We start from the raw sequence: 72089 nt of genomic DNA, 5'->3' as shown, positions 1-72089 counted from the left end.
TTGAACCAAACTGTCTGAATGCAAACACATGCATACTTTATGTTAATTTCAAATCCAAACCCAGCTCTAGCTGTGAATTTCGCAAATGAACCCTGTTTTTATAATTGGCAGAACCAAAACTTCAGATCCAAATATCTCAAATTTCAAAATCTAGTTGTGTATTTTGTGGGTTGGGCCCATCTCTTTTTGTGGAGATGTTTTCAAAGTTTTTTTCCATAAGAAAGGTTTATTAATGGTCATGAGATTTTTAACATCTGTCTCTTCAAAAAATATTTTAATATACCTTTCAGATAACCTCTTTTGAATTGCACCAGTCATTTGCTCTGACAGCAGTGACCTGCTATGTGGCCATATCTGATCATTCGCAGACCACGTTAAACAACAGGCTGCCCATGACTTCAGCTGATATTTTAGCTAACATAATTTCTATGGGTATGTAATATAACGTTAAGGATCAGAGAACAAAATGACCCCAAGATTCTCTCTTCAGCTTGTAATGTAATTTGAGTTTAGCAGTTATAAAATAAGAGCTAAGGAGCCTGTAGTATAGATTATAATAGGGTTCACTTAGGGTTAATAGTAACATTAATTAATGTAATACTACAGAAATTTTACCAGTGTGCATATGGGAACAAGTGTTTAACAGCCAGATACTGAGAGTGAAGTCTAATGTTTCCAAGAGAATAATTTTTTGTGATGGTACCAGACTCAGGCAAAATGCTTTAATCAATGTTGATTTAGCAATTTCAACCTTAACTCACAATCTCCAAATAGCAACAGCAATATTTATTTAGACTTAAATAGACATCAGTAGAGCTGGTAAAAAAAAATAGGAATTTTTCACCAAAAGTTCACCCATTTTGATCAGTTCTAGAGATAAATTATAAAGACAGATTCCAAATAGTTCATATTTTAGATATTTCTGATATGACATGAAATATGACTGTACATTTTTAAAGTTCACCTCTACCCTGATATAATGCTGTCCTCATGAGCCAAAAAAACTTACCGTGTTATGGGTGAAACTGCATTATATCAACCTTGCTTTAAAAAAAAAATTGGACATATATCTATCTCCTAGAACTGGAAGGGACCATGAAAGGTCATTGAGTCCAGCCCCCTGCCTTCACTAGCAGGACCAAGTACTGATTTTTGCCCCAGATTCCTAAGTGGCCCCCTCAAGGATTGAACTCACAACCTTGGGTTTAGCAGGCCAATACTCAAACCACTGGTGGGGCAGGGCTGAGCAGTGTGGCTGCATCCAGCCAACCCTGGAGCTGCAGCTGCTTTGGAGGCTGGGGGAGAGCAGCATGACCAGAAGTGGAGAGACTCTGGCTCCGCCTCTTCCCTTCTGTCTCCGCTGGCTGTGCTGCCTCTCCTTGCTCCTTCTGTTGGGGGGAGGGGCTGTGTCCCACCTCTATGCCTCTATACACATTCATAAGCCAACAGCCCTTCTCTTGTGTTCCCTTTTTTACTAAAAAAATTTGACTTGTGAATGAGTATATACGGTATACTGCTCAATGCATTCCTTTATCAAAATTAAGGGGTCAGATTTTGTTCTCAGATATTCTTGATTTACAGAGTTGTAATTCCACTAATTTCACTGAAGATAGAATTTGGTCAAAATTATATGCAGTTCAGTCCAAATGTTGTGTTTTTCTGCAATTTAGTCTCTCATCTTCTATGTACTTTAATAAGAATTGTTCAGCTAAGATCTATTTCGCTGCCAATATCTATGCACATCTTGTGCACATGTTTATGGGAATGGAGAGAGATAAATAGTGGTGTCCCCAAGGGGCATTTACTTGGACCAGTCCTATTCAACATATTCGTATATGATCTGGAAAAAGGGGTAAACAGTGAGGTGGAAAATTTGTAGATGATATAAAACTACTCAAGACATTTAAGTCCAAAGCAGACTGTGAAGAGTTACAAAGGGATCTCACAAAACTGGGTGACAGGGCAACAAAATGGCAGATGAAATTCAATGTTGATAAATACAAAGTAATGCACACTGGAAAATATAATGGCAACTATACATATAAAATGATGGGGTCGAAATTAGCGGTTACCACTCAAGAAAGAGATCTTGGAGTAATTGTGGATAGTTCTCTGAAAACATCCACTCAATGTGCAGCTGCAATCAAAAAAGCTAACAGAATGTTGGAAATCATTAAGAAAGGGATAGATCATAAGACAGATAATATCATATTGCCGCTATATAAATCCATGGTACGCCCACATCTTGAATACTGTGGGCAGATGTGGTCGCCGCACCTCAAAAAAGATATATTGGAATTGGAAAAGGTTCAGAAAAGGACAACAAAAATGGTTAGGGGTATGGAACAGTTTCCATACGAGGAGAGATTAACAACACTGGGACTTTTCAGTTTGGAAGAGATGACTAAGGGGGAATATGATTGAGGTCTATAAAATTATGACAGGTGTGGAGAAAGTAAATAAATGTTATTTACTCCTCATAACACAGGAACTTAATAGGCAGCAGGTGTTAAACAACAAAAGGAAATATTTCTTCACACAACACACAGTCAACCTGTGTAACTCTTTGCCAGAGGATGTTGTGAAGGCCAAGACTAAACAGGATTCAAAAAAGAACTAGATAAATTCATGGAGGATAGGTCCCTCAGTGGCTATTAGCCAGGATGGGCAGGGATGGTGTCCCTAGCCTCTGTTTGCCAGAAGATGGGAATGGATGACAGGGGATGGATCATGTAATGATTACCTGTTCTGTTCATTCCCTTGGGGCACCTGGCATTGGCCACTGTCAGAAGACAGGATACTGGGCTAGATGGACCTGTGGTCTGACCCAGTATGGACATTTTTATGTTTTTCTGTTCTTATGATGCAAATTTATTTATATCAGAATAAACCACCTTGTAGATCAAGATGATTACATACCACTAAAACTGGTCAAAATGTTCAAAATGTTTTTGAATTCAAACTTCAGATTTTTTTTAGAAATTTTGTGGTTCAACAACAGTACACAAGGGATTTTTTTCAGAATTTTTTTTCAAGCCAACTAACCTTCAAAATTTCTATCTTCCAAAACTTTGAATACCTTCCTATCCAGAATATGTATATGTATAAATGAGAGTAACTGTATTGAATCCAATTCATGTGAGTAATGTCTGCAGATGTGGGCCCTTATATTATCAAAAAAGAAAATATAACATCCAATTCCAACAGATAAAGAAGAAAACAAGGCTTATCAAAATACTAAACAACTAGTCTTATAAAAATATGCCAACGTAGGCCATGTAAGAAGCAGAGAGGTCCTTGGGAGAAGCTGCCATGAGCCCTACGGGGAGGAGGCAGTGGGGAAAACCTGCTGGAAAAGAGGCACTCCAGGGGAAGAGCCCTGGGAGGCAGTGCTCAGCTTAAGTAGCACAGAAGAACTCTGCAGGGTCTAGGAGTAGGGGCAATGAGCATGGAACTTCAGTGTAGCCCAAAATGGGCAGAAGAAGCTTAATTTTGATGTTTATTCTAATTTTCAGTTGGACTTTTGTCTGGAAGGTGTGTGACCTTAAGAGATGACCTGGCTGGATGGCCAGACCATGGTAGGTGTAGACAGAGCCATATAGAAACAGGACATCAGGAAGCCAAAGAAGAGATAAACAGGCCTGGGTGGTGTGTGAGCCTTCCCTTTGGGGAGGCCAGCCACACAGCCCCGCCCCTTTCACCCAAGGCCCCGCCTCTACCACCCCCCTTCGTCCACCAGAGCCCCAAACACGCACACACCCTTCCCCCTCCCCCAGCCAGAAGAGCCCTAGCCAAACTGCCCCAAGCCACCGACCAGCACCCGCACCGGGCCTCCAGCCATCCCCAGCACCAGCCAGGCTGCAGGCCTGGCCCGCTGGCCCAGCCACCTGCTGGCCTCTGGCCAGAGCTGATCCCCCATTGGCTTCGGGGGAGAGGGTTGAGCGTGTGCAGGGCCAGGGCCTGGGTTAGAGGAGGCTTATCCTCCCCGGCCTAATATACCCGCTGCCATGTAAACAGGGGGCACTAGATGAAGACCCCAGTTATGCCCTATATTGAGGACTTGTGTGGGATTTATGTGTCTCATACTCCTTGTGCTAGCTATCTACACAGCTGTGAATTTCATCTGAAAGACTACATTGGGACCTGTTCTATTTGCTGAAGATTTCAGTTAAATCTATACTTTTCCGGTAGCAGAAACGAAAGGTACAGTGTCTTCTATTTCATACAGAGCAATCAGTAAATAAAAAGCATGGGGAGAGATTGGGGAGAAAAGATGGAAGAGGTCTGCATTTTTAACTTCAAACTAATATTCTCTGTGGACAAACTACTAAATAGTTGAATTTCTACATAATACTAATTTTTATACTCATGTGGTTAACAAGGGCTACAGAATAATGAATCATATCATCACTTCAGAAGATAACATGTACAGCCTTAATGTGTTTGAATTTCTTAAAGATGACATGAGTATTATTGGAGACTTGCCAAACTTTAGGGCACTTATAGAATTATATGCACAGTATCAAGGTACAATAAGCAAGCATAAAAACAATGTTTTGTAGTTACAGACAGAAACTGGAAAATAATATGTTAATGGATAAGCAGACATAAAGAGGCCCATATTTTTGTTCTGTGATATTTCACAGGCTGGCCATGTCTCATATATGATTTATTAGTCCCCTCCATGGTATGCCCCTCATTATGTTGCTGAGATGGTAAACAATTAAATCTTTTGTTCTTATATGTGTTATATAATTTCAAAAACAAAATCCCTGCTCACACATTATATATGCTTGCTTATATTTCTGCTTATATATTGCTGCTTATATATATCTGCTTGCCCATCCCCTCCTGGCCATATCCAGACCCGGAACTCAGAGCAGAAGGCTGCCCTGCAAGTCCCGTCTCTGTGGGGAGAGCTGGTGCGGGGTGGAAATTTGTCCAGTGGCTTCCCAGCTAGGATCCCCCATGTCTCAGTGGGTGGGATCACCCCTGCTGCAGACTGTCTGGGAGCAGCCATGGGAGGGCGAGGCAACCACAGAAGGCAGGGTGGGGAGGAGCCCTCTCCTGCTCCTCCTCCGGTGCAATCTCTGCTCCAGGGCTCTAATGCCCTCTGCAGCAGTGACCGTCTCTGGCCTGGACAGCTTCCCAGTGTTGAGCCACACATGGGGCTGAGTACACACTCCTGGTGCATGCTGCACTGATCGGCGCTCGGATCAGCCCTCTCTATCCCAGCTGCACCCCCTCCATAGTCACTACTGCCACTCAGAAGTCAGTGCCCACTCACCCACGCACAGAGACAGCAGCTGGACAGCCTCCAGCAGGGCTCTGCCACCATCTCAGATGAGCTCCAGGTGAGAGGCACCCAGGACACAAGAGCTATTGTGTGCCACATGCCGTGCATGCTGCCCCCTGCACTACAGCACAGCAGCCCAAGGGAGAACTGACACAACTTACTCTGCAGCTGTTTTGTGGGTCCAGCTCAGGCAAGGTTTAAAGTGAACAGAGTCGCAAGGAGTCACAGTCCCAGCAAAAAAAAATGTAAGATGGTGTCGGATCACTGAGGGGTGCACTTTAAGCACTGCCCTACCAAGTGCATGAACATTTATTTCAGCTGGGATTATCCTACACATACACACACACACACACACATACATGACTTTTCCAGACCACTTTAAGCACAGAGCTCAGGGATTCACAATTAGATTGCAGTGATCTATGCAATCCTGACTATTGTACGGACACTGGTTGATTCATCATGGGCACTGGTACTGTCTGTCTCCCATGACTCACACACACTGGCTCTCACACACTTCCCGCCTGTTTCACACAACTTTCACTTATACACACTCTCTCATTCTCATACACATGCACACTCACTCAGTCACACCTGTACAGACCAATGGGTTAAAAGAAAAACCCCTTTATTTCAATAAATAGACTGGCTACTTTGGGGCTAGTTTTTTAAGTGACTTTGGGCTATTAATGCTGTAGAAATCTGGCAACCCATCGCTTTGTTGTTCATAGAGAGAAATGACCATTGGAAGCATCTGAAATCGATGAAATATAAAAGAAACATGAAGGAAAGAAGTATCCCAGTTCGGTAGTAAAAGGCAGAAAGGTACAAGACTAGACTCTAGATCAGTAGTGGACAACCTGCAGCTGCACACAGCCTGTCAGGGTAATCCGCTGGAGGGCTGCCAGACAGTTTATTTACTTTTGCATGGCTGCCCGCAGCTCCCAGTGGCTGCAGTTTGCCGTTCCCAGCCAATGGGACCTGCGGGAAGTGGCGTGGGCCACAGGGCATGCTGGCCGCTGCTTCCCGTAGCTCCCATTGGCCAGGAACAGTGGCCACTGGGAGCTGTGGGTAGCCATGCAAATGTAAATAAACTGTCTGGCGGCGTGCCAGTGGATTGTCCTGATGGGCCGCGTGCGGGCCGCAGGTTGCCCACCACTGCTGTAGATGATCACAAAGGTCCCTAATCTGATGGAATAGCCTTGAAATCTGTGAATCTATGAATACCAAAGTTTAAAATAGCTGTTTATTAAAGAAAAAAGTCTGTAATATTTGACCTACTGTTCTTTCTTTCTTTCTTTTGAGATGTACAGGCAGTATATATATCATGTGGATGCGGCGCACATAATACATAGAGAGCTGCATTTGCAACCCACAATGGTAAAGAGGTTGAAAACCACTGATCTAATCTAGTCTCCTGCATAACAGGCTGAAGGGTGGTCTTGATCTAGTCCAGTAGGTTGTCTTGATCCAGTTCCCTGCACAGAGGCTACTGGTTCAAGGTTGGAGCTTTAAAGTGATTCTCTGCAGCACATTTGAAAGGAAGCATATGAACCACTTTTCAGCACGCTGCCCTCAGCATCCCTGGATACATTCAGCTCTGTCTCTGGCCACTGTCACTACTGGTATGGCGCATCTCTGGAAACCCTTGTTACTTGAAGACCCTTCTTCTAGCTCTTCTTGTTTTTCACCACTATTTTTTTAGGGTTTCTGATTTTATTTTAAATAAAACAGATACCTAATAGACACACAAATAGGGAGGCAGCAACATAGCGGTGCCTTGATGTAAACTATCTTAGAGGACCTGACATCTCACAATCCTTCTGCTAATTTCATCCCAGTCCTTATGAAATCTCACTGTCTGCCTTAATCACCAATATCTAAATACCTCCCATGGATTTAAACATACACACAACAAAAATACTGTCTTCCTTCCTTCTCAGCCCGTAAGAGAAATAACATGAATATTTTTACGTTTTTTTCTTTGTTTGCTTGTTTTTAAAGTCATAAAGTTTAAGGCCAGAAGGAACCACCAAATCATCCAGTCTGACCTCCTGCATATCACAAGCCACCAACACAGCCCAGCACCTGCACAGAACTAAAAACTGAAATTAGACAAAAGTATGACAGCCCATAGGAGACTAGGCTATTATGTGCCACAGAGAGAAAATAGGAGGGACTCGGGTGCACCATGCCCAGACCCTTGCAATGGCAGGGAAGTGATTAAGTAAAATATACCCAGATAATCCTTCGAAGTTACTCATACCCCACACTGCAAAGAGAGGTAAAAAAAAAACCCAAGGGCACTGCCAATCTGACCTAGGGGAAAATTCCTTCCCAACCCCACATATGGTGATCAGTTAGACACTGAACATGTGAGCAAGAATCAGCCTGCCAAACATCTGAGAGATAGAATGCTCGGTGCCATCTCAGACTCCTGGCCCTCCCTCTCTAATGTCCCCTATCCAACCACGGCCATCTATGATTCTTCAATGGAAGCAGACCAAAAAAAAACAGAATACACAGAGAGATGGTGAGTAATCCCTTCCTGCACGTGACTGGCTGAAGTCCTAAAGCATGAGCATTTAGGAGCATATGACATAAACCAAAAGTGAGCCCCACGGCTGTTGAGCGCTACATCCTACCATCACAAGCAACCCTACCATAAAGTCACACTCATACATTTATCTAGCCCTCTCTTAAAATTAAGTTGTTTGCCTCTATTGAGAGGCTGTTCCAGAATGTCACTACTCTGATCATTTGAAACCTTCTTCTAATTGCCAGCCTGAATTTGTTCAGAGCCAGCTTATACCCATTTGGCTTTGTGCCAACTTTGTCCTTTAGTTAAACAGCGACTCACTTTCCCTGGTGTTTACCTTGCAATGTATTTATAGAGAGCAGTTATATTCCCACTCAGCCTTCTTTTAGCTGGGCTAAACAAGCAAAGCTTTTCCAATCTCCTTTCATAAGATGAGCCATCTGTTCCCCTGATCATCCTAGTAACTCTTTTCTGCACCTGTTTCAATTAATTTTTCTTCTTCAAGTAGTGTCCCTATGGGTACCCATCTGTAGGTGTGCTTGCATCCCTGAGCTGCTGATTGGAGAACTTTGGTAGCAGTGTCCTGTCCACACAAGCTGTCTCTCCTTGTGCCCTGCCACAAGGCTGGTCAGTGCATTCAAGGCTAACAATCCCCCTCAGTTCCTTCTCAATCACCCCTGGCTAGAGATGAAGCTATTCACAGTCCATTACGACCATTGCTTTCGATTTTGCATTTCTATATTTAGTTTACCTCTTAGTATTTAGCATACTTATAGTCATAGTCACACTTATACTCATAGAGATAGCTCAGTGGTTTGAGCATTAGTTTGCTAAAGGCAGGGTTGTGAGTTTAATCTTTGAGAAGGCCATTTAGGGATCTGGGGCAAAAATCTGTCATGTTAGTCCTGCTTTGAGTAGGGGTTGGATTAGATGATCTTCTGAGGTCCCTTCCAACCCTAGTATTCTATTAACTTTATTTTTCTACTTTAAAAAAAAACACTTTATTTTTTCTGCTTTTTTTCCCCTCATTGGGGACCCATCCCCCAATAGGGCATGCTTCAAGCAGTGCCTCTCTTGCAAAGAGGTGATCCTTGTCACAGAAAAGCACTTCCAGTGCATTCACTGCCTCAGGGAAGGCCTCATTTGACAAAAGTGTAGTCTCTGCCAGCAACTCAGACCCCAGTCTCGTAAGGATAGAGAGCTCAGATAGAATATTATCTCTCTAACCCTTTCCAGACCCATGCCACGAGTTACTAGGCAAATGAGAGTCTTCCTCACAGCCCTAAACAGCTAAAGGCTATGGGTTGAAGAAACAAGCTGCTGACCCCCTCTCACAAACCACCGAAAAAGAGAATGGGAAGTCCCCACAAAGAGCCCTGAGATAGCCACAAGTGCTCTCTCTCTCTCTCCAACACTTAGCCAGACAGTCGGCCAAAGCGATCATTTGCCATTTTGTCCATTCCTGCACAACTGCAAAGGCTTGATGGCCTCAGAATCCGACATCAGAACAGACTTAATGAACCCATGTAATAGGAGGTCTGTCTCTGGGCCTCCTCCACCCCTTGGTTGATGGAATTTTATCCCGGATGTTACAAGCCACCGGAGAACGGCGTTCGCTGGAACATCTTATGGCATCTAACGGCAACATGTCCAAAAAGTGTAAGGCACCGCCTGTGGACAATGGCCCTAGTAGTCAGTAGACCCGAGCAATCATAAGCATCTGCATTACAGATGAAGTCATAACATTTTATGCTCAAAATACGATGTTGACATTTTGTGTGGAAAGCCTCCAGCTTTGTCCAGTCTGAGCGGCGTAGTGTCCATGTTTTGCCGCTGTACAACAGTATGGGAAGGATACAGCTCGAATAAATCTTGAACTTTGTTGTCATACTAAGATGATGTTGATTCCATATCCGTTGTAAACGGCCCACGGCAGCTGCTGCAATGCCAATTCAATGGAGAACCTCCATGGTAGAATCGGAGGACCTGGTAAGTATAGAACCCAGATAGCAAAAGCTGGAAACTGATTTGACAGTTTTGTTGTTCAAAGAGATTGGAGTCGCGGGTGGACCCGGTCCTAGATTTTGCAGTTTTGTCTTTGACCATGAAATATGGAGCCCAATCTTAGCTGACTCCTCCTCAATAAGCTGGAGTGCCTCATGAAACCTTTCAGGGCTCTGTACTAAAAGAACAAGTGCTCTCTGGAATGCTCAATATCCTTGGCACTGTTGGCACCAAGACTATCACAGTCTGGTACCCATGGTTCACCAGAGTCCAGAGCAGCAAGTACTTGCAAGGGCACCAAGTCAACACCACCAAGGAACAAGGACAGGAGTAATCAGTCCACAAAAAAAAGGCATTGCTGGTACATGATTCTACATCAGTACCATCATCAACACCTCATCCAGCACCAGAGCGACCAGTATGGACAAGGTCCTTGTCCCCCCAGGTACCATCAACGGCACCAAGTCTGTTGGAATTTTGACACTCCAGGGACCTCCGTGTATCTGACATATCAGAGTCTCATCTTCTCATTGCCAGGACCTCCACAGTCTTTACCTGGCATAAGAGTCTTCCTCACTGCCCTGCCATGCTCCCCTGTTCTCCAGTGAGGACTCAGATAGCAAATTTTAAACATTAGCATCACAGTACTTCTCCCAGCCCTCTTACGGTGCCCAATATCAACAGGACTCTTGAGCATACCTCAAATGGCACTATCACCAGTGGTGGTACAGCCACCCATGGGCACCACCACTGAGCTCTATGCCACAACTACCTTAGAGGCCATAATGGGATCCTTGGGCTGCATATAGCCAGCATACTTCGCGAGCTTCTAGCCTCACTTGAGAACCCTCAAGGCACATCCCTTCAGCCGCAACATCCAGAGCTTCAGAACTCCCAGAAGAAATTGTGGAGAACAGGAGGGCGGTTCTGAAGAAGAAATGAGCCCAAGGACCATATCCTCCTCCTCCCTAGATAAGGCTGTCATGCCTCCCCCACTGTATCTGGCTGATGACTTTCGCCTCTTCCAGGACCTAGTGACGAGAGTGACAGACACTCTCCAAATACTGCTAGAAGAATTCAAGGACACCAATGATTGTCTCCTTGACACCACTCATCCTTGTCCTCAAAGATCGTCCTACCTATTAACGAGCCTTGTTAAGTAAAGCACATTGGAAAACATAATGCCAACTCTACATATAAAATGATGGGGTCTAAATTAGTTGTTACCACTCAAGAAAAAGATCTTGGAATCATTGTGGATAGTTCTCTGAAAACATCCACTCAATGTGCAGCGGCAGTCAAAAAAGTGAACAGAATGTTGGGAATCATTAAGAAAGGTATATGACAGAAAATATCATATTGCCCCTATATAATCTTGAATATATATCTTGAATACTGTGTGCAGATGTGGTCACCCCATCTCAAAAAGATATATTGGAATTGGAAAAGGTTCAAAAAAGGGCAACAAAAATTATTAGGGGTATGGAATAACTTCCATATGAGGAGAGTTTAATAAGACTGGGACTTTTCAGCTTGGAAAAAAATGACTAAGGGGGGAGGGATATGATAGAGGTCTATAAAATCATGACTGGTGTGGAGAAAATAAATAAGGAAGTGTTATTTATTTCTTCTCATAACACAAAAACTAGGGGGTCACCAAATGAAATTAATAGGCAGCAGGTTTTAAACAAACAAAAGGAAATATTTCTTCACACTATGCACAGTCAACCTGTGGAACTCTTTGCCAGAGAATGTTGTGAAGGCCAAGACTAAAACAGGGTTCAAAAAAAACCTAGATAAATTCATAGAAAATAGGTCTATCAATGGCTATTATCCAGGATGGGTAGGGATGGTGTCCCTAGCCTCTGTTGTCAGAAACTGGGAATAGGCAACAGGGGATGGATCACTTGATGATTACCTGTTCTGTTCATTCTATCTGGGGCACCTGGCACTGGCCACTGTCGGAAGACCTTTGGTCTGTTTCAGTATGGTTGTCCTTATGTTCTCATGTATCTGCCACAGCTCGTGACTTGCCCACCAATCCCTCTCCCAGCCACTCCATACCTCCTTTCGCAGAACAGAGGATGTACCCTACATCCCAACCAGGGAATTCTCCACCTCAAAGTATGTCTCCTTCTTAGTTCCAACACCTAGAAAGCTCCTGTTCAAAGGAGGTGCTAGAGGTATTATTACACAGTAGAAAGTCCTCAACATGACATACTTACCTGCAAAAATGGTCCAGGTTTCAGATTTGGTGTATTTCCCAATGAATCTGCCTGATATTCATGACTCTTACACATATTTTAGACTATGTTCTGACCCTAAAAATATCGGGACTATCTCTAAGCTCTCTCAAAGTCGACCGGCTATAACAGCCTTCCACCAATCAGCAGAGGGATACTCAGCGCTATCATATCTGACCACAAAAAAGGTTTCCCAAGGGTATAGTAAACCTCTTCCCAGAACCTCAACTTCCTACTCTCACATAGGACCTAAACCTGGTATTGAGAGGACTGACCTGACCTTCTTTCGAACCCATGGCCACCTGTTCGCTTACATACCTCCAGCGGCTGCTCCAGGCACCAGCGCTCCAAATGCGTGCCTGGGGCAGCAAGCCATGGGGGGCACCCTGCCGGTCTCTGTGAGGTTGGCAGTCATGTAACCTTCGGCGGCATGCCTGCGGGAGATCCACTGGTCCCCCGGCTTCGGCAGCAATTCAGTGACAGGTACGCCGAAGCCGGAGGACCGGTGGACCTCCGGCAGGCAAGCCACCGAATCCACGGGACCTGGGACCTGCCACAGGCAAGCCGCCGAAGGCAGCCTTCCTATCGTGGTTGGGGAGGCAAAAAAGCTAGAGCCACCCCTGCATACCTCTCAGTGAAAATGGCCTTCCTGATAGGAATTATCTCAGCAAGGAGAATAGGGGAAATAGCGATTCTGATGGCACATCCCCCCTACATGGTATTCTTTCGGGACAAGGTTATGCCCAGGCCTCACCCAAAATTCATCCCTAAGGTAACATCCCCGTTTCACATGAACCAATTAATTCACCTTCCAATCTTATACCCCAAGCCTCACTGAGACAACAAGGAGGCTATATTACACACACTAGATGTCAGAAGAGCCTAGCCTTTTACCTGGATAGGGTGAAAGTTTTCAGGAAGTGTCCTAAACTTTTCCTCTCCTTTGCATGGGTTCAGCTATATCAGCCCAAAGACCCAAATGGGTCTCGAATTGCATTAGACAATGTTTTATCAAGTTCATAATATGAGCTCTCAAGATACTATTTGCATGCACTCCACAAGGTCAATCTCTTTGTCCTTCAAGAATGTCCCTATCTCAGAAAGCTGTGGAGTACCAGTCCACACCTTCACAGAACACTATGTGATCACTGTGGACTCCACCTCAGATGCCATCTTCGGCTCCACAGAACTGTCATCTGCAACTGACCAGACTCTGAAGTCCCAACCGGCCAATAGGGATACTGCTTGGGAATCTCCTACAGTGGAATATCCATAGGGACACTACTGAAAGAAGAAGTTACTCACCTTGTTCACTAACGATGGTTCCTTGAGATGATGGTTCCTCCTCTCCTCTACTTCAGAGTTCTTGTCAATGGCTCTTCAGTAGGGAAGGAACTGAGGGGGGTTAGCCAATGTGGACCTAATGGACACCACTACAGAAGTTCTCCGATCAGCATCTCAAGAATGCAAGCACTCCTACAGTGGAGCACCCATAGGGACACACATCTTGAAGAAACATCCTTATTGTACAAGGTGAGTAACTTCTTCTTCCTGAACTTGAGTGACCAGAATTGTGCACGGTATTCCAGATGACATCTTACCAATGGCATTAATACTTCTCTATCTCTACTGGTAATGCCTTCCCTGATACATTCTAAAATCACATTTGCCTTTTTTTCAGAGCTGCATCACAATGGTGGCTAATAGTCATCCTGTGATCAACCTACACAACCAAGTCTCTCTCCTCCTCTGTCACTTCCAGTTGAGGAGCTCCCACTTTGTAGCGGAAATTCTTATCATTAGACCCTACGTGCATGACCTTGCACTTTATACTATTGCATTTTATCCCATTTCTGTCACTCCAGTCTTCAAGATCATCCAGATCTTTTTAATATTCCGACCTCCTCCATGTTGACAATGCCTCCCACCTTTGTATCATCAGCAAATTTCATTAGCACACTCTGACTTTTTGTGCCAAAATCATTAATAAAAATATTGAATAAGACCTATCCTTGAGGAATTCCACTAGTAACCTCCCTCCAGTCTGATAGTTCACTTTTCACCACATCCTATTGCCTTCACCTCTTTAGACAGCTGCCCATCCAATTTACAATTCTTGTATTAATCCCCATGTTCTCTAATTCAACTAATAATTTCTCATGTAGTATCATGTCAAATGCTTTATTAAAGTCCAGGAATATTCAATCTACTGCATTTACCTTATGTAAAAAAAATCAATTATTTTCTCAAAGAAGGAAATCAGGTTAATGTGGCATGATCTACCTTTGGTAAATCCATGTTGCATTATATCCCCCTTCCCATTTCCCTGCATGAATTTAATTATGCTGCTCTCCTTCACAATTTGTTCTAAAGCCTTCCATATTACTGAGGTCATACTAACAGGTCTGTAATTGCACAGATCACTTTTTTTTTCCTTTCTTAAATATAGGTATGACATTAGCTACTCTTCAGTCACATGGTACTACTCCTGAACTGATGGATTTATTAAATGCCTTGCTATTGGACTAGCAATCTCATGTGCCAGCTCTTTCAGTATTTTGGGATGGTAATTTATGTTTGTGTGTTTTAGTGTGTTGGATGTGTAATGAAGTTGTTGAGGGAAAACTAAGTGGATGAAATCAGTTTTGTATTTAGACCTTAAAGTCTTAGTTGCATGGTCATTCTAATGCAGTGGTCCCAAAACTGTAGGGCATGCCCCCCTAGGGGTGTCAGAAGAACGTCCCGGAGGGCACAGTGGGCCTGGGCCAGCCCCCCAGGAGGCAGAGAGGGAGCGCCACAGCCCTGCTCTGCTCCCAGTTTCGCTCTGGTCCTGGCCCCAGTCCTAGCACCCACACATTACAAGTTGGGTTATCCACAGTAACCGGCCTCCACCACCAGAGGGCGGGGAAAGCAGCAGCTGCTGCTGGAGTCTGGAGGAGCACACAAAGACAGCTCTGGCAAGAGAGGTACCGGCGGCTCCTCCTCCCCTGGCCTACCCTTATCACCGCCCCAAACACCAGAGTGTGGCTCACCCTTCACTCCTGCCCCATTCATCCCTCCAACCCGAGTGTGGTTCAACCTGCCCTATACTGCCTCACTCACCCCCCCATCTCCGGAGCACAGCTCCCCTTCCCCCATTCTGCCCCACTCACACACACCTCCACCCCAGCTCCTGGGGAGGCATAGATCTCGTAAGGGGGGAGGGGCATGATTGAAAAAGTTTGAGGACCACTGTGCAAGTGTCTTGCAAGAGCAAGTGTTGACTGCTAGGGAGGTAATTCAGAGACCACAGTTTTAGATGACCAGTTTGTGTCAACCACTGTTGCGAAGGATATGGGTTGTTGCATTTTGTACATTCAAGCTTTTTCAGAATGAATGAATTCATTCCTAGATATAGTGCATTGCAACAATTGAGACAGGAGGTCATGGATATGCGGATTCCCCTGTCCACGTCTGTGTCTGGTGGGAAGGGGTGCAATCTCTTAGGCTCACTGCAGATGGAAATGGTCATTATTTTCCCCCATAGCTATTTGGGAATCCAATAACAGAGGAATCCAAAAGGACATCAAGACCATGGATCAATCTAACAATCAGAGGGCAGGTGCATTCAGTATTGGTGGATCTTAAACAGGAGACAAAATTCTTTGAAGTGCTTCCCTCTTTGACTAATGGAAAGGGATACTTTCTTTAGTGTTGCTCAAGTAATTGCAGTGGTTTTCCATACCACATGAAAAAATCCCGAGGACTCCCTTCCCATTAAATCGTAAGGAAAGGGATCCATTGGCCAGGAGTCATAGACTCCAAGGCCAGAAGGGACCATTGTGATCAGTTAGTCTGACCTCATGTATAGCATAGGCCATAGAAATTCCCCCAAAATATTTGCTAGAGCATATCTTTTAGAAACATCCGATCTTGATTTTAAAATGATTAGTGATGGAGAATCCACCATGACCCTTGTTAAGTTGTTCCAGTGGTTAATTACTCTCATTGTTAAACATGTGTGCCTTATTTCCAGTCTGAATTTGTCTAGCTTCACATTCCAGTCATTGGATCATGTTATACTTTTCTCTGCTAGATTGAAAAGCCCATTATTAAATATTTGTTCCCCATGTAGGTACTTCTGGACTGTAATCAAGTCACTCCTCTTAAAGTTCTCTTTATTAAATTAAATTAAATAGCTCCTTGAGCCTATCACTGTAAAACATGTTTTCTAATCCTTTAATCATTCTCAGGGCTCTTTTCTGACCCCTCTCCAATTTATCCACGTCCTTCTTGTATTGTGGACACCAGAACTGGACACAGCATTCCAGCAGTGTTCACAACACTGCCAGATACAGAGGTAAAATAACCTCTCTACTCCTCAACAGGGGCGGCTCTAGACATTTTGCCACCCCAAACAGGGCGGCAAGCCGCGGGGGGGGCGCTCTGCCAGTCGCCGGGAGGGTGGCAGGCAGCTCCGGTGGACCCTCCGCAGGCACGCCTGCAGGAGATCCATCGGAGCCGCCTGCCGCCTTCCCGGCGACCGGCAGAGTGCCCCCCGCGGCATGCCACCCCAAGCACGCGCTTGGTGTGCTGGGGCCTGGAGCCGCCCCTGCTCCTCAAGATTCCCCTGTTTATGTATCCCAGGATTGCATTAGCTCTTTTGTCCACAGTGTCACAATGGAAGTCCATGTTCTGCTGATTATCCATCACAATCCCCAAATCTTTTTCAGAGTCACTGCTTCAGAGGAAAGAGTTCCCCAGTGTGTAAATATGATCTACAGTCTTTGTTTCTATATTTATATTTAGCCATATTAAAACACATATTGTTTCTTGTGCCCAGTCCACCAAGTGATCCAGATCACTCTCTATTAGTGACCTGTCCTCTTAATTATTTACCACTTCCCCAAAGTTTGCATATGACACAAAAAAATATGAGTGAGGATTGCATGTTTTCTTCTAGATCATTAATAAAAATGTGAAATAGCATAAGGCCAAGAACCAATGCCCTGCAAAACCCAACTAGAAACACGCTATTCAATAGTGATTCCTGGTTTACCATTACATTTTGAGACCTACTAGTTAGCCAGTGTTAATCTATTTAATGTGTGCCATGTTAATTTTATATCTTTCTAGTTTTTTTATCTAAATTTTATATAGTACCAAGTTGAATGCCTTACAGAAGTCTAAGTATATAAATTAACACTACCACCTTAATGAACCAAACTTGTAGTGCAATCTCTGCAAATAGTAGTTTTGCCTATGTGCACTGCTGCAGCTACAACAAAGACTGGAATAATGGTAGAACCTCCATGTGGACAGGGGCATAATTGGGAGCAGAGTCCGTTCCAGGCAGGATTAGAATGCATACTTCTGGGGGAATTCTGCACCACTGCACATGTGCAGAATTTATGTCCCTGCAGATTTCTTGGCTTCCCGCAGAAAAATGAAGGGAAGCCACAAGAGTGGTCATGCAACCCTCTCCATGTTTTGGGTGCCCAGGGCAGCTGGCAGAGAGGTAAATCACAGTGGGACAGGGGGTTGGACTGGGGAAGATCCGGCGGGTGACTCCTACCCTGCACGGAGCTCAGCTGCTAGTCCCGGCTGGGCTGGGGACGACAGGACTTCCTCTTCCCCTGCATGGCATCTGGGGCGATATTAGACCCAACCCCAGATTTCTCCCCTGGTTGTAGGAAGCTCTGCAAACTCTCCCACATACCCCGTGCTTCCTGCACTCATCGCTCCTCAGCTGCAGGGGGTGGGGATCACAGGGAGTTGCTTCCCCATCCACCCAACCCCCGTGGATCCAAACCTCCTCATACCCAGACCTTCCCGCTGAGCCTCAACCCTCACCCCTGCACTCAGAACCCCCACAATAAGTCCAACTCCCCCTGCACCTGGACTTCCCCAATGAGCCGCCGCAACTGGATCCCCACCCTACTGAACCCCAACCAATTGCACCTGGATCCCAACCCCACTGAGTTCTATTCCCCCAGTATCTGGACACACCCCCCCCCCCATGCCCAGACCCTTCTGCCGAGCTCTATCCTCCCTACACCCAGACCCCCCGCCCCTGCTGAGCCCCAACCACCTTTACCTGGACCCCCTCACAGAGTCCCATTACCATTGCACCCAGAACCCCGCAACAAGTCCCTGTGCATCCAGATCCTCAGGGATCTTTGAACAATTTACAAATAATCTGCTCTCATTCGACTCCTGCTGCAAATGGGTGCCTGCGATTATTGTCTGTTTGTGATATTTTACCCTCGGATACCAAGAAAAGGAAATTTGGCCTAAAACTCAGAACAAATTACCTTTGTTGTCAGTGAGAAACACTTGATAATTTGTAATGCATTTAGCCATTAATCATTTTAAGGGGCTTTTAAATGGGCATGAAGTCCTTTGAATCCTTTCCACATACAGACATTGTATCAGGGACCATTACTACAAATTACTTTTGTCTGGACTTCTAATACAAAATCAACTTGAAAATGGGCAAATACATCACTGTTACATTTGATTACAAGACAGAGCCATTATAAAACATCACGGGAAACATTTTTGAGCTGTTCTATTAATAACAGCAGTGCCTGATTTCTTTGGTTTAAGATTACCTTTTTCACATTTTTGGTGACATTTTCCAGATATAAATTGTTATGATGAAGAGTCACTCAAAGAAGGGGGGAAAAGCTGCAATTATGTTTCTTTCTTTAAAAAAAAAAAAAGGTAGAGTGGGAGGGAGATTATTTTACATGGATCAGTAAAGGACACCCTAATAAAGATTGGTCTGGAACATTTCTTTTTATGACAATTGACTTATCAGCAATAGCCATTGTAGCAAATCTGGAAATTACATAATTGCCAGAAACTGTAGATATTTGACTTGGCAAGTACTCTAGGTGTCTCTGATTTATTATTGTAAGAATTTGGCTCTGCAGAGATGAAGAAATGTTTAATGAAAGAACAGTAGAATACAAATGAAACAAGCAGAGATCCTGCTTTCAAGGACTATATTTAACTACACTGTCATTATTGTGACAACACAAATAAACTGAAGTGAAATTGTTCGAGCTGGCAAACTGGCACAAACACCAGCCTAAATGAAAGCATTAACATCAACAGCTGCACTTATTTCTTTCCATTTTTTCCTCCAAGTAATCGTTTTTGTTCAACTCTGTGTATAACTTATCTGTGGGACACTTGTGAAATTATTATCATTTTAGCACATGTGCAGTAACACACAATAATGTAAGGTGTAACATTCCCTTCACATGGTGAAAGGTAAAGGGACTAGATACCACATAAAGAATTAGATAACATAAAAAAATCAGAAAGGTTTAGATGACTTCAAAATCAGAGTATGATGGCCTCCGTTGAGCGGGGACATTGTATATACTTATTTTAGACATGGAGCATTTGGAACTCATAGCATTTCTGAAAATGACTATAATATTACATGTGTTAGAATGTTAGTTTGAATATATTCACATGCCAGGTTGTCATAGAGTAAATGAAGGCAAATGTTTTTGCTTGACCCATTTTCATCAAAGAGATTTACTTTGGCAACTCATTGAGGAGACGGTTTCCCTCTGATAAAGTTCACCCTTCAGCTAAAGAGATGCAGTTTCCTGAAAACGTATTATCATCTTCTCTTTAATACCTTCTTATATTTCTCATGCTTATCGTACTACCTCACGGGGGAGCTGCTAAAAACATCATACAGTGGATCTGTCTAGGAGGTCAGTTGGGCAGCAACAGCTAGAGTCAATGCTGCTACTGCTCCATGCAGCAGTCGAAAGGGAGGAGAAATGCTGGAAGTGAAGTGGATCCAGAGGATACACAAGTTGGTACCATCACAATCAATCAGGCCAGAATTTCTGAGTCCACTGTCAGATTGGAGGTTCTCTGCTGGCAATCTGTCAGATTACTAGCCTGCCAGAACTCTGATCATCTCTACATTAAGGAGGAGTAAAGCATGCATTCTAAAAAATGTTTCTGTATAAGTGGAAAACTGAGTTGATATATCTCATTGTCAGGAGAAGATTAGAAAGAAATATGGCAAACAGTCAAATACATCTACCTCATTATCTCTGTGATTTTTCCAAAGCAAAATATCACAGATTATACTAGACACCAGGATGTCTATATAAAACAGGTTTAGGTAATGCTGGTGATTCTGCTAATCATCAGCTGATGTGTCCCATATACATTTTTCCTGCCAGAAATTATTAATACTGGAGCAATATGTGCAAATGTCCCTCCACAGTTCTGAATACAAAGATCTTCCCCTCCCTAAAAGTCTGTACACTGGAATTAGTAGATGAATTAAGGCTTCCAGCAAAGATCAAGAAATCTGTACTGATGTGAATATTTGATTCAGAATGACTGAATGGACAGTCAAGCTCAGCTTTGATGAAGAAAATAACAATATGGTGACAAAATGGGGAAGTATATACTAGCATTTGGTGTTGCATTAATACAGTTGTAGCACGGATCCTACATGATGCTACATTACTATAGCAACATTACCTACATTACTACAGCAACATTTTTTGAACGACATTTGTAAGTAATATACACTTATCCCATGGTCATACAATACCATTTCCTATGCCAAAATTTAAAAAAAAACAGGAGCTAAAATTATAAAGCAATAGTTAAATGTGTGCATTGTTTTCTCCTGATTTTGGTGGTAATTATTGTTGTATTAATTTAAGTGTCCTGCTCTTTGCACTGGTTTGTATTTGTTTGATTTTGTATTTTTCTAGAAATCAACGAATTTTTTAAAAATCATTTGTGCTTTTTGCTTCACAATTTGTATGTTTTGTTGGTTTTTACTCGCATCAGATGATATTTCCTGCTTTTCAGCAAAATAATTGTTGCTGTATTAGAATGTGACTCAAAAGTTTTTTTAGTTAAATATTCTACTTTGCCCTTGTATACAAGCAAAATAACTGATGGGTAAGTTTGATATTAAATGTAACAGCTATATACTATTCTTATTTCCATGGTGACTAGCCAGTTCACTAAATACTTGGGTAGCCATGCATGTAAAATTGTCATCATTGTCAATGGAAATTCTGCATACAAACTGAGGGCAACGTATGGTCCTTTGTTTATATTGCATAGTTGAAGGAAATGTTGCAACATACTTAGGCAAGATACTGGATAGATGCAGTAATTTAATAAATAACACTAGGTCTGGTCAAAAAATAGAATTCCCAACCCATGGGAAATTATTTAGTTTTGTCCTAAATTAGGACAAAAAGTAGAAATCCTGGAATTTTTTGCAAAATAAAATAGAAGGCTGAAAAAATTCATTTCAATAAGATTAAATGTTTCATTTTGACAATAAATATAATTATAATATGTCAAAACAATAAAGTCAGCATGAACTATTTCAACTTTATCAAAATGAAACATTTCAATAATTTCCCTGTCAAAAATTTTGGTGAAATCACTATGTTCTCGCAAAACATTTTGATTTAGTTGAATCAGCATTTACTAATGATTTGATCAGTTCTAAATGACACTTTAGAAGGAATCATTATGCTAACATATGAATTAGTGAAATAACAGCAGAAAAAAACCTCACCCAGAATTTCAGCAGATGTATTACACTCTAACAATTCTCAGGACTTATTTCAACTTAAAATGCAGGTCTGAGAAGTGACTTTGAAAACAGCACATTTTTTATCAACAGATCTGCTGCTCCTTGTGAGTATTCAGATTCATTTTCTTGCAATCTGTCTTTATTTGTTCTATGAAGCAACACCTATGGTTCTATATAGACTATAACAACTTTGATCTTTGCATAATTTAGACTCTAAAAAACATATGTATTAGTTGATTTTTTTCCACTCAGGTTCTCTCTGCAGAGCCACCAAAAGTGAACAAGAGTGAGCTGGATTCTAATCCTTCTTGTGCATCACCAGCAAAGCTATTTACTAAACTATTTACAGGGCAAATTCATACTTAAAGATTGCAAAACTAGCACTGAGGGCATGATCTGAGGGCAACAGGGTTAATCGCCAGCTGCACTGGGCTCACACTTGTGGGGAGGTAAAGATGGCCTTAAGCCACCTTTCTGCCTCCTTTGGTTCTGGTCTCTTCAGTATGTTCTAGCAGTTATAAGATTTCTCGAATTTACATGGCTGGTTCCTTAGCAGTGATTCCACTGATCCAAAATTGCCAGAGTGCAGTACTTTCTAACTCTGCCCCTCCAATAATAATAATTTAATAATATGGAGGAGAAGGAGTTGTTAAATACTCCTATAAAACTACAAATCTACTGATTTCAATTGGAATTGGATTATGTCAGGAGACCAGGTCATAGTCAGTCATGGCTAGTGGTTGGAGCAGGAGTCAGGCCTAGTGGTTGGAATCTGACTGCCAGAGCGCAAGGTCAAGGCAGAGTCAGAGCCAGGGATCAGAGCCAATGGTCAGAACCAGAATCACAGTCTGAATGACAGAGCCACAGGTGAAGACAGAGTCAGAGCCAGGAACCAGAGCTGAAGGTCAGAACAGATTATGTGGAGCCAGGGATAGGGTGACCGGACAGCAAGTGTAAAAAATCGGGACAGGGGGTGGGGAGTAATAGGAGCCTATATAAGAAAAAGACCCAAAAATTGGGACTGTCCCTATGAAATCGGGACATCTAGTCACCCTAGTCAGGAAAGGCAGGAGCAGGGCTGGGATAGGGCTTGAATGAGACCAGGTGCAGGGCAGGGTCTAAGCTGGAATGAGGTTGGACGCAGGTGCAGGGATCCAGGCTGGAGCAGAGCAGGAACCTGGGTAGGAGTGAGGTGAGCACAGGGAGGCAGAGAAATTGTAGGCATGAGCAATGAGCAGCTGCTGATCCTCCGCAATGATCCTCTGCTGATCTGCTGGGCTTAAAAGCAAGACACTTGACTGCCTTAGCCAATCAGGTGGTTCTGCTGTGGCCCAGCTGCACTCATTGGCTGTCTGATGATTCGGCAGGCACAGCTGCAGGCCTTCATTCCTGACAGACTGAGTCCTACATAGGTGAATACATAACTAATAAAAATAAGTGCCTTGGCAGGATCTAGATTATTAAAGACTCGATTCATATTCTTTTTTTTCTTCTTTATCCTCCCACACCCTCAGATGCATAAGGCATTCACCAGTTTCTGCCATTTATTTCCATCTTGTGCTGGCCTATTCAGGCTTCTGAGTGTCATGTTGATGGATTTAGCTTCATTTTCTATTGTTCTACATAAGAACAGTAGGTTTCTGTAGGTTGCCCTCTTTTTCGCTTTCCAGCTGGTGCCAATGTTACACCTTACATGGCAGCTGTGTTGTTGGCATCGGTAAATCATATTCTAAAAATGTCCATTGTCTTCATCTGGCCATGCTTGATGCTTCAACTGATGTGCTGTACTTAGAATTTCTGATGTTGTTATCATGCTGCCTGCAGTGGTTCATGACCATGAGTGCCAACCTCCAGGTAGACACTCCAAACTGATGGTATGTTCTATAATTAGATTTCACCATTCCTGTAACAAATGTGAACTCCTGGATCACTGTAACAGTCTTACCATGGGGTCACTCTAGTCCAGGGGTAGGCAACCTATGGCACAGTTGATGAAGGCAGCATGCGAAGTGATTTTCAGTGGCACTCACACTGCTTGGGTCCTGGCCACCCGTTCGGGGGGGCTCTGCATTTTAATTTAATTTTAAATGAAGCTTCTTAAATATTTTAAAATCCTTATTTACTTTACATACAACAATAGTTTAGTTATATATTATAGACTTGTAGAAAGAGACCTTCTAAAAATATTAAAATGTATTACTGGCACGCGAAACCTTAAATTAGAGTGAATAAATTAAGACTCGGCACACCACTTCTGAAAGGTTGCCGACCCCTGCTCTAGTCTATCTTGCCACCCAGGCAAGCTGAACTTAGTAATAAATAGTTACTGACTCAAAAAAAAATCACAAAATATTCAGGTTCTCCCAGTGCCAAGAGACCAATCACTTACCCCTGGTCAATTTGTACCTCAAATCTCACATCAAAGACAAAGCTGGTAGCCAATCTATAGTAAACTAACTAAGGATATATTAACTAAGAAAAATAAGCGTTATTTACAGGTTAAAGCAGGCAACATATAAGCACATGTGAGTTACAGTCTATGGTTCCAAAATATGACAGAGCTGTAGAAATCTGTCCTAATGTCTTTTAGGGCTAAGCATGGGTGACCCTGAAGATCTCTGCTTTTGTTCCTTAGCTCCAGCCCTTGTGAGAGTCCAAACAACAAAGAGAAAACTATTTCTTCTTGTGAGCATCTTTATATGCCCTCCCCCAAGAGTTCAACCAATGGGATGAGTGCTCCTGCACATAACTTCTTCATGGGTGGATGGGGCAATCAACAACGTTTTTTTCCTACAGTGGCCCATTTAGTTTTGATAGTCTTTCTTGAGGGGTGGGGGAGGTTCATAAGTTCAGAGCAGGCATTTTTTACAATTATAAAGCAAACGTTTCATATTACCTTATAGCATGAGATACAGACATTACAAGTAAGATTAATACAGGCAGCAACTTACAAGCATTTTATGGAGTCTAATCACTAAACACATCCTTTCAAATCTAACACTTATCTTGAACAATACTAACATACAGATGAGGTAGTCTGGTTTCAACCTATGAATTTGTGAGTTCTCAGCTGACGCCAAGAGACTTGTCAGGAGCCGGCACCTGGTCTACCAGCATCACAGTTGTAAATAAACTCTTTCCAAAAAACTCTGAAAATCTTCCGTAGACATTTACTTTGGAATGAGTTGATCTTCTTATCAATTGCTGTTGTGGATTTCCATGACTCTGTTCCATAAAGGAGGACAGACATGATGCTGGTGTTAAAAATTCATATTTTTGTATCAGTGCTGATTTTCCAAAATCTTTTCAAGTTTATCCTTGTGATGTTGTTTGACACCTAACATGGTGTCACCATCAGAACACATCTTGCTCCCCAGATACATAAAATGACTTACTTCCTCCAATAGTTCTCCATCTACTCAGATGTTTGCTTTTGGAACATTAATAGCCATACATCATGTCTTCCCCTTGATGAACAAACCAACTTATTTTTCTCTGTCTGCCAAAACCTTGGTCTTTTTTTTCCCATTAAGCAATGTCATTAGCAAAAACAAGGTCATCCAACTGCACTTTATCATTTGTCTATAAAATTCCTCAGTTGCCTTCTAGAGTTATTTTCCTCATGACACAGTCAGTGACCATTACAAACAACAGGGACATAATATACCCTTCCATTACTCCAGTTGTCACTGCAAACCATTGGCTGATGTTATCACCATCTCTAACTGCATATTTGGCATTATCACATAGGTCTTTGGTTATTCTAATTAAGATATCAGAACTGTTGATATGGTGAACTATTATGTTTGCTGTTTCTGACAGACTCTGCAATATGAATTAAAATTATCAGGGCATATATTACAACTGGAATCCACTACCCTTGGAAAAAAGGGTCATATAAATCATCCAGTGGGAATGAAAATAGGTTTATAAGGACTCTAAGTGCAAATCAGAAGTAATTCGTGACTCATTTTGTCTGCATTGCTGTGCTCTAATTTAATTGACTAGTTATCTTTCTTTGACAGTTCATCATAATTGTTGGCAGTGTAGTCTTTTCCTTTAAAAAACATTTGTCAGACAATAAAAATAAGACAAGAAGTTGGCTACTGGTAACTTCAGAGCTTTTTATTAAACTGCAAAGAGTTTTATGTTTTTGGATGTGTATATATTATAGGCAGAGCTGGTAATGATGTCTAAATTAAGGTGCCTAATACTTTTCATTATAAACCCTAGATATCAGTTGCTTATAACTTTGCCAAACTGTAACTATTTGGGCTTGAGTGTTCTTCGAGTGCTGGTCCCTATGTCTATGCCACACGTGGGTACACATGCACTTCATGTGCCTGAGACCAGAGGTTTGTAGCAGATAGTGTCTGTTGGTCCGTTCCCATGCAGTTATTCTCCTTGTGCTCTGAACTGAGGACATAAAAAATGGCCAGGGCCGACACCTCTCTAATTCTTTGCTACCATCACATGGCCTGAGTCAGAATCCTCTGTGTCTAAAATGATCTTCCTCTACTTTCAGAATCTATAAATATACACCTCTATCCCTATATAACACAACCCGATATAACACAAATTTGGATACAATGCGGTAAAGCAGTGCTCCGGGGAGGGAGGGCGGGGGGGTGCACTCTGGTGGATCAAAGCAAGTTTGATATAATGCGGTTTCACCTATAACGCAGTAAGATTATTTTGGCTCCGGAGGAAAGTGTTATATCCAGGTAGAGGTGTATATTATAAATAGTTTTTAGTATTAGCCTTAGTGTCTCAGTGTTTTTAGTATTTATAGTTAATAAAGTTTGATCATTTCTCCCCATCTCAGGGAGCCACCCCCTGTGGAGAATGACTATACCCAGAGTCTCAGGGTTAAGAACTGTATCTGCTGCCCCAAGTCCTTCTCCATCAGCAATGAACACCAGTGCTGACTTACTGTTTTGGGAGGCTCACATTGCTACTAAGTTCAGCATTTGTTGCTCCTCCTTTCCCTGAATCCACAAGGGAAAAGAGCTCCATCTGCAGAAATAACTCATGGAGAATGCCATGAGACCCCAGTTGGATGCAGGTCATAGAATTGGAAGGGACCTTAGGAGGTCATCTAGTCCAACCCCCTGCTTAAAGCAGGACCAATCCCCAGATTTTTACCCCAGTTCCCCAACTGGCCCCCTCAACGATTGAACTCACAACTCTGGGTTTAGCAGGCCAATGCTCAAACCACTGAGCTATCCCTCCCCCTGTGTACAACAGCCTCAGACGGCTAGCAGTGCCCCTCCAAGCACAAGCTCTGGCGCAGAGGCCAAAACTGTTAAGCCTAAGAAACCTTTTCATAAGGGCAGGGGACATACTCACAGGCATGAAGACAGATCCCTGTCTAGATCTACCTCTAAGAAAAAAGATCCCACTCCATCTCGGTCCAAGTCTGATTCCTTGAATGCAGGGGTAAGGAATTAGGCCTGCATAAATCTTCTGGCCAAGAGAGAAAAGAGAGAAGGAAGAAACTGCCACTGGTTCTGACTCTATAATTCACAATCTGAAAGATCAGCACGTGCTGGCTCTGATCGGGAGCTTCATGTTGGACTCCCATTTGACAGTTCTGGCATATTCAAGCAGGAGTCCTCGGAGCATCAGGTCACTGGATGCACTGGATTCATCAGTCCAAACCTCCAGGACTCCCTGAACTCTGGGAAGGACTGAAAGCTTTTCTACACTGGAGAATATTTTCACTTTTCCCTACTTGCAATCTCTTCTTCTATCTGGTCCAGTCCTCCTCAGAGACATTTCATCACTGAAAGAAACCACCTCAAGGACAAGGGGATTCTCACCTACCATGTCCACAAGCTGGTGGCACCACCAGTAGAGCATGAACCTACCTTTCACTGGATTAATTTGATGTTCTAGATTAATCTTCTCCCCCCAAGGATGATTAGCCTGTACAGAACCTCTAGGTTTTGGAGCCAGTGTCCTTGCAGATATGACTACCTTGACAACCATTGGTTCCCAGTGCCTTGTAACCCCCCCCCCCGCCCCCGCCGATCCTTGATTCTGGCCCTGCTGGGCTTCAAATAATGGAGGATGTCATGGATCTGTGCAAGAATCTCACCGGTGCTCTTCTCCTAGCCAATACCAACTGGCTCTGTCAGAGTCTGCAGAGGAGAAAGTTGAGCCAGATCCAGCAGTCCTGATGGTTCTGACAGGTGTGTCATCCTCCTCACCCAATGAGGCAATCACTTCATCATCCTCAAACGCACCTGATGACCACAGGCAATACCAGGAGCTCTTGCAGAGGGTGTCAGCTGAGCGCCACAGCCCTCTTGAGGACGTCCAGGACACACAGCATTGACTCTTGGATATCCTGCCATCTGCTGGCCCTAGCAGAGTGGCCCTTTTAATGAATACAGCCATTGTGGAACCCTGCCTCTTGTCCCCCCACCTCAAAAACAGTTGAAAATGCTATTTCATGTCAGCTAGAGGGACAGAGTTCCTATTTACCCATCTGGTGACCAACTCCTTAGTGGCACAGGAAGCCACGGAGAGGTCCAAGCTACAACACCCCGAGACCACTCCAAATGACAAGAGTGCTAAACACCCTGACCTTCTGGAGAGGAAGGTATTTCAATCAACCAGTGTCCAATTCAGAGTTGTGAACTACCAGACCTTGTTAGCAAAGTACAATTTCACCAAGTACTCCAAATTTGTGGAATTCAGGGACAAACTCCCTCAGAAGGCCATGGCTCAATTCCAGACTCTCGTCAATGGAGGCAAGCTGGCGGCTAAGACATCACTTCAGACAGCTGTGGACTCCAATGATACTGTGTCTAAAGCATTTGCCATATCTATAGTCATGACGTGCAAATCGTGGCTTCACTCTTCGGGGTTCCCCAGGGAGGTCCAATACCATCAAGGACTTGTCCTTTCATGAGTCTAATCTGTTCAATGAGAAAACCAATGAGTCACTTCACTCTCTTAAGAACACCAGAACAACCCTCCACTCCCTGGGCATTTATATCCCAGCTTCAAAGAGAAATGCATCAAGCAAATTTACAGACCCAGACCTCCCTCTCAGCCATTTTACTGCCAGCACCCGTATGAACCACCATGGAAATGCCAGAGGGTGCAAAGACCCAGATACATGATATCGTCCACCTCAACTACTGCCGCTAAACTGCAATCATCACTAAGTACATCTATAGCGGTGCCATGCCACATGGTCCCCCAAACCTTTGGTGACTGCTTTGCCCATTTTGCCCACAACTGGAGGGCAATAACAGACAAGTGGGTACTGTACAGGGAGATTTTGGCAAACCAGTTAAGTGCCTGAAACCACTATGGCTCATTGTTAAAAGCAGCCTATTCAGCAGTCTCAGCTTGACCAAGGCAGGAGGGGAGGGGGTTTGAGGTACCACAGAAAGGGCAGCTTGACTCCACGTCCTTCCTGATAAGAATTGTGTTGAAGTTGTTGCTACATTTATTTTAAAAGAGTAGGATGTGTCCCAGGAATGTCTATTGGGGCCTCAAGGCTGCAAGCTCTGGAAAAACCCACACCTGGTTAATCGATAATCAGAAGGAACCTCTCGCTTGACTATTGAAACTTCTTACTTAACACGTTTTCTTTAAAGGACGTGATTCTATTACTAATGTATAAATAAGGGGGAAAAGTTTGAGGTAGTTGGACTCTTTTGGGACTCTCCCTCCGGATACATCTTGCGGTCCCCACTAGCAGACAGAAGAGTTGGCCACCGGAAGCCTGACGCTGTGTCACTCAAGAGCCACACTCAGCTTTGGTAATTATCAAGGGTTGGGGGTGTTTTACTAATCTGTTGTGGATGTGTGTAAGTGCTTGAGACTAAGTAAAGTTTAGCTTTAAGTGAAAGCACTCTTGTGTTGTCCTGTTTGTGCCAGCCATCTATTGGTCGGACAGCCGTGTCTCCCCTGATTTATTTCCTGACACCACCTCGCACAGAGTAAAAGTTACCAAGAGCTTTGGGTTGAAAGAACCCCAGGTAACAGGTACTAGAGATCACCCATTTCAGCCACAGACAGACTGTTAACACAAATTATGCCACATTTCATAGAAAAAAATTCTCTTTGCTTCCACCCAAATTTCATCCCCAAGGTAATTTCTGAATTTCACCAGTATTCTTCCCAAAACCTTACACTTCAATAAAGAAAAAGATACTGACTCCCTTGCCGACAGATGAGCCTTGGTCTCTTATTGGCAATAGTTAAACCAATTTGAAAATACCAAGGATATTTGTCATTATAGCAGAGCATTTGCCAGGACAAGCGTTACCTGCCCAAAGACTCTCTCCATGGATATCTAGATGTATCAGTCTATGTTATTGGTTGGCCTGTATTCTTCCCCCAGACACAGTGAGGGTCCACTCCACAAGAGCACAAGCAACCTCAACAGGATCTCTTCAAGAAGTACCTATACTGGACATTTGTGAGGAAGCTACTTGGCACTCCAGCCATACCTTTACAAAGCATTACGCCTTAGTCCAGTCCTCTTCTACAGATGCAACTGGGGAGACAGTACTATCACAGACATCCTCGCACTCTGTTTGAATACTGCCTGTTCACATTCACATTCATGTGAAATACACATAGGGATTAGTACGCAAAAAAGAAGTGGAGATTACATACCTGTAACTGGAGTTTCTTTGAGATGTGTAGTCCCTATCTGTATTCCATTACCCACCCTGCTTTGGATCTTATTTGATTAGTAGTAAGAAGAGTAACTGGAGAGGCATTGGCCCCTGCCACCCTTTATGTCTTTGGTTCAGAGCACGGGAGCAACTGTGCAGGCAAGGACCAATGGCACAACTTACAACAAATCTCGGGTTCTTAGGCACATGGAGAGCATGAGCATCCGTGTGTGGAATACAGATAGGGACAACACATCTCGAAGAACCTCCAGTAACAGGCAAGTAACCTCCATGTGTCTGCCTCAGACTTTTGTTTTTTCCCCCTCAACAAAAATGGTTCAGCTGTTTCAGCAAACCAGGTTGGAGGAAAATAATTTGTTTTGCTCATGTTAAATTTTTTTTACAATTTTTGCCATTCCCTGTGAAAATCTACCTAAATTTGGCCTAGTTAGAAGTCTGAAAAATATCAGTCTGCACATTCTCAGTAGAGACTTGATAGAGTTTAGCAGCTAAATTATTTTAAGATTTCATCTTACCATGGTACATCCCCACCCAATTCCTAGGAGCTGACCAGACTGCACATGTACTGTCCCCCACAATCAGACTGAGTGTGATCCATAGCAGGGTTCCAAGGCTGAGCAGAACTTTCTCTGAAATTGCATCTTCTGGCTGCTGGAAGCTGTTGTGACACTAGGAACAAGAAATGAGAACCAGAAGACTACCTCTACTGTCCTCTCGGTGCCCTCCAGGCCCATAGTATAAGAGGTCCCCAAACTGTGGGGGACACCTGCTAGGGGGCACAGAGGAACATTCAGGGGGCATGGCTGTGCTGGGCCAGCCCCCACGGTGGGTGGGAAGGGAGCACCACCCAGCCCTGCTCTGATCCCAGCTCCTGGCCCCAGCTCTGCTCTCGGCCCTAGCCCCAGCCTTGGCCCCCAACCACAGCCCTGATGCGGCTTCAGCTTCAACTCACAGCCCCGACCACAGCTTTGGCCTCTGGCCATGGGTTCATGGCCAGCCCCAGACCCACCCCTAGCTGTGGCCCCAGTCTTGACTCCCTTTCCCCAGTCTGCCCACCTCCCCGCGGAGCCCATGGGATGCGACTGTGAAAAGTTTGGGGACCACTGCCATAGGACCAGCAAAAATCTATTGCCTAGAAGAGGTGGGCCTAGGTTCATCCTGTCTGGGGCAGGAATCACTCTGCACTTCAGGACCTTTCATAGCCAAGGAAGGCAAGCTGTGTTTCTAGCTTCCATTTCTCAGACACTTTGTCAAGGGACACTGATTTAATTTCCATTAGGGGCTCAATGCAAGACCTGTTGGCAGTGGCATCCTTGGGCTGCCTTGGTTTATCCTGAGCTTCCTCCAGGTTAGGGCTGCTCACTTTTTAGGTGGTGTTATTACCCTACACACCTCCCACCTCCTGCAGAGAGGAGGTCATATCGAGGAATGAATCTTGATCGGAGCCTTTAATTTAAGGATAAAGTATGGCAACTCTTCAACAGCCCTGAGGAACGGATTAGAACAGGAAGTATCCAGTTTAAAACAGCAGGGAGAATTTACAGTACAAAGGCAATATTTAATTACGCAAACTGGAATCTGGCTAGGCACCAGAGCTATCAGCCTTAATCATGTGAAAAGTGGCCAGAGGAACTTTACTATTCAGAAGTGGTGATCAGCACAATGGTTTTGCAAATGTGATTGGGTATCATCTCCAGGACCACAGTGCTTCCGAAAAGCACACTGGTGTAGGGGTATTCCTTCAGTACCAACTCTGAGGGAAGACTGCTACCTTCTGACTCACCAAGTCCACTTCCAGCAACACACTAAACACTGACTTACATTGAACCTATTTACCCTCTGAGAGCTTACCTCTGAGAGCTGCAGCCCACAACAAGCACACTGGATACAACCTAATTAGTAGCAAACATGGATGACAGGCACTGTCACCTAGAATTCATTCAAACCCAGACAAGCAAATGGAAACGATAACAATACTTTGTACGATTGTAGTCTCTATCTGAGGCTCCTACAGTACGTTACAAAACTTACTGAATCCAGCCTCACAACCATCCATTAATTTTAAGGCCAAAAGCAACCATTGTGATAGTCTTGTCTGAACTCCTGCGTAACACAGACAATTGAATTTCACCCAGTAAAATTTCTGCATTGAGTCCAATAACTTGTGGTTGACCTACGGCGTATATTTTAGAAAGACGTGCCGTAATGACTGTCTCACTGCAATTGATTTCCAGCACGGATGAATAGATTCACACTAGCTCTGCTCACTCTGGAGCTAGTGAACTAACACTAGCAGCCAGGACAGTACTGCAGGGGTGGCAGCTCGGGTTAGCCACCTGAGCCGCTGCCCAGGCTACAACTTCCATGCTGCTGTTTTTAGCATGCCAGTTCGACAGTACAAGTCTGTCTACCAATGCTGGAAACCATACCTCTCCGCTGCAGTGCAGATGTACCTTAAATACTTCACATCCTTTGTTAAGCTGTTCCGGTGTCTAAATGGTTCAATATATTATTTGCAGTTTACATTTTGCTATATTTAACATCCATTGGTGCCTAATTTTTTGCTGTAAAAGACCATTAAGCACTTAGGTTTCTACCTCTGGTAATGCACAGAACACCTTGATCTAGGAGCCCAGACACCTATATCATGTCTAAGCCCCAGTGGGATCCTCAAGTCACATGATGATAGGAGCGACCTCACCTCAAGATAGTCAAGTCCCAGGCTACTCAAGATAGTTAAGTCCCAGGCAGACTGTGAAGAGCTACAAAAGGATCTCACAAGACTGGGTGATTGGGCAACAAAATGGCAGATGAAATTTAATGTTGATAAATGCAAAGTAATGCACATTGGAAAACATAATCCCAACTATACGTATAAAATGATGGGTCTAAATTAGCTGTTACCACTCAAGAAAGAGATCTTGGAGTCATTGTGGATAGTTCTATGAAATCATTCACTCAGTGTGCAGTGGCAGTCAAAAAAGCAAACAGAATGTTGGGAATCATCAAGAAAGGGATAGATAATAAGACAGAAAATATCATGTTTCCTCTATATAAATCCATGGTACATCCACACCTTGAATGCTGCGGGCAGATGTGGTTGCCACATCTCAAAAAAGATATATTGGAATTGGAAAAGGTTCAGAAAAGGGCAACAAAAATGATTAGGGGTATAGAACGGCTTCCTTATGAGGAGAGACTAATAAAACTGGGACTTTTCAGTTTGGAAAAGAGGTGACTAAGGGGGGATATGATAGAGGTCTATAAAATCATGAGTGGTATAGAGAAAGTAAATAAGGAAGTGTTATTTACTCCTTCTCATAATACAAGAACAAGGGGCCACCAAATAAAATTAATAGGTAGCAGTTTTAAAACAAACACAAGGAAGTATTTTTTCACACAACGCATTGTCAACCTCTGGAACTCCTTGCCAGAGGGTGTTGTGAAGGCCAGTACTATAACAGAGTTCAAAAGGGAGCTAGATAGATTCATGGAAGATAGGTCCGTCAATGGCTCTGAGCCAGGATAGGCAGGAATGGTGTCTCTAGCCTCTGTTTGCCAGAAGCTGGGATTGGGTGACAGGGCATGGATCACTTGATGATAACCTGTCTGTTCATTCCCTTTGGAGCACCTGCCATTGGTCACTGTCAGAGGACAGGATACTGGGCTTGATGGACCTTTGGCTTGACCCAGTATGGGCATTCTTTTGTTCTTATCTCATCTGTGGGGCCTGATCCATTAGGCATCCTCAAAGCAAACCTAATGCCACACAAAATGGCTGGGGGGAGTGGTGGAAGGAGGAGGAGCAGGAGGAAGAGGAGACAGAACTGCTACGCTTTGTATTTGGCTCTGGCCCAGAGAGGTTAAATGTTTTCCCCAAAGTCACAAGGCAAATCTACGGCAAAGCTGGGAACAGACCCCAATCTCCTTACGCCCTGTCCTGTGCTCTATAGCCTATTGCAAGCTCTTTGGAGCAGGGACTGTCTTTTTGATCTGTGTTTGTGTAGCACCTAGCACAATGGGGTCTGGGTCCCTGATATGACCACAATAATAATAAAATAATAATTAATATAACCCTAAGACCATTCCCTATAGGAATCATCATCATCATCATCATCATCATCACATGCATCCGACGAAGTGGGTATTCACCCACAAAAGCTCGTGCTCCAATATGTCTGTTAGTCTATAAGGTGCCACAGGACTCTTTGCTGCTTTTACGGATCCAGACTAACACGGCTACCCCTCTGATACTTGATCATCATCATTATTATTATTACATGCCTACAATAGGTACTGTCATCGGGGGGGCTCTAGGGATTTTGCCGCCCCAAGCACGGCAGGCAGGCTGCCTCCGGCGGTTTGCCTGCGGGAGGTCCACCAAAGCCACAGGACCAGAGGACCCTCCGCAGGTAAGCCCCCAGAGGCAGCGTGCCTGTCGCCCTCACGGCACCGGCAGAACGCCCCCCGCGGCTTGCCGCCCCAAGCACGCGCTTGGCGTGCTAGGGCCTGGAGCCGCCCCTGACTGTCATTAGTAGAAGGTGAAGATTAGTAGAAAATGACGAATAATACTGAGAACAGGGAACTTGAACACTGTAATCAAACACAACTTGAAAGACATTTTCAGGGAGGCCAAAATTAAGCTCATACCTACTGAAAATACACAAAGAGCTGTGGCTATGTCATGTGACGACAGCAGACATATCTAACACAATAGCACCCTTATGCCTTTGGGCAGTGTCATAATACAAACACTAACACATTATCATTTGCTTTGTTCTCTAAACTCCTACTCCCAATGGCTCATTACAGCAAAAAGTACTAACAGACTTGATAAAGAAATGTGACGCACTGCCAAATGGAGTTGTGTTGCAACTCAGAGAACAGCCATGTTGTACATGAGTCATTAACAGGCTTGAAACTGTAACTCAGACAAGCCCTAAAGGTCTTCTAGTTGAATGTACACTAGTTTCATGTTCTCAGGCATGGCTTTTCCCCCTTGGAATGCTCTTCAAAACCACTCATGATTGTCTTCACGCAACGTGGTGTTAACTATATATACAGTCAAATGCATCCCACTTGCATCTCCTCTATGAGCAGGTATAAGTGCACCGTAGCACCACCCTTGCTTAAGGCAATTGGTAGTTTTCTATATCTGTAACCCCACCCTGTAATTACCTAGAAGTGTTTAATAAATGTATTTATTAAAACACATGTACAACAAAAAATATTTTCCCCTTAAGCCCTTTATCCACTCATGCCATTAAGGCCACAACTCTCCACTGTGACATCACTGTGCATGAGCAGTGACAGGTGTATAAACCAAAATTCTGCCCTTTCAATTGCCTTCTGCAACTCCCATTATTTGTGATATACACAAGAGTATCTGAGGATAGAACTGGGCCTTATATTTGGGAGGAAAAGGCAGATGTCTTGTTTTAGCAAAGGCTCAATAGTCTTTCAGTGTAAATATGGAACACAGTCAGTGTTACAATGTAATCAGTTTACTTTTTGTTCTGATGATAGCTATACTTTTCCATTGTCATTGCCTCCCAAAAACTCTGTCACCTTTCAGCTTTTGCAGCAGGGACTGTGGAATAGCTACCATTAATGATACTTGAGTATGAGCATAGTTTAAAGCAATGTTCCCTTAAAAGGAGATACGTGGGAAACAAGAATGTATTGTAATAGGCACTCTATGTATAGATTAAAAGTATAGCTAAAAAGAAGCAACATTCTTGTTAGTCCTCTCTGTTTTTAAATCTAACAAGCAAAATGTGCCATAGAGCCAGTGTGATATTAATATATGCCAGGGTATGACTAATTTTTCCTTGGTATTTTCAATATGCTATTTTCATAAGATACTTTGAAATTCCCATGAACCCTAATGAAAGACTATGTGACCTAGCAGATAAATTGTTGCCCATATATTGCAAAGGTAGGCTATTTCATTTATTGGGATGAGTCATACTATGCTTGAATATCTTTTGTTATTTGTCAAAACAAATAATTAGGTTTTCAACACCTACGCCCAGATTCATCAAAGGATTTAGGCACCTCAGAGGGGCAGGGCTTAGGACACTTCCTTTTCCTCAGCATCTGCTTTTGGCTAGCTTAGGTGGCTCCCCACCCAGCATATATAGAAAGCCTGGGGGCTGAATCCTCAATGGTATTTAGGTGCCATTAAAATCTGTGGGAGTTAGGTATCTAAATATCTTAGAACAGTGGTTCCCAAACTTTAACAACCCACAAACCCCTTTCACTAAAATGTCAAGTCTTGTGAACCCCCTCCTAAAAATGAATGTTTCCATGGATTTTCTCCCTTACCTCAGCATAAATTATAAAAGCAGTGATCTTGAAAATATAAAATTTGTTTTTATGACATGCTTATTACACACTGTTTATTAATTATTATTTATCATTACAGTATTTTTATTACATTATGAAAATGGCAACACGCTTCCAAGATCTCACTTATGTAGCTTGTATCACTTTTCATTAAGCCGGTTATAAGACAAGGTTCCTATCTGAGGCACCAGTAGAAAAAAGAAGGTGCGGGGGCAAAGCCCCCATGCACCCCAGGGCCTGGGTGAGCACTGATGGAAAAGTGGGGGGGGGGAAGGAAAAAAGGGGAGGGACCCATGGGGGAGCGCACCGACGTGGAGGCAGCACGTGACCCTCGTCGCCCCCCCCATACTGGCGCCTCTGGCTCCCATGTTTCATCAAGGAGTATCAGATGTGAAACAGCATTAAGGTATTTAAGAAGGCAACTCAAAGAGTTCCTCCTACACAAGCATTCAGGTCTTGAGAACTCCAGGCAAACAATGCACGTTACAACAAAGCTTAAACTTGTTCGTCATAATAATTTAAAAACAACACTAGCAGCCTATTTAATTTTAAAAATAGCAAAAAATATCCACCTCCCTTTCTATTTCGCAAAAGGAGTCTTGAAGTTTAAATCTCCTCAGTGTAGTAGATAGGCTTGCTTTGATCTGCTTAGCACTTGAAAGTCCCCAAGGCTCCGGGCTGCTGGCCCCATGCTGCCCGGGGTCCCTATGCACAGCTCTGTCCATCATTAGGGAATTTTTTCCTGAGAACCCTCTGTAACATTTCATGAACCCCAGGGAACCACTGCCTTAGAGGGTCTGGGCCTGGGCCCCTCACTAGGCAGCAGGTACATAAAAGTTAGGCTCTGTAATGATTAGTGTTGCACCAGTTAAATCCCTTTGTGAATAGGGTTCAAATCCTGCATAGGCAGATCCCTTGGAACAGTTTGCAGGACTGAGGTCTTAATTTATCTTTATCAACAAAAAGATACTTGATAGGTAATACAATGCCAATTAAACAATCCTCCCCAATTAGCAAGACTGTTTTTAAATTGTTGATAATACTTTGAATACATCCTTTCAGTAAGACCCTGGAAACAGGCCTTGCATGAACACTTTAGCCCACTTATTGATATTTTGTTTTACAATTCAAATATGCTTCTGTTTTATCTTGAGAGCAATAGAAGAACTTTCCTATGGCTAATCTAATACCAAGATATTAATTATTACCACTTTTCTAAAGCTAAATGAAAAAGCGATATGACTTATTTTTCTATAATATATCTTCACTGAAATTGATGGAATTACACTGGGGGATAAATTTTGGACAGCATGTCTGAATATAAATATTTGTAGCTAGATTCTGGTCGTCTGACCTGCTTACCCCACCTCCTCTTCATTTTGGTTAATCTACTTGGATCTTGACTCCTGGGTAGGTGTGTATAGTTGTCCCAGCCTAGCGCTGAATGCTTCTCATTTTGAGCAACTGGGCACAGAGCTGGTGGTGAGTGGGAAGAGCCAACGTTCTGCTCCCTTTCCTCCCTACTCACTGGCCAGGCACAAGGGGAAAATAAACTACACCATTTTTCTCCACTAGAGAACAGTGGAAATATTGACTCTGATTCATAGTTGCTTTTGAAGAAGTACAGTTTTGTGCCATCCCTTACTCAGCCTAAATAATCATAATATGTTTGTTCAAAAAGTTAAGAAAACAGTTCAGTGATATAAAGGGGGATATATATGGGCTTTTTCCAGGAGAATTTATACGCAGCCTTCTAGGGAACAAAAATCCCCAGAAGGCTGCATACACTGCTGATGTCTTGAACCTAATTCTCTAGGGGACTAGGGAAAAGTCAGGATGTTGAACAAAGTGAAAGAGGAGAGAGGAAACTTCTGCTGCAGGGATTGATAGAGCTACTTAGGGGAAGGAGATCTCACTTAAATAATTTCTTTGCCTCCCATGCACCAAATGTTCCTGTGATGCTGGCAAACCATGTGCCAGCTCATACCCAAGCCCCTAGGCCTCACTGAACACTGACAAATGCATAGCTGGAAACCAGTCTGCCTCACCTGTGTGTTAGTAATGTTAAAATAGAGATTAGAATTATAAGAATGTGTTTAGTATTTAGACTTTATGAAATGCCTGTAGGATGCTACAAGTATCTTACTTATAATATCTGTATTCCGTGCTATAAGGTAATATTTAAATATTTGTTCTGTAACTATAAATCTATTTGCTAAGACTGTAAACCCCCAGTCAGGAGAGAAGCATCACCAAGTGTGAAATACTAGTTTACCACAAGATGTATCATATCCTCTCCAACAAAAGAAGGCCCACAGACACCAGACAAACCATAGTGGAACATGGGTGGACAAAAGATGTTGTTGATTGCTTCCCCTACACCCATGAAGAGGAGACATGTGCAAGTCCTTGTCCCATCACAGCTTGAACGCTGGGGGAAAGGAATAAAAATCCCTGTTAAGGAGAAATTATTATCACTATGCTGCTTTGAATTCAGAGAGGACAATATTTCTAAGCACAAGTAAAGGATCCCCAACCTGCTTAATTTACATTGTTCCTAAAGGACATATAGAGTTTGCATATACAACAGCATCTATTATCTTTTGAAACCTAAGACAGTGACTCATCTGTGTGTGTATGTTTACCTGTTTTAACTTTGTAAATAGCTCTCATTTCTTTTTCCTAGTTAATAAATCTTTAGTTAGTTTATTACAGGATTGGCTACAAGTGTTGTCTTTGGTGAGAGAGCTAAGGTACAATTGACCTGGGGTAAGTGACTGGTCCTTTGGGACTGGTTGTAATCTAAATATTGTTGTGATTTATGGTGTAAGTGACCATCGATCACAAAGGCTTGTTCGCCTGGGTGGCAAGACAGACCCGAGTACCCAAGGTAACTGTGACTCCATGGTTAGGCTGCTTGAGGAGTTTACACTTGTTATTTGGTCGGTGAAATCTAAGTACAGAACTTACCACCAGTTTGGGGTTTTGTGCCTCGCTTCTTGACAGTCTGCCCTGAGGTTGGCACTCACACTCAAACTTGGCAGCTCCTACCCTGGCCTCATCTTTAGTTCCTTCCCATCCCGTCATCTTCACTGGAGTCATTCATGCTACAAGTTACTGGCAGACATGTGAGACATTATCTGGTAAAACGCAAGATCTTTATTTCCAAGTAATACATCTGGCCATTGCTAATTAATTTAATGTTAAAGAAAGACTTTAACAGTAGAACACAGCTGGAAAAAGGACATCAAACTGTTGCCATAGAATGGAATGTGATGTCACAAATTTAGCATTCCAATTTCCCTAGAAGAGCAGTGGTGGCCAGGCGGGATGGGACGGGACGGGGCGGGGCAGGGTGGGGGGATGGAAAGGATGGGCTGAGGGAGGCACAAACCATCATTTATGCTGTAACATCGTTAATAATTACCAGATATATGAAGAACTTTATGAAAAGAAAGAGGAAGGTAAATACCTTGAAGTGTTTGAAAGATTTCCACAGTGTAAATGTAAATGTATCATGGCGTATCTCTGCCATTAACCAACTGACTTAGCATAAAAGTGGCATGCATGAATACAGGCACTTTAAAAGACAGCATCAAGAAGCAGCATGCAATTAAAGGGACAGAGGCAGACTAGGATTCAAATGTAGGTTTTGTGGAACAAATGTAAAAAATATATTGTTAATAGAAATGTGTTCATGATTTTTTTAAAATCAGTGCTCTAAGTGCAGAATTATATTTAGTAGTATCTATATTAACTATAAAGCACATGGGCTTACCCAAAAGGGTAATCTGGTGGAGCAGATGAAATTATAATTATTCATTATGTGTATTACCATAGCACCTAGGGGTTCTAGACATAGACCAGGAATCTGGTAGTATCTCACCAGCTATGTCTAGCAGCATGTCCTGGCTTGCTGCCCTGGGCCAAAGCCTTTCCCAGGCTCCTTCCAAGAACATCACACTTTATGGCATGAATCTGGAAGATTTGCCAAGCATCAAATTGCCCTGTATGCATCTGGTACCTTTTGTAGCTAAGTCAGTGCAATCACACAGATGAAGTGTCCTTGCAGAGTCCATTCTGCAGTGTATCAGCACCTTATGTCCTAAGGACTGGATATTGGCTACCTTGCATCATCTGTCAATGTGCAATATTTCTTACGGTCTACCCATTCAGAAGATAAAACTGATCCTTCCATCTCAGGCCCCTTCCTTGCCTTTGGGCCCAGAATTCTAAAGTTGGGAAGCTTCTTATATCTGTTCCAGAGATGAGTGGATCCAAGAAAAAGCAACAGAATTTTCAGCGGAACCTTCAATCTAAGCACTGAAATACTGTCCTTAAACAACTTCTTTTTTTCTTTGCACTGTTCCCAGAGGCACTGCAATACCAGGTCGATGCATGGGGTGGACAGAGCAAGCTCCTATTCCATCCCTCTATTTCAAAAATCAATTTAATATACAGTCCTCAAATAAAAGACATATCAGATATTCAAATGATAAGAACAGATTTAAAATTTGTATTAAAGTTAATGTTTAAAATTAAATATACACAAGTTAAGAGGGAAGGTACTGTACATCTGGGGTCCGGGTTGAGTTATGAGGGATTACAGGTATCAGTTACAAGGATCACGAGATACATACATATCACATAACCAGCATAGACCCAGATTTAGGTGCGGGGGTTTTGATCTTAACCTTCTTGTTAGGCAAGGACACCTAACGAGTTGATGGGAAAACAGTTTCAACCAAGGATCAGTATCAAAAAGTAGGAGACCTCTCTTTCTGTCCTGTCAGTGGTGACAGACTGTGAAATACACATGTGATTTTTTTTAACAGCACATTCACAGGATATGTCTACACTGCAATGTAAGACCAAGATTAGTGGGACTTGAGTCAGCTGACCTGTGTTAGGGAACCCGGGGATAGAGTGTCCACATTATATTGTAACCCTAAGTTAAGACTTTTCTAAACCAGGCTCGAACCTAGAGCTCTGGTATCCACACTGCAGTGTGCAGACGTAAGTCAAAATAACCATATCCCAGTCCGTAGCACTCCCGCCCCCAAAATGTGGCTGCTCTAACCCTAGGACCGTGGTGCACTGTGGGAAAACTTTACTGCCAACACGTTACCAGGAAGCAAGTCAATTTGCAAAAGGCTTGATCAGCTCACTCTGCCTTGCAAACCCAGGAGGTTCTCTGACAGTGTGCTTGCAGATCAATAATCAGACGAGAATGTGTTAATGCTGACCTGATCTGCTGCCATTCACAAAGTGGAGGTGGCTTCTGTTTTCAATAGAGCAGATAACAAATTGTTGGGAGAGAGGAAGCCACCCCATGGAATTGTGGGATACTTCTGGCTGACTCCTGGGACCCAAGTCAGGTGGGGCTATGTTTACAGTGCAAAGCAATAGGAATCGGACCCTGGGTCCTGGCTTAAATCAAGCTTGGACCCTCCAGACCTGCAGGTTCCTGGGACCCTGGGTCTGAACCCTGGTTTAGCACAATTGTAGCATAGATGTAAGAGGGGTTAGATTTGAGACCAGGTTCAAGCATGGGCTTCCATTGTAGTGTAGACAGACCCACAAAGGCTCCAGCTTTTTTTTTGCAGAGAACCCTAGTACAAACATTGCAGGTAAACTGGAAAATTCACTTCTATTAACTTCTGGCTGAGAAACCACCAAAGGAGTTGAATTTTTGATTCTTTCCTGTTCTTGGATTCCCCAAGAGACTTGATGCAGTGAGAAATGACCCATTCCTCCTCAACAGAACTCTAAGGGCACCATTAAATATTTCAGATGACACCACTGAATTTGCATTTTGAAAGTCCTGGCTTGATGTGTAAGGCCCTGAAGCCAGACCACTTCAGTGGTAGGACCCAGGATCACTGACTCAGGCAACAGAGTTGAAATTGTTGATATTTTCTGGTAACTTGAAAAGGGTAAAAGGGATCTTCATCACTAACTGTCTGAATATGGGTGTGATAAATTCTGATTTTACTTGTGAGAATAGCAATACAAAACATTGTGTTGAGGGGTCAAATTAGAAGAAAAAAGTAGTGGAACTCAAAAGCTCCATCAACTGGTTTATATTTCGATGTAAGCTTACACTTTGGCGCAGAAGACGGCAGCTACCACAAAAAAACTCCAGTTCATTGTAGTGTATAGGAATAGAGTAACAATAAATAATAATATCTAGTTTTTATGCAGCACTTTTTCATCAGTACATCTCAAAGTGCTTTACAAAGGAGGTCAGTATCACTATTTTACAGAGGGGGAAACTGAGGTATAGTTTCCAAGGCCATCCAGCAGGCCAATGGTAGAGCCAGCAATAGAACCCTGCCCGGCCCCTGAGCTCCTGGTCCGTGAGGCTAGCCCCTGGCCCCTCCCCTGCTGTCCCCCCTCCCCCACAGCCTCAGCTCGCTCGCTTCGCTGCTGGCGCAATGCTCTGGGAGGCAAGGCTGTGAGCTCCTGGGGCAGTGCAGCTGCAGAGCCCAGCCTGACCCGGTCTCTGTGCTGCGTGGTGGCGGTGGCAGGGTGGCCCGGCTCCAGCCGGGCGGCGCAGCTGTAGCGCCGCCAGCCACCGGTGCTCCAGGCAGCGCGGTAAGGGGGCAGGGAGCAGGGGAGGTTGGATAGAGGGCAGGGGAGTTCGGGGTGGTGGTCAGGGGGCTGGGGTGTGGATGGTGGTCAGGGGTAAACAGGGGGTTGAATGGGGGCAGGGGTCCTGGGGGGCAGTCAGGAAGGAGTGGGGGTTGTATGGGGCAGCAGGGGGCAGTCAGGGGCAGGGGTTCTGGGGGCAGTCAGGGGACAGGGAGAAGGGGTGGTTGGATGTGGCAGGGGTCCCAGGGGGGCTGTCAGGAATGAGAAGAGGGGTTGAATGCAGCAGTGGGGGTCTAGGGGCAGTCAGGGGACAGGGAGAAGGGGTGGTTGGATGTGGCAGGGGTCCCGGGGGGGCTGTCAGGAATGAGAAGAGGGGTTGAATGCAGCAGTGGAGGTCTGGGGGCAGTCAGGGGACAGGGAGCGGGTGAGTGTGGATGGGGCAGGGGTCCCAGAGGCGCTGTCAGGGAACAGTGGGGGTTGGATGGGGCAGGAGTCCTGGGGGAAGGTGGGCAGATAAGAAGTGGGGGCCAGGCCACGACCCCCTCCCCTAACCGGCCCTCCATACAATTTACGAAACGCGATGTGGCCTTCAGGCCAAAAAGTTTGCCCGCCGCTGCACTATCCACTAAGCAACATTGCTTTCCTTTAAGTAGTTCTCAAGCCCTCCAGTGGTGTTCACTGTGTTGTGTTTTAGAGCCACTCAGACTCCAGCCAAAGCAGTATTTGTGACTAGGCCTTACATGTTGTGTATATTTAATGAACAAAGTTATTTGGACCGCACTGTGCACTCACTGAGCCACTGAGAGCCAGACACTTTTGGCCGGTGGACATATCATTGTTCTTTTGCTCATATTCTAGTGAGAAAACTTTCAGATTTTTTCTGCTGCAGTTAATGTTAAAGCAGTTAAACTCTTGTGCAAGTAATATGTCTCTAATCCTGTTGATAAAATCAGTGCCTGAAGCCATAACATAATATTAAATGGCTGTCCATACTAAGACTTGAGACATTAAGGTGAACAAGTTAGTTAGTGTTCAAGCAGGAAGAGCCGAGTCATATAATTTTTTCCATATTCCAAATTCTTCATTGTTCTCCTTAACAACACGCCCAAATAAACACCAGCAGCCTAGCAGCTACAGTCATAAACCAGTGCTATATGTTGAAATAATATTTCTGTAAGGAAACATTTCAAATTATGAAAGGGAATTTCCTTTGATCCATCCACTCCCCTTTTTTTAAGATACTAATACTTTTTACTTACTAGTATTCAGGGCCTGATCCCAAACCCACTGACTTCTGTGGGCTTTGGGCCAGGCCCACACTTCATTTCTTCCAGTGATCTCACAGTACTTTGTAAAGGTGGGAAACTCTGAGAAGTTAAGATCAAATTTTCAAGCGTGGGTGCCTGAAATTGGGTCGGTAAATACATATTTTAAAAGTAGCCTTATTTTCAGAGGTGCTGGGCGTAGCAACTCCCATTCAAGTCAATGGAAGCTGTAGAGCTCTCTAAAAGTAAGGACATTTATTTATTAGGTGACTAAATATAATTTATTATGATTCTAAATTTAAGCAGCCAGTGTAATAAGGATGTGACTGACTCCAGTGGCTACTGTTTGGGATTTGCAATCTAGCCCCTGTTCTCCCCAGACTATCTGTCTGTGTGTGCGTGCATGTGTGCATGGCTCGAGGAGAGGGGCAAGTGCAGCTCTGGCACCTGTTCTTCCTAGGCTATTTGTGCATCTGTCTTTCTGTCGGGGGGAGGTTGGCAGTCCTGGCCCATTCCCCCTTAGGCTGTGTACCTGTGTGTGTGTGTGTGTGCGCGCACCCCCATTTCCCTCACACTGTGTCTGTCTTTCTGAGTTGATGGTAATGGTTGCAGCTTTGGCCTCTGTCTCTCCACCCCCCACCCCCCACCACTGTGTATGTGTGTCATGGGGTGTGGGTTACAGCCCTAGACCAAACGGTGCCTCCGGGGAGAAGCGTCTTCGGTGCCCCCCCTCCCCACACACACACACCAATTTCTTAAACTTTTGAATACCTGACAGCACACCAAGCCTGGTGCACCCCCAAGCCCAGCAGCCCAGGTGGTCACCTTCCCCTAAATCCGGCCGACTGCAGCCCTCCTCTGGCCCCCCAGGCTATGTGTATATGGGGGTGGCAGTCCTGGCCCCTGTTCCCCCCAGTTTGTATCTGTCTGTGTGGGGGTTGCAGCCCTGACCTCCCTCCTTCCCCCAAGCTGTGTGTAGCTGACTGGGGATGGGGTGGGGGTTGCAGCCCAGCCCGTTCCCCCTAGGCTGTGTGTAACAGTGTGCGTGTGGGGGGGGGTCTGTTGCAGCCCTGACCCCCCCCCCCACACACACACACACTGTGCGTATCAGTGTATGTGGGGGGGGGTAGCTCTGGCCTCTGGTCCCCCCAGGTTGTGTGTGTCTGTCGGGGGCGGGGGTGCAGCCCTGGTCCCCCGCCGCTTCCCGCAGGCTGTAGCGCTTGGTCGGGGGGTTGCGGCCCAGGCTGGCGGGCAGCAGGCCCGGCGCCGGCGGCAGGCGGAAGGGCAGTGGCTGGCTGGGCGCGGCACAGCGAGCCCCGGGCAGCGCAGCGCAGCGCAGGGCCCGGCCCGTCATCACTTCCCCAGGCTGCAGCGGCGGGGCGGGGATGCCCAGAGCGCTGACCTCGCTCCCGCTGTGTCGGTGTCGCTGCAGGGATCCTGCTCCTCCCCCGCGCCGCCCGGCTGCAGCAGCAGGCACCAGCCGCGGGCACCAGCCGCCACCATGAGCTCCTGCAGCTCGGACAAGTCCCAGAGCAGCTCGGCCTGCGACAACATCCCGCTCACCCCGGCGCAGCAGCAGGCGGCGGCGGTCGGCGCCGAGCAGGACTGGGCAGCGGCCAAGGCTTTCTACGACAACCTGGTCTCCACCAAGAGACCCCGACCGGTGAGTGCGGCCAGTAGGCGGCGGAGGGGGGGGGCGGCTCTCCTGGGCTCACAAACAGCTGTGTGTTTCCTTCCTCTTCTCTTTGATAACGTGCCCTGTCTGCCTCCCTCTGCCGATCCTTCCCATCCAGCCTCCGGGCCTGGCTTCCCCGTGTGCCACCCTCTCCCCGTGTGCCACCCCTATCTTTTCCTCCCTGGGTCACTGGGTGCCATCCCCACCCTCTCCTTCCTGGGTACATCACCCTGCAACACCTACGCCGTCCTCCCCGTGTGTCACCTCCATCCTCTCCTCCCGGGGTGCCACCCTCCTCCCCGTGTGTCACCCCCATCCTCTCCTCCCGGGGTGCCATCCTCCTCCCCGTGTACGGTGTGTCACCCCCATCCTCTCCTCCCAGGTGCCACCCTCCTCCCCGTGTGTCACCCCCATCCTCTCCTCCCGGGGTGCCACCCTCCTCCCCGTGTGTCACCCCCATCCTCTCCTCCCGGGGTGCCATCCTCCTCCCCGTGTGTCACCCCCATCCTCTCCTCCCGGGGTGCCACCCTCCTCCCCGTGTGTCACCCCCATCCTCTCCTCCCGGGGTGCCATCCTCCTCCCCGTGTGTCACCCCCATCCTCTCCTCCCGGGGTGCCATCCTCCTCCCCGTGTGTCACCCCCATTCTCTCCTCCCGGTGCCATCCTCCTCCTCCCTCTCCTGGGTGCCACCCACTTCCATGTCCTCCTTTCCTCCCTGTGTGTCACCTTACCCCCTATCTCTCTCTCCATCCACCCCACCTGCCCTCTCTCACCATTCCATTGTCTACAGCCTAAGCCCCAAAATGCCATCACTGTGGCAGTCTCCTCCCGGGCTCTCTTTGACATGGTGAAAGACAGGAAAATCTACGAAGAGGAAGGGGTGGAAACCTATGTGAAATACCAGGAGGAAAACGAGAACGTCCCCCTGAAGCCCGGGCCAGCTTTCTATTTTGTCAAGGTAAGACACTCCATTTAAAAGTCCAGCTAAGCTTTCTGTTCCACAAACAACCTTACACAGAGTTTCCTGCCTGCCTCCACTCTGCCCCAGAGCCAGAGTGGTTGGTAAATACATCCGTTTACATAATCATGCAGCCAGCAGCCTTTTCTCACATAAAAATACACTAAACATGGCTCCTAAGTTTGTGTGCTGGGAGGGGAACTACTCCAGGATGTCACAATCAGGGAGGATGCTGAAAGCTCAAGCCCAAATTTGGGGAAGAGGAGGAGTCTTCTACTGAACACAGTGAAGCTGCTGGAAAATGGTTTCAGGCTTAGTGGCCTGTTCGAGTTGATTGAGTAATCTCAGTTTGCTCTCTTTATCTCCTGACTGAAATAACTTAGAATAATTTTACTGTCCTCCCCTCCCTGAGTCAGTAAAGATACAAGCCTGTGTAAGATCATGTAGTATTTCCTCCTGAAAAACCGGCACAGGTTACATGAAGGAAGTTAATAGCCTCTTGACAATCTAAAGATTAAAGAATGGTTACATACACAAGGTGTGGTTAGGAGGATAGAATCAATGCCTATCAGAGTCATGATACAGACAGAAAGTTCATTTCCTTTTAAGGCATTATCAGATAATTTAGGCCCCAGATAAACCAGGGGCATAGCTACAGGTGGACCTGGGTAGGCCACAGCCCACCCACTTAGCATCCAGGCCCACCCCCAGCCCGCATTGCTCAGGCCCCATTGCTGGCCCTGCAAGACACTGCACACTGGGTGCACACACACACACAGCTCGACCAGAGGGGAGGGACAGGAGTGACACAGCAGTGGAGCGCTTGACGAGTGCGCCGTGCACGCCACAGCAGGAGGAGGGTGACCCGCCCGTCCAGTGGCAACAGGCATCAAAAAACGTAGGCCTGCCGCCTCGGGGAGCCAGGCCTGACGTGGGGAAGTGCAACTGGGATGGGTGCCAAGAGCCACATGCACTGGAGGGTGGCATCTCCTCCTGGAGCTGGGTGCATGTATGGGGCCACGGAGGGCCCCTGGCCAGAGCATCTATCATCCTCCACAAGGCCAGCTGGACTGGTGGGGTTGGTGGGGTTGGGCAGAGGCGGGCCCCCCGATTCCTCCTGCCCCTCCATCATTGCCAGCCCACTCGAAGTCGGGGCCCAACCAAATGTTCCATGCTAGCTACATCACTGCCCCAAACTTGCATGGGTTTTAATTAGTTATAAAACCAAATTTTAAGATCTTTACTCAGTGTGGAATGACCAAGGTTGAGGATATTGACACCCTATCAAGGAATATAGTAGCTGAAATAAATGGTCAAAAGGTGAAAGATCCTGTGATTGATATCAGAGCATCTCAGAAAATAACATCCACTATTGTGAGACTGCAGATAGGCCACATTGCAGAAGTCAGAATCAATAGAGATGGGAGCAAGATGTATGTATTTTGGAAGATGATTAAAAAAAAATCTAGATAAATTCATGGAGGATAGATCCATCAATGGCTGTTAGCCAGGATGGGTAGGGATGGTGTCCCTAGCCTCTGTTTGCCAGAAGCTGGGAATGGGCGACAGGGGATGGATCACTTGATGATTACCTGTTCTGTTCATTCCCTCTGGGGCACCTGGCATTGGCCACTGTGGGAAGACAGGAGACTGGGCTAGATGGACCTTCGGTCTGACTCAGTATAGCCGTACTTATGTTCTTAAGATGTACCAGAAGCAGGCTTAAATACTTTCCTATGCTTTTGAATGTAAGATTGTTAGGAAAGTGAAGCTTTTCAGATTGGATCAAGCCCTACATAGGACCCTGTACAAGTTGCTAAATTAATTCTTGAACTTCATGGCATGATACAACACTTGTCCCACAATAAAACAACACCTCAGTTTTTACTCTGTTCACTCACTTCAATTAGAATTTGCCTGACTAATGATGTGGGTTCAAGATTAATAGAATTCCTTGCACTATTTAAAAATAAAAACATTTATGACTGGCTTCAAACTTGCTGGTGCAATGAGAACAAGGCAAGGAAACTGACTCTGATTCAGGGGCCTATATGCAGGAGTGAAACTGACTATTTTGTTTTCATTGTGTGAGCTAAGAGATATGCCAAAGGTAAACATCCCTAAATGATGTAGAGTAAACAATATTTAAAATATGCTTTCATCTTTGGTTATTTAACTGTTTCTAATAAACACAGACTTCAGCGGGGTTGCTTGAGTGTTATATGTATTTGGTCCAAAGTGTTCATTTTAGTTCTTCAGGGAATTGTCACCTCACAGACCTCACCAAAGTAGTTTTTGAGAAGATCTACTGTTTGTCAGTAATTAGACTAGCTGGGAGGAAGAGTCTATGACATAGCACTTCCATGTGGATTTAAAATAGACCCTTAACTTTAATTGTTGAAAGACTAGCCTCAGAAAGGCTATGAATAGCTAAACATTTTTTACCACTTATGATCAAATTATGGGTGTGCTGGATGGAGGGGAAAAAAGAAATAGGTGACAGCCATGATGTGATTTCCTGTGGTCTCCTAAGTGCAACAGGGAGACGCCACCAGCAGCGCTCAGCACCCTATCAAGGGTGTGTCTGGGTAGGATGGAAGCAGGGCAATGAAAACACCCTTCCTACACACCAACAGGGTTACAGTAGATGGAGCACCTGCTACACCATTTTACAAGTATGGTAACTACTCTATATAGGTACGAGCATGCTTCCACTACCCTCCACAAGCAGAATGTGTTTTCAAAAGAGCCTGAGAGTTAGCTGCCCAGTTCCCAATGAATTTCAATAGGATTTGACTGCCCCACTCCCAAAGGCTTATTTGAAAATCCTAGTTTTTAGGTAGTGTACCTTCCTCACTCATTCCAGTGCAGTTCAGGCTGTTAGAGCCATAAAATAGGCTCTTTAGATTTAATCATTTGTGCACTAATGATAATTTTTTTAAGGACAATTGGATTGGAATGTGTTCACAATATCTTTTTTAAATATTAAACCGTAACATATTATATACATGGTTGGGTGATGTAGGATTGTTTTCTCCAGGTTTCAGTCCCTGAAGCCAGAAGGGGCCATTGGATCATCTAGTCACTAGTCTGACCTCCTGCATAACACATAGGCCACTAAATTTCAAATCTGATGAGGGATTATTTTCTACTTAGATGCAGAAATGAATAGTTCTTAAATAGCGTCTTTGTATACAGACTCCTTTAAGGGAAAGCTTTAATATGTTGTTTGTATTACGAGAGCACAGAGGTAGGCAACCTATAGCACGTGTGCCGAAGGCGGCACACAAACTGATTTTCAGTGGCACTCACACGGTCCTGGCCACCGGTCAAGGGGGTTCTGCATTTTAATTTAATTTTAAATTAAGCTTCTTAAATATTTTAAAAACCTTATTTATTTTACATACAACAATAGTTTAGTTATATATTATAGACTTATAGAAAGGGACCTTCTAAAAACATTAAAATGTATTACTGGCACGCGAAACCTTAAATTAGAGTGAATAAATGAAGACTCGGCACACCACTTCTGAAAGGTTGCCGACCCCTGCGATAGCACCTAGGAGGCCTAGTCATACCAGAACCCCGTTGTGCTAGGAACTGTACAAACTGAACAACAAGACAGCCCTTGCCCCAAAGAGATTAATGTAGAACAACAGTCAAGGTTTGATGACTTTTCAATCTTAAAACCTTGAGTTTCTCACTAAAAAAAGCAATTAAGCTTTCAAGTCCACAAAAGTAACTTTTCCAGGTGAACAATATTACCTGCCACTTCGGAAGGGATTTCTGTTTACCTTCAGATTGGACTTTTGGGGCCAAATCATCAAATGTTGTGAATCAACATAACTCCATTGAAATGAGTGGAATCCAGCTGACTTACACCAACTGATCTGGCCATGGTGGGTTTGCTTTGTTTACAGTTTCTTTAAATTTCAAGAAAGTTGCAGTAAAAATAAGTGTGGTCAACACAGTCACTGTAATAGACATAATCTTATAACTTGCTGCATCCACAAGGTGCTTGGGAGTGTGTACCAGATAATTAAAAAAATAAAAACATGATGAATTACAGTAGCCAATACACTAACATATCACCCTGGACAGTAAACATATCCTCTTATCTGATATATCAGTGAATATGCAGTGTTGTTGTAGCCATGTCAGTCCCAGGATATTAGAGAGACAAGGTGGGTGAGGTAATATCTTTTACTGGACGAACTTCTGTTGGTGAGAGAGATACGCTTTCAAACTACACAGAGCTCTTCTTCAGGTCTGGGAAAGGTACTGAGAATGACACAGCTAAATACAAGATTGAACAGTTAATTTAGTATAAGCAGTTAGCACTTATTGTAAGGGATCATTCAAGATGAAGTTAATACCCCTGTAATCATAGGACACAAAAGGCATTAGGGGGTGACAGATTGTTGTAAGAAGCCGTAAATCCAGTGTCTTTATTAAGACCATGATTTTTAGTGTCTAGCAAAGTTATGAATTTCAGCTACCAGGCTTCTCTTTTAAAAGTGTTGTGCAGGTTTTCTTTGAGGATGAGGACTGATAGGTCAGATATAGAGTGACTGCTTTGTGAAAAGTGTCCCACAAAGCGAAAGCGTGATATTACCTCACTCACCTCGTCCCTTCAATAAATACCCAGTGTACTGGAATACTACAGGCCCGTGGACACAAGGTCGGAAAGGGGACACAGGGCGTCTTACCCTTTCTCTATGACTAGGATCTCTCTTTAGGTTTATAGATGGCTGTCACCTAGAGCTTTCCTAAGCATAGTCCACACAACAAGGCCAAGAATTTCAAAGCTAAGTGCCTAAGGGTCGGCTATTGAGAGTACATTTAAGCACCTAAATAAGTGGTCTGGTTTTTAAAAACACCATCTTGTTCCTTTATCTTTTCTGATACCCTCGGTCACTGGTTCTCAAACTTATTTGATCGGGCCCCCTTCTTTGTGTATGTAGCTGTTTACACTCCCACCTCTCAAGGACATATACCACCACCTGGCTCTGAAGGCAGCGCCGTGCCAGCAGCAGCACAGAAATAAGGGAAGCAACATGAAAAGTGATATTTGTCAATATCACTTTTCACAGCAGACTTAGCACCCCTTTGCCACCCTTATTTCTCTGCTGCTGCTGCCATCCCAGGGCTGACAGCTGGAATCCCGCTGCCTCCAAGTGCGGGTTTGGGGAGCAGGGAAGGAAATCTGAGCCCAGGTTGCCTCCCAGTGAGGGATTGAGTGGGAGAGGAGGAGACTCCGAGCCTGGGTGTCAGGGCCCTTCTGCGGGAGCCCCAGCTACCCAAGGCTGACAGAGCTCTTAAAAAAAAAAACCCAAAACACACAGCTCTCACCTCCTTTGACACATTGCTCTGCCTTCCTTGGGAGGTCCGCCCCATAGTTTGAGAACCACTGCCCTAGGTTAACCAGGATCAATCCAACTCACTACTTGGATTAGGAACCTCCAAGGGAAATATGTACTGGATAAGGCAGGATTTAATGCTCATTATTTAGGGACAAATTGTCAGTCCTGCCTTGCTAAATAGTGTCTGCACCAAACCTGCATTTGTAATCACATATATAAAGGCGCTTGTGAATTTTGCAGGAGCAATTTAGATGTTGAGTTTAAAAAGTGTCTCTCAATACCTGTATCCGTTAACAAAATTTCATAAAAGATTACCAAAAAATATTAACAGGTACCATCTACAAACAGCTGTACAGGTCTGGAAAAAAATAATCTTTTGGCTCCTGGAGAAATCCCATTATCGAAAACCAGGAAAAATTCCAGTCAAATACAGATCATAGTAAAACAAATGTACTTCAACCTTCAGAATCTAGAAAGATTAGATTTCACAGTTCATCTGAAAACTAAAAGACCTTTGGTGGTGTACAGTACCTTTACAGATTTATTTTAGGTGATGATAGATAACTTCATTATAAAGTTGAATTCTGTAACTTTCATCAAAAGAAAACTGCTTATTTGCTTCTCTTATAACAAGTCCCAGAAAATAGTTGCTGTGAGGTGAAGAAGAGAAATGAATAAAACAAGTTTTGCAAGTTTAAACTGCCAAACTGCTTTTCACATTCTTCTTCAAGGCAGGGCCCATGTGTATAACCAAAATTACTCTGATTGAGAGGATGCATATGCAGCTTGTTTATGCACATCAATGTTTCTAACCTGCAGGCACTAGAACAGGTCAATGCCCGGCTTCGTGAGCTGTACCCTAATGATGAAGAACTATTTGATATTGTTCTGATGACTAATAACCATGCTCAAGTGGGAGTGAGACTCATAAACAGCATCAATCACTATAGTAAGTAAAATAAATAACATTCTGTAGAGCTGCTTGCTGCCAGGCTGTAAACTGAAGCATTTTCAGTTTGTGTGCTCTGATCCTGGAATGGGCAGTTCCTTTGATACAGATACCCATTGCTAGGTGAATGATGTTTATTTGTGTGTGTCAGAGCAAGCGAGAGTGTGTTAAACAGGATTTGGCCCAAAGCTCTAGGTTTAACTTGTCAAGTCTGAATCTCAATTTCTAAGAAAAGGTCCTTGAATGTTTCTTTATTTTGTATTTTTCCCTCTAAACTTGCAATCACTGAGCTGTCTCAGAGGGATTTGGCGGGGGGATTCTTGGGGGATAAGAAACGATCAAACATTGTGGCCAAGTTAAACCTCTTAAAGTTGTCAAAAGTCAGACTACTACTGAACATGGAAAACTTCTTTAAAAGTTTAACATTAATTAAAAAATAAGATTCTTCTTGTAGGACTAGAGTGCCAGCTGCTCAGCTGATGTAAATTAGTGTCATTCCATTGATTCTGAATAGTCATTTTGTAAAACTGGAAGTCTTCAGAAGGACATAGAGGAAGTCCTTAGCTGAAGATCTGGCCACTATGTCCTTCTCAAGATTCATACTGTTAAATTTCAGTCTTTTCAACATGTGACTGCAAGAGTTGTCATGCCAAAGTAGACCATGAGTGCATCTAAGATGGTATCTCAACTCCAGATGACCCCATGTTTCAGAGGAAGTCGGGAAAGTAGCTTTTGCTCAGTAAGAAATTGGGATAAATGTACATCAAGGAGAGATCTTAATATTTCATACATTTTACTCTGTTCAGGTAGTAACTGTATTTTGTTTGTGTTAGGACAAAAACACAGCAGGGTTGCACCTTGTCATATTTTGTTTGTTTCTTCTGTATCTGAGATTTTCATGCCTGTTTTTAGGTTTATCGATTGAACGCTTCTGTATGACTGGTGGAGAAAGCCCTATTGGTTACCTAACAGCATATCTTACCAACTTATACCTTTCTGCTGACTCTGAAAAAGTCCAAGAAGCTATAGAAGCAGGTTTGGATTGGCTCTTACCTTGGTTTATTTCTCACTTAAGCCTATTATCACATGAACTCAATAATTGCATATATCTTTTCCACAGGAGATGGAAATATTTCAGTAAATTAAATGGAGTCCAATACATATACGTAATATTAACTAGTCACTGTTTTTATTTAATGATTATTATCCTTCTGCTTGGATCTTGTTTCTTATAATGCCCCTCTTTGCCCCCTGCACTGTGTCAGTAATGCCATCCTAACCAATCCTTTCTTTATCTCTTACTCCCAGCTTCATGTCTTCATCCATGCTGCCCCTCTCCCTTGCATGACCACCAGTGTACCAGTCCTCCCTCCTGTCTCATTCAAATGCCTCCTGACGTCACCTTTTCTCTGATGCCAAAAATTAGCCAACATCCAGTGCTTTCTGCACTGCAACATTAGAAAGAAGAGAGTGAGCTTAAAATGAAAATAAATAAATAAAGCTGGAGTAAATATCGTCCTCAGAATTTCCCACTATTTCTTATCTTCAGTGTGACTTAAGGTCCAATCCTGCAAACGCTTATGACTGAAAGTAACTATGCATGAGAATAATTTCACTTAAATCAATGGGACTGCTTGCATATATAAAGTTACTCCTATGCATAAATATATCCGGGGTCAGGGCCTTAGACTGTAAGATCCTCTGGGCAGTGAAGTTTTGTACCCATTCTGTCTATGCCATTGCAATGACAATTAATACTAGTGAGTCCACTGGAAACTGCTAACTGAGCTTCTGATGTATTTTCAGGCATTGCATCTGCTACAATGTTCACTGCAAATAAAGACATACCTTACTGTGATAAGCAGCTGAGGGTGGCGTTTGATGGGGATGCTGTTCTCTTTTCTGATGAGTCAGAGCAGATCGTCAAAGAGCATGGATTAGATAGATTTTTTGAACACGAACAGATGAATGAGAATAAACCCCTTGCACAGGTATCTGCTTCTTGAACTGTTAAGACAACTTTGCTTTTTTATTGCTTAAATTGTAGTTGGTACTTTGATTTTGTTTTTCGTATGTGTACATTGTTTTTCTCTTAAGTTTATGCATTGTGTCTTGTTCTTCATGGATTTTTTTTTTTTTTTTTGTGATTCAAAGAACCTTTTAATTGTAACATCAATTGCATTATACCTGCTTGGATTTCCTTTTTCACAGACAGTCATTAGAATGCATGTTTGATATTTAAGTGCCTGGTACTGCAGTCCTTACACGGGACTCCCATTTCATTGGGAATATTGCATGAGTAAGAACATGAGGTCCTTGTAGCTAGAGGTATTGTCACTTAATCATCCCCTAGAGGTCTGATCCAAAGTCCACTGAATTAATTGAAAAAGACTACTATAGATTTCAATGGACTTTGGGTCTGGTCCTAAGCGAGGTGAACATGGCAGCCTATATCCATTCATAACAATCAGCCCCACTTCCAAACATACTACTCTGAAACGTTTAGTCAGTATTTGTGATCCTTTGTTGCCCTCTGTGCATGTAACAGAATGCACATGTCTGGGCTTGGAATGTAATATCCATTCATACTTTGTTCCACTTTTTATTGTCATATGGAACAGCTATTGTACATCTCTCAATAACATATTAATAAAGAGTTGGCATTTGTTTCAAATGCCAGAATGGTCCAAGTGTAATATTGATGTTCATTGTCAAACAGAATTATGATGTTTGTCCAGGAATGCAAACATGTTAGAATCAACTTAAACCAACTTTACTTCCATTTACACTGGTATAAATCAGAATAAGGGCCTGATCTTTGAAAGCAATGGGAATTGTAGGTACTCGGTGTGTCAGAGTTTGACACAAAATAGTTTTTGTTTTTAATTTTGGGTTTCATCCTTCTGTCACTCAAACTGTTGTAAATCTGAAGGAACTCCACAGAAGTCAGTGTAGTTACACGAGTGTAAAAAATCAGTATGAGAACAGAATCAGGTGTCATTAAAAAGCAAAAGGTATGTTTTTCATTTCATGAACTCTGGACAGAAAATATACCTGTGTATTAGGGCTTTCCAGCCCCAGTCAGGGTCAAGACCCCTCTGAATTAGGCACTGTAGAGAAATATAGATTTACAAGATCCCTGCCCCAAAGATCATACAGTCTAAGAAGACAGGCAATGTACAAAGAGAGTAAGAGGGATGCACTGAAATATATAGTAATTATTATATACAAATATACTTTGTGATGGGAGGGCATTCTGTTATGCAAATAGGTATCAGCATTCAGCAACTGCCCCACCCAGCCAAGCTGTCACTGGCTGGTTGGTTTTCTTTGTAGGCATTCTGTTGAGAAAGTGTTTCAAGGAAGAGAAGGTAGTGGCCTTATGGATCATGAAAGAGTTCTATACATAAGGACCAGCATGGAAGAAAGTACAGAGATGTTTGTGGGAGAAGTGGAAAAACATTAAACATGTTTCTGATATTTTATACCTAGGGCCCTTTGAAAGGTTTTCTGGAAGACTTAGGGAAGCTGCAGAAGAAATTTTATGCAAAAGACGAACGATTAGATTGTCCTATAAGAACCTACCTCGTCACAGCTAGAAGTGCAGCAAGTTCTGGAGCCAGAGTGCTGAAGACTCTCCGTAGTTGGGGTTTGGAGATTGATGAGGCACTTTTCCTTGCAGGAGCTCCTAAAGGACCAATTTTGGTGAAAATACGGCCTCATATTTTCTTTGATGATCAGATGTTTCACATTGAAGGAGCACAACAACTGGGTACTATAGCAGCACATGTACCTTATGGCATTGGTCAGAAGTACTACAAATCCAAACCTAAAGATGACACTGTTAAAAAATAGCTTCCCTTTAACTTAGACAGCCTCTAACACATAAATAGTTAAGTCTGAAAACTCTACATTTGTATATTATAAGGAGTATGTTTAAAGATTTGACCTTCCTAGCTAAATAAGTTTTAAAAGGAAATATTTTTAATATAAACTTGTTTTTAATAGTTTTTTTTTAATAGTACTCTCTTGAACACTTTTTGGTTTGGTTTGCTAGGTCTAGCGCTGTAGTTTTTTTTTATATTAGGAAAAGTCTTGTATTGTTTTTATAGCTTAAGCCATATTTTAAAGACATATATATATATATATATATAGTGTGTGTGTGTGACTTCTCTGAAAGTGTTGTAAATGGGTTATTTATAACATGAATCATGCTGCATAGAGAATATTTACAGGTTATTTTTGAAAAGACCAAAAATGTGGTGTGAGTATGTTTACCTATTCAGGGTCAGTTTGTTGAATATATATGCCCAGTGATTGTGTCATCACGAATCTGTGATCTGTATGGGTGATTTGTAATTCCAGTGGAAACTGTTAGTTTGTTTGGCCTTGTGTTTACAGGAACTCTTTATTTTTCTAAACTATTTTTCCTACTCAAATAAAGCTGACTTTGCAGAACATTGCCATTTTTCTGTGGTGGGGGTGGGGAGACTTTTTTTTCCTCAACAAGGATCACTCAGAAGTTATGGCTCTTCTGAGGCCTATGTGAAATGAGTTTGGTGACCTCAGTTCAGTTTCTGGTCGACCAGTGTCCACTTCAACACCACATTGCACATTGTTGATAAGCTGAGCAGAGGACCAAGGAATGAGTAGGTATGGAAAAGGGAATTATCCACACCATCTAGAACATGCAGCGTGTTGGCCAGAGCATAGTTAGCAGGCTTGCAATGCCTCAGTTTGTGTTGATCTGTAGATGGAGGACATTTTCTCCAGAGCTGTCAGTCCTTAACCAATCTTGAGCACTGAAGTGTATGAGGAGAAAAATGTAAAAAAGATCCTACTGTTTTTATTATATTATACATTTGTTCATCAGTTCATTGACACTGAAGGTTCTGTTCTTTGTTGTTTTAGTTATGCAGGTTTACCTTCAGATATGTCAGATACATGTTGCAACATGTCACCAGTGTAAGATTTGCAAGAACACATTGTAGCTAGATAAAGTTAGCACAAATTCTATTTCATCCTTCCAAAGGAGGTTCCTCTTCACACACTTTATAAAGTTTCTGAATGCAAACCACAAGGGATTGACTAAATCTCAGGACACATTTAGGCCAACATTTTGAAAAGGGGCCTCTGATTTTGTATGTCTCAGATTTTGGATGCCCATCCTGACACCTTGGCAGCTGATTCTCTAAAGTGCTGCGCACACACAACTCAGCTGGGAGTGTATAGCATCTCTGAAAATCAGGTTCAATTCATTTCAAGTTGAGTGTTTAAAAAAAAAAAGACAGACTCAGAGGCTACTTTTAAAAATACTGTCCACCGTGATTCTAGCCATGAGGTATGAAGATTGCTGATTAAGTTTTCTGTAGTTAGCAAAGGCTGTGTTTACAGTTTTCTTTAATATACGCAAAGGAAATATCCTGGTATCTGGTTTGGTTTTGTATAGCTCTGTGATTGAATGGGCACATCACAAGTATTTGTTTGGCATCTTCTCTAACGGGATAGACTTGCCCATTGTCCATTACAAAATCAAAAGTAAAATGATAATGTATTTTTTGGAATGTTCTGCAACAGTTTGAAGCATATTTTTTAAATCTGCCGGAGAATTTAGTAATGAACTCATCAACAAGGAGTCAGGTTGCAATCCCGTGTAAGCTTTTGAAAATTTGGAGGCTATATACTACCCTTGTGACCTGAAAGTTTAAAATAAAAGTATTTTTTTCTGCCAAACTCCAAAGATTAGAGTTCTGGAATGCAGTAAAATAAAATTGCCTTGGGATTACAAGTGACTATTAAGCTATGTATCAAGCCAGCTGTCCTGAGAGATGGTAGTAAGCTAGATACCTTGAATCCTCCTGGAAAGCTTTAATTTTGGAAAACAATGATCATTGCTAAGGGGCTAACTTTCTCATTATGGAAACAACCCACTGTACAAATATAGTATACTGAAGAACTGACTGAATAGAAGTGATTAAGTTTTTAATCAAATACCTTTTCCAGATTTGCTGAACTTTGTTCTGATATACTGTGGCAGTGCTTTTTGGAAAGGATTTAGACTGAAAATATATTTTAGGCCTAAGGCTGAATTTGTTGTCTTCTTGATAATATTAATTTGGTTGGTGTGTTCTAACTGGGATAATCACAGGACAGAGATGAGGTTTGGGGTATTTTTAAGCATTGCTCCAGGTCAGCATTTCTTCTGGGTGTGGTTCTTAGAATGAAAAGCAAAACTTATCCCTTTGACTTGGCTTTCCCTCTCTCTCTCTCACACACACACACTCAGGGTGTGTACACACTGTCACTAAGGCTGCGATTCTTTCACAGAGGTCGCGGAAGTCATGGATTCCGTGACTTTCTACGACCTCCATGACTTCTGCAGTAGCTGGTGTGGCTGATTTCAGGGCCCTGGGGCCAGCTGCTCTGGTGCCCCACAGCCAGCCACACCTGCCAATGCTAGAGTGACCCAGGGCCAGCTGCTCCAGTGGTCCCCGTGGCTAGATGCTGTAGCGGGCAGTCCCAGGCAGCTGGCTCTGGGGATCGCTAGAACAGCAGCTGGTCTGGCTGGTTCTGGGGAACACCCGAGCAGTGGTCCTGCGGGAGCCCTGGGGACCGCCTATGCAGCTGGAGCAGGGGCACCTGGAGGCCATCCGGAGAGCGGTTCCCAGGAGCAGCAACCAGGAGGCAGTCAACCCCCAGCACTGGAGCAGCCCCCTCTATCCCCCCCAGCAGGGGATCCCCGCAGCAGCGAGGCTCCAGAAGTAGAGATTTAGTCAGGGGTATTTTTGGTAAAAGTAATAGATAGGTCATGGGCTGTGAATTTTTATTTATTGCCTGTGACCTGTCCATGACTTTTACCAAAAATACCCCTAACTAAATCTTAGCCTTAACTATTAATAACTAACTTATCTTGGTCAGGGGTGTGAATAAACCACTCCCCTGAGTAATGTTAGTTACACCGACCTAAGCATCAGTGTGGACAGCGCTATGTTGGCAGGAGAGCTTCTGACGCTGATACAGCTACTGCCTCTTATGAGAGCTGGGTTTGGAGGACAACTTTGATATACTTCCTTCTTTTTATTTTCCTTCATAAAGGAGGAAAAACTCAGATGCTTCAAAATGTATGTTATTCTGTGTGTTGCATTGTGCTTGTGTTACTTAGTTTGCTAGCTTCTGTACAATTGTACTTGAGTTTATATACAAAATGTTTGCTACCTCAGGCTCAATCCTGTGAGGTGATCAGCACCCTCAGATTCTAGCAGCAATAACTATTGGAAATAGGGGTGCTTGACACTTTACTGAATTGCACCTATGATGAGCCAGAATGTACAGGTTTATCTACATCTACCTTTGTTGCAGGGGTTTTGTGGCTTTAAGGTGGGTAAATGTTTGTAAAATATTTTGAGATACTCAAGTGGTATAATTGTGAAGTAGTATTATGTTTGGGGGTGTTTTTTTGTTTTTTGGTCATTGCACTACTTAGCTGTCCTCTCAATGTTGTAAGTATTTAATATGTGTTGTGATCCTGACTGATCAGGCTCATCTTTTAGTATCTGAATTATTTGTCTTATCAATTACGCTATTTTCTAATTTCACAAGGAAATACATTTGTCCTCAGCAAAAAAACCTAGGCAACATTTTCTTTCACTGTAGACTAGTGATTTTTGTGGGTGCTCAACTTGAGCAGCTTTGACTTTTGGAAAGTGGATGTTCAGCCCTTTTTAAAATCAGGTCCCTTTAAGGCAGGGGTCTCACATTCATTTTACCGTAGGGATAAGGTATCCAGATGTCCCAATTTTATAGGGACAGTCACGATTTTTGGGTCTTTTTCTTAGCTCCTATTACCCCCACCCCCATCCCAATTTTTCACACTGGTTGCCTGGTCACCCTACCAGTGCCAGTCCTCAAATCCTCCCTGCATGCCAATAATGTCACTGAAGATGGTGTTCAGAAAAGAAAACATTTGTATTGTATTTTTTTTATTTTGAATTTCTTAGAAATAATAAAACTGTCATACAACTTTATACAATTCTTCGCTTGCCAGAGAGTTTTTAGTGTTTGCCAGACACCTGGCAACCCTTCAGTTCTGTCAGTTTGTTGATGTTTGGACTCAGTGACTGAGCAGTTGAAACCTTCAGGATCGCAGCAAGGTGTGCATCAGATAGTTGTGTTCAGTATTTTGACTTGTTTAAATGCATTGTGGAAAAAACTGACGCTGACTCTGCCAGCAACTAATGATGCTGCCTCCATGGCTGACGCTGCCTGGCGACTAGTGAGGTATCGCTGTCCCTCTCCCCCAGCCAATGGGAGCTGCGGGGGGCGGCACCTGCAGCAGACATTGGGCAGCGTGTCTGCATGTGTCTCTCTACTGCGGGCCACGGTGGGGAGGTTCTTGGGCCACAGATGGCCCATGGGCTGGGACATTGAGACTCCTGCTTTAAGGAGCCTCAAGTTGGGCACCCAAAATCACTGCCATTTTTGAAAATCTTGCCTCTGGGGACTTTGTCTTAGGAGACAGGAGGCAGTGTTTTGAGGGACAGTATTCAGCTAAGTGAACTTGGTAATGTCTTTTTCAATCTCTGTTAGATCCTTGAGAAAGTGTAAAATCTTCAGAGACCAAGTTCTACCCATTGACTTACGCCACATGGAACCCCAATTAAGTCAGGGTAGAACAAGGCCCTATGTTTTAATGCTCCCTTCAGATGAATATTAAGAAAAACAGGAGCCTGGTCAGATAATAGCATGGTCTTTATCATGTATTAGATTAAATCAGCAATCACTATAGATACATATCCCTCTTCTAAGTTTTGTACTGAGAGATCGAGTTTTCTCCGTGTGTCTATTGAAATCTTTCATGTTTTGAAGGGATCTGGAGGCCTTAGATAGCTTTTGTAACCCAATTAGTTTCATTTTTCATTGGGTGGATAATTCAAAGTCACCTGATATTAAATATTTTGGATACTTTAAGAAATATTTCAATAGAAAATTGATTTGAAATTGAGCCATTTAGAGGTTCACTATGGTTTATCTTCTGTCTCCCATTTTTGCTTTCATAGTACTAACCTTCATGCTTTTGTCTCTAGATTGGCCCAGGGTTTGCATTGGGAAACCTAAACAAAAGAAAAGGACTGCTGCTTAAAAATAAGGAAGCAAACCTTGTCAGAAGCTTTCAGTATTCAAGATTAGTCTATACATAGCTGAACTGATGTCCATAAGTGCATCTGTGATCTTTTCTTTATTAGTTCTATGTAATAAATTCACCCATAACCAGTCATTAATAAAAAATGTAAAAAATGCATTCAGCCCTGTTTTGTAATGAAGAATTTGTTAAGCAATATCATTCAGTAGCTTAGATCTGCGTAAAACCTGAGTATGACTTAACATGGAAGGGACCTCACAAGGTCATCTACTCCAGCCCCCTGCGCTAGACCATTCCTGACGAAAGTTTGTCTAACCTGTTGAAAACCTCCAGTGATGAAACTTATTCCAATACTTAACTGTCCTTTTAGTTAGAAAGTTTTTCCTAATATCTAACCTAAATCTACCTTACTGATTAAGCCCATTACTTTTTGTCCTATCTTCAGTGGACATGGACAACAACTGATCCTCAGCCTTTTGACTTTATAACAGTTCTTAATGTATCTGAAGACTATTATCAAGTTCTCCCTCCATCTTCTTTTCTCAAGATTAAACATGCCTTTTTTTAAAAATATTGCCTTGTAGTTGAAGGGGTACCCTGAACTGGACACTGCACTCCAGCTGAGGCCTCATGAGTGCTGAGTACAGTGAGACAATTACCCCCCATCTTTGAAATGACAGTCCTCTTCACATAACCCAGAATATTAGTCTTTTTTGCAACTACATTACACTGTCAGATATATTTAATTTGTGATCCACAATAACCCTCAGATCCTGTTCTGCAGTATTAATGCCTAGCCAGTGTTTCTCCATTTTCACAGATGTGTAGGATTTGAAGGGACCTCATCTAGTCCAATCCCCTGCACTCAAGGCAGGACTACTTAATAACTAGACCATTCCTGACAGGTGTTTGTCTAATCTGTTGTTAAAGACTTCCAGTGACAGAGATCCCACAACAGCCCTAGGCAACGGGTTCCACTGCTTAACTACCCTGACAGATAGGAAGTTTTTCCTAATATCCAACATAACCCCCTTCTCCTTGTTGCAGTTTAAGCCCATTGCATCTTGTTCTATCCTTAGAAGTTAAAGAGAACTATTTTTCACCCTCTTCCTTGTAAACAACCTTTTATATATTTGAAAACTGTTATTGAGTCCCCCCTCAGTCTTCTCTTCTTGAGACTGAACCAATTTTTTTTCCAACCTTCCCTCGTAGGTCCTGTTTTCTAGACCAGTAATCATTTGTGTTGCTGTCCTCTGGACTTTCTCCAATGTCTCCCCATTTGTCGTTAGAGCAGCAAAGAATCCTGTGGCACCTTATAGACTAACAGACGTTTGGGAGCATGAGCTTTCGTGGGTGAATATTCTTTGCTGCTTTTACAGATCCAGACTAACACAGCTACCCCTCTGATACTTGACACCATTTGTCGTTGTGTATCTGATTTTTCATTGTAGTACTTTGCACCTGCTGTCTTCCCTGAACGCTACCTTGTTGATGTCAGAACAGAGTTCTCCCTTTTGTCAAGGGAGCTTTGATTTCTTCAGTCTTTCGGGCTCAGACCCGGACCTGGCTGGGAAAGTCACAAGAAAAGGCTGGTGGCTGCAGCAGGAGACACTTTTATCTGCTCAAACGCTTTCGCGTCTCTCTCTGGGGTGCCAGCAGCTCAGGGGCTGCCCTTCCCCGGGGGCGGGCTGCGTAGCGCACAGCACGTGGCCGGACATCGCTGTCCCTGAGCTCGGGGCTCGCCCAGCCCAAGGGGCGCGCTGCCCCGGGCAGCGCTTTGAACCGCCGCTAGGGGAGGCGGATGAAACTACGAGTCCCAGAATGCAAAGCGAAGGGGGCCGCGCGGGCCAATCGGTCCCTAACCATCCGTAGGCGGCACTGGGCATCCAGCGCCGGCTGCGCCCTGGGAAAAACGCCGGGGCGGGTGTCGTTCGGCCCCTACTCGCGGCTCTCTCCTGGCCTCGAGCGCTGGGCTATGGCCGCTGCGGCGCTGCTGGCCGCGGCGTTGGGCGGGGGGCTGCTGCTGATCGCCCGCCGCTACCTGACCGGGGCCGGCCGGGCTTCGCGGGCCGCGGCGGCCGCGCTGATGCGGGGCAAGACGGTGATCGTCACGGGCGCGAACAGCGGGCTGGGCCGGGCCACGGCGGCCGAGCTGCTGCGGAGGCAGGCCCGGGTGATCATGGGCTGCCGGGACCGCGGCCGCGCCGAGCAGGCGGCCCGCGAGATCCGCGCCGAGCTGGGCGCCCAGGCGGAGGGCGGGGAGCTGGTGATCAGAGAGCTGGACCTGGCCTCGCTGCGCTCCGTGCGCAGCTTCTGCCAGCGGGTGCTGCAGGTACAGGGGGCGGGGAGAGGGTCGGCTGAGGGGCGGGGAGGAGGAGAGGGTTGGCTGGGGGGCGAGGAGGAGGAGAGGGGGCAGAGGAAGGGATGGAGTGAGGGGAGAGGGTTGGCTGGGGGGCTGAGGAGGAGGAGGAGAGGGGCAGGAAGGGATGGAGTGAGGGAGAGGGGAGGCTGGGGGCTGAGGAGGAGGAGAGGGGCAGAGGAAGGGATGGAGTGAGGGGAGAGGGTTGGCTGGGGGCTGAGGAGGAGGAGAGGGGCAGAGGAAGGGATGGAGTGAGGGGAGAGGGGAGGCTGGGGGTGAGGAGGAGGAGAGGGGGCAGAGGAAGGGATGGAGTGAGGGGAGAGGGTTGGCTGGGGGGTGAGGAGGAGGAGAGGGGGTAGGAAGGGATGGAGAGAGGGGAGGCTGGGGGGCAAGGAGGATGAGAGGGGACAGAGGAAGGGATTGAGTTAGGGGAGAGGGTAGGGTGGGGTGAGGACGAGGAGAGGGGCAGAGGAAGGGATGGAGTGAGGGAGAGGGTTGGCTGGGGGTGAGGAGGAGGAGAGGGGCAGAGGAAGGGATGGAGTGAGGGGAGAGGGTAGGCTGGGGGTGTGGAGGAGGGGGAGCGGGGGCCGAGGAAGGGAGGGAGTGCGGGGAGAGGGTTGGCTGGGGTGAGGAGGAGGAGAGGGGGCAGAGGAAGGGATGGAGTGAGGGGAGAGGGTTGGCTGGGGGGTGAGGAGGAGGAGAGGGGGCAGAGGAAGGGATGGAGTGAGGGGAGAGGGTAGGCTGGGGGTGAGGAGGAGGTGGAGAGGGGGCAGGAAGGGATGAAGTGAGGGGAGAGGGTTGGCTGGGGGTGAGGAGGAGGAGAGGGGGCAGGAAGGGATGGAGTGAGGGGAGAGGGTTGGCTGGGGGGTGAGGAGGAGGAGAGGGGGCAGGAAGGGATGGAGTGAGGGGAGAGGGTAGGCTGGGGAGCGAGGAGGAGGAGAGGGGGCAGAGGAAGGGATGGAGTGAGGGGAGAGGGTTGGCTGGGGGTGAGGAGGAGGAGAAGGGGCAGGAAGGGATGGAGTGAGGGGAGAGGGTTGGCGGGGGGTGAGGAGGAGGAGAAGGGGCAGGAAGGGATGGAGTGAGGGGAGAGGGTTGGCTGGGGGTGAGGAGGAGGAGAAGGGGCAGGAAGGGATGGAGTGAGGGGAGAGGGTTGGCTGGGGGGTGAGTAGGAGGGTGGGGGAAGAGATGGGGTAGGTTGGGAGGGATGGTGTAGGGGGAGAAGGATGGGGGAGGGCTGGAGTGAGGCAAGAGGGAAGTTTGTATGGAGGTTACAGGGCCTTGATGAAGGTTATATGGGACATGGCATGTGAGAAAACTAGTTGTTCCAAGGGCAGACATAGCGTTGGCGTCATCCTATCCTTTGTAGAGGACTGGAGTTTGTCAACAAATCATTCTGTATGTCTAATTAGCAGCCCTTGTGCAGGTTTGCAACTCAGGAACATTCCTGTCTCTCACTCCCTTATCCAGTAAGGGCTACAAAGTCTTCAAATTACCCCTTTGGCGACTTGGGGTTCTTCAGTGCTGAAATTGAGTGAAGATTAGCAGCTTTTGTCAGAGCTATTCTTGCATCTTGTAGGGTATTAAAAATAATCCCAAAATATTTTGGGATGTGATATAATGTTTTGGTGCATTCTTATGTATTGATTTTTAACCCAGGGAACAAAGCCTTATTAGGCCAAAGTATCCTTTCCTAGGGAAAATTTCCTGTTCCACTAGCTGTGTTGACCCGTCAGAAGAAGGACCGGGCCCATGGAGTTATACAGTGCAGCCAGAAGTCACCTTCACAAGCTTATATCAAGATGCAGCAGGCAAAGGGCAATCTCTGGAGGCAAAGAAAAAACTAGGGCAGCTGCAATATGCTGCAGTTTATTCTGCAAGGCATCTGGGAATTTGTGACTGTGAATTGGCTTAAGTGTGAGCCTCCTTCTGCCTACAGCATAGAGGATAGGCTGCAGTGAGAGAGCACTTCATGGGGTCATCTGAATCCAATCTACATTGAGCACGTTTCTATTACAGTACACGTTTCTATTACAGTTCTTCATAGTAACGAATCTTTGGATATAATGAACTCAGTCCCTGGATCCCACCTCCAGCCATAGGGCTGTATCGGGGGCTGTCAGTGGCAGGGCTGGAGGAGCTGTCAGCTGTCTCCTCCTCCCCTCTCCATCATGGGTCTCTATTTGGATAATCACCCCCTTGCTATAATGAACAAATGGCTTGGATCCTGAGGGATTTGTTATATCTAGGGGATACTATATGTCCGTAATCGTTCTGACTCTGTTAGACCTATCCTGGATCCTGCAAGCCTGCTTTATGAGGTGCTCACTAGGGTCGTACAGGCTTTCCTAAGAGATTTTGTAGAAGGGCATGAGCAAGCCAACAAATAGTTTCACTGAGCATCTCATGGATACAATTTACACTGTTTAGGGATATCCCAAAATAGAGGAAAGGGTGTGTGCTGTGGGGAAACTACATAATGGTAGAAAATGAGCTAATGCTGGAACTGCCACTCTGTATAACGCTGGGGTAAATATTTTCTTGATATCATTTTCTTAATCCATGAAATATCATCATCTTAACACTTGATGTTTCAACATAACTTCACATTAATAATAATGTGATGAATATTCTTTTTCTCTTCACCCTTTTGGGCCTTTAACATAATTTGCCAGGAGGCTGATGTCATTTCTGATTTGAAATATTTGGCAGACACTCAGATAATATAGTGATTGGGAGGCATGATGAAGAAATTGTATCATCTTTCAAACAGATTGGATTGAGTGTTTTTTCAAACGCTAGATCTCTGGATTCAATTCACAGGGCAGGTCCATGCACTTGGAAGTAATGTTTGACATATATGTAAAGAAGAAATGAGGGAATGAGTCAGGACCCAGTTGTCATCTTTTAGGATTTTACTATCTCATCTTGGGAGAGGGGGAAAGTTTCTCTGATGCCGGAGAAAAAGGCGGCTAATAGCTTTCTTTTGTTGATACTCTTAATAGGAACAAAAAGGGAATAATCTTGGCTTAAATAAAGTTGAGAGCTAAACATGAGTTTTTAAAGTGACGTGCCAGATTCACTTCACAGGATTTGTGTTAACACTTTCTTCTGTTTTGGATTGTGTGGGTTCCCACTTACTGAACTGAGGAACAATAAGGAAAATCCAGTCAAAACTACCAATTTTCTCCTGGTTCTAACTAAAACTATGAATAATCTTGATGCAAAAATCCACTATTCAGTCTGGATTTTCTAGACTGTAGGGGCCCTGTTTGAGGCACTTTTTCTGGGTTTTAAATGAAAAGCTAGACAGGTATCTCATAACTTGGAATATTTTTGTGCACATTTCACAGTGTTCCAATTTATAACAGTCCCTTAACTATCTAGTTTATTTTTCCAGGGTGTATTAAAGATGTCTCTCCCCATTGTGTCTAGACAGGAATACTATTGCACTCTTTGGGTCCGAACACCGACCCAAGAGGCCCTTGAAGAAATCAAGGCAGGAAGGGTTATATTTTAGAGAAAAGGCTAAATGTTTCTTGAAAATCTGTAGGATCCTCACACATTTGGGTAACTAAATGACACACTTAAACAAAGGTGTCAGAAATCATGAGTTTAACTGAAGAAGAAATATCTGGAATAATGAAGATGAATGGTAAAAAGGGCTACAGCAGTGGGTCTCTCGTAGTCTGTTGGACCTCTCCAATCTTTGCAGATAAGAAAATTGTAAGGGGAGTGAAAAGAAGGAAGATAAGTGTTGAGATTCACACTGTGTTGGCCCTATTTTAGGACGTATTATGTGTGTGCATTTTCCTCCTCTCTTAAACAGAACAAAAACACTAACAGAAAAGACCCACAGAAACAACAGGGGAAATTGACTAAAGCCCTAATTCTGTAATTAGTTTGTCATGGATGGACAGCTGTGCCCATGGAAAACTCCACTGACTTCAGTGGGAAACCATTTAGGGCCAACTGCGTAGATCCAGTTGCAGGATCTGGGCTTGATTGACTTTACAGGGGAAACTGAATGTGACTATACACAAAGTGCTGTGAAATGCACAAAGTAAACACTGGGAAAACAATATATCCTTTTTTCTAATCTGGTGTAGTGCCTCATAGATGTTAGTGATGCATTTAAAAAACAGTGATTTTTAAGCTGGCTGTCTCCCTATTGGCAAAACCAAATAAAGTATTGTCTTTTCACAAGCAAAATTGAGAACAAAATAGCGAGGCATGAGATAAAGTGTGTGGGGTGACATACCCGGGAGTGAGCTGGAGACAGCCTGGGAAGGTAGTGCCGCTATTGGGTTTATTTCTACTGGTATCTGCTGTTTTAGAATCCCCTCACCACGGCGTAAATGATGGAGAAAACAAAATGATTGAGGTGACTAGTTCTAGAAACACTTCCAAAGGGCTGTAGTACATACACACTTATGTTATTCCCCTCCTTTTCTGAACTTCTGACTCCTTCCTGAAGTTGTCTTTAAGATAAAGGAGCTTCCTAGATTGATAAGTTGGGTGTTTAGATACCTGAATTTTCATTTTTCACTTTTTTAGCCTCACTGCACAAAGACCAACATCATTGTGTATTCAGAGTAATATGCTGGCTTCAGTGATAAATTGTTACATCTTTCAGTACTATACAGCTATGTGGGAGATGTAAATTCTTTCCGACTCATGCATGAAGGACCCAATCCTGTGAGATGTTGAGCATCCTCAACTCCCATTGATATCAGTAGGAGTTATGGGAACTTAGCATCTTGCAGGATCAAGCCCCAGCTTGATTTAATTATTAACTAAATTCCAAATGCAGGATCAGATTCTGCTCCAAGTTATACTTGTGCCACTGATGGCAAAATGTGTGGACTATTAAATTTCAAAGGTGTAAATAAGGATAGAATCTGGCCTGCAGAAAATTTCTTACTGGTGGTAAGGAGCCAGAAAGAGCTCAGCTAGACTTCCAGAGCCTCTGTTAAATTTGCAGGACTGGCAGGAAAAGAGGGGTGGGGGTGAGGGTGGGGGACAGGTTGTTGTAAACTGAGCATTCAGATTGAAACATGGAACTTTATAATGACACTTGTGTGAAGTCATTTTTCAGAGTGGAAACACACTTTGAAACTCCTAAGATCTTTCCCTCTTGGAGTTCTGGGTGCACAGACTATGCAGGTTTTGGAGCATAAGTATTAATCATTAATAGCAGTGTTTTCAAAATTCATCATAAATCTAATTATTTTTCCCTAATCAAATAATGGGTTTAAAATTTGTTGGTAGTGTCTCTTTAACCCTAAATCCCTGCCTCAAAGAGCTAGATTATCTTTTAGTTCTTTGTTTGTACAGTGCCTGGCACAATAGGCTCTATGACCAGGGCTTCTAGGTGCTACCACAATATAAATACAAACCAGTAGTACAGGTATCAGCTTTTCTTTAATGTCACATCCTGATAATTCTTTGGAAAGAAATTGGTATTACAGAATAACTTCAGTGGATTTCAATTAAAAAATGCTATTCTTGAAAAATGTTTATATTTTAGCTATATTCAGAGTAACACAGCCCCCCCTCCATCCCATGTGATTTGATACTCCTCTTACTGACAACTATCAATACACTTATTTTTTCCAAGATTACATTAAAATAACCATGACTTAGAAATCCCATTTTAGAGGATGAGCAGTTGAATGTTTTTTCCTAATAAAGGTCAGTGAATACAATTAATCTTAATAACAGATTGCTGTGTTTATAAATCTGATTATTTTTGCTATTTTAAGGAAGAGCCGAGACTGGATGTTCTGATCAATAATGCGGGGATATTCCAGTGTCCATACATGAAGACAGAGGATGGTTTCGAGATGCAGTTTGGTGTCAACCACTTGGGTCATTTCTTGCTCACTAACCTCCTCCTTGGCCTCCTCAAAAGTTCTGCCCCAAGCAGGATTGTGGTAGTTTCTTCCAAACTTTACAAATATGGAGAGATCAACTTTGAAGACTTGAACAGTGAGATAAGTTACAATAAAAGTTTTGGCTACAGTCGCAGTAAACTGGCTAACATACTATTCACCAGGGAGCTAGCCCGCCGATTGGAAGGCACAGGAGTCACTGTCAACGTGCTTCATCCCGGTATAGTCCGAACCAATCTAGGCAGATACATGAATATTCCTTTGCTGGCAAAACCCCTCTTCAATTTGGTGTCATGGGCTTTCTTCAAAACCCCATTGGAAGGAGCCCAGACTTCTATTTATTTGGCCTCCTCTGCAGAAGTAGAGGGTGTGTCAGGCAAGTATTTTGGGGATTGCAAAGAGGAGGAACTGCTGCCTAAAGCCATGGATGATTTAGTTGGAAGAAAACTTTGGGATATCAGTGAAGTGATGGTTGGATTATTAAAATAAATGCTAGGAAAAAAGACCTACTGAAAGGAATGAAGATAACTAATATTTTGCTACCCTGAAGCTTTCTGCAATGGTATTTCCCCCTTGAATGGTGTGAAACACAAATTACTTTGCTCATAGATTTCAAAGCTACTAGGTTTTAAATCTGTATTTTGAAAAAAAAAAAAACAGAACTAGAATCTAACAGCCTGAGTGTTTGAATATATTTCAGCATTAAATCTCTTCAGAAAGCTACTTGTTCTACAAATAAAAAGTTATTTGCTATGTAATGTATATGCTTCTTTGTTGTCTTCCACTATTTGATCTCAGACATCGCACTGTATTGCATTGTAGGTGAAATGTGTGGCTGTTTGCTTTTTCTTGTAGATGGTTTGTGAATCCATCCTAATACCAATAACAGTGTTGGGTTGGTGAGCAATCCAAGCTAAAAATGTGAAAGATTTTACCAGTGAGTTGTGAGCACTCTTCCTCTATAATCCTCTAGGCCTCTGAATACTGTTTCATAGCACAAAAACTCTTTCCCACAACTGCATATCACTGGCTGCCTGAACAGGAACTATATCAAGCCATATTATAACTCAGCTGTGGGTCACAAGTCAGATATTTTCAAGATGGCCTTCCATAAATTAGCATCTGTCACTGCCATTAATCTAGTATATATGTTTGTTTGTACAGCAGATGCTATTTTATTTGGGTCAAACCTGCTCTTCTGGAGATAT

General features: G+C 43.9%; 2 protein-coding genes and 1 pseudogene across 3 annotated transcripts; 2 read left to right on the top strand and 1 right to left on the bottom strand.

The window, feature by feature from the left end:
- The first annotated feature begins 40037 nt into the window (after positions 1 to 40037).
- Positions 40038 to 62788, top strand: LOC120400685 (cytosolic 5'-nucleotidase 1A-like). 2 transcript variants are annotated; one of them, XM_039529594.1, is made up of 8 exons: positions 40038 to 40152; positions 45980 to 46210; positions 47013 to 47180; positions 53363 to 53492; positions 54405 to 54527; positions 55299 to 55483; positions 56985 to 57264; positions 62576 to 62788. In XM_039529594.1, exons 1-8 carry the CDS (start codon positions 40123 to 40125, stop codon positions 62629 to 62631), a joined length of 1203 nt encoding a protein of 400 aa, XP_039385528.1. In that variant the 5' UTR covers positions 40038 to 40122; the 3' UTR covers positions 62632 to 62788. The 2 variants fall into 2 exon arrangements, with proteins under 2 accessions (XP_039385528.1, XP_039385527.1); XM_039529593.1 differs by having other exon boundaries at positions 56985 to 57384.
- LOC120402456 lies at positions 41042 to 41217 on the bottom strand (annotated as a pseudogene).
- Positions 62789 to 64417: 1629 nt separating the features above from the next.
- Positions 64418 to 71634, top strand: RDH14 (retinol dehydrogenase 14). The gene is made up of 2 exons (XM_039529595.1): positions 64418 to 64963; positions 70753 to 71634. Exons 1-2 carry the CDS (start codon positions 64433 to 64435, stop codon positions 71368 to 71370), a joined length of 1149 nt encoding a protein of 382 aa, XP_039385529.1. The 5' UTR covers positions 64418 to 64432; the 3' UTR covers positions 71371 to 71634.
- Positions 71635 to 72089: the final 455 nt, after the last annotated feature.

The sequence above is a fragment of the Mauremys reevesii genome, linkage group 3 (genome assembly GCF_016161935.1).
Source record: "Mauremys reevesii isolate NIE-2019 linkage group 3, ASM1616193v1, whole genome shotgun sequence".
Lineage (NCBI taxonomy): Eukaryota > Metazoa > Chordata > Testudines > Geoemydidae > Mauremys > Mauremys reevesii.
The sequence above is the reverse complement of the archived record's forward strand: the minus strand, read 5'-3'. Positions and strand labels throughout refer to the sequence as shown.

What these genes read in the sequence shown, in the direction of transcription:
- LOC120400685 (XM_039529593.1), top strand. Translation starts at nt 40,123, where the DNA reads ATGAAGAACTTTATGAAAAGAAAGAGGAAG. An exon ending in TTATGAAAAGAAAGAGGAAG is followed by an intron (nt 40,153 to 45,979) that starts GTAAATACCTTG and finishes GTGTCGCTGCAG; the next exon opens with GGATCCTGCTCCTCCCCCGC. An exon ending in CCACCAAGAGACCCCGACCG is followed by an intron (nt 46,211 to 47,012) that starts GTGAGTGCGGCC and finishes CATTGTCTACAG; the next exon opens with CCTAAGCCCCAAAATGCCAT.
- RDH14 (XM_039529595.1), top strand. Translation starts at nt 64,433, where the DNA reads ATGAAACTACGAGTCCCAGAATGCAAAGCGAAGGGGGCCGCGCGGGCC. An exon ending in TCTGCCAGCGGGTGCTGCAG is followed by an intron (nt 64,964 to 70,752) that starts GTACAGGGGGCG and finishes TGCTATTTTAAG; the next exon opens with GAAGAGCCGAGACTGGATGT.